General features: G+C 39.9%; 1 protein-coding gene across 1 annotated transcript; it reads right to left on the reverse strand.

The window, feature by feature from the left end:
- Window positions 1–2760: 2760 nt before the first annotated feature.
- On the reverse strand, window positions 2761–34231 carry WDR26 (WD repeat domain 26). The gene is made up of 14 exons (XM_053972359.1): window positions 33451–34231; window positions 31815–31914; window positions 31641–31697; window positions 25028–25164; window positions 24355–24452; window positions 23406–23562; window positions 18664–18802; window positions 15052–15192; window positions 13640–13759; window positions 12760–12905; window positions 12179–12257; window positions 11484–11613; window positions 8839–9024; window positions 2761–7455 (listed from the first exon to the last, which is right to left on the reverse strand). Exons 1-14 carry the CDS (start codon window positions 33807–33809, stop codon window positions 7430–7432), a joined length of 1875 nt encoding a protein of 624 aa, XP_053828334.1. The 5' UTR covers window positions 33810–34231; the 3' UTR covers window positions 2761–7429.
- Window positions 34232–67125: the final 32894 nt, after the last annotated feature.

Raw genomic sequence — 67125 nt, forward strand, 5'->3', positions numbered from 1 at the left:
TGGAAGAAAGGGCCTAAGTCAGATCCTTGCTGTACTGCTGACAGTAGCCTGTCCAAAAACTGATTATAAGGCTTGCAAAAACCTCAGCAGCAGGTCTCACAGACTACAGTTCTGCTGAATAATTACACTGGTAATGTTAAAGCCTTTTTACTGTACAGGGTCAGTGCCTACTTCAACAGAGATCTTCAAAGGTCAGTGTCAGCTACAGAAAAAAATGTATTTGTAATAGCTAAAAACATGATTAATTAGCTAGAAATAGGGACATTGCAGTTATGTCACTCTTGGGAGACCCACAGAGCACAAAAATTTTTATGGTGGTAAGAAAAAAAAAAAACACTCCCTATTTTTCAGCAGAGAACAGGGTAATTTAAACCCAAGCTTATCATACAGAATTTAAGACAATAAGAAACTTGAGATTGATTTTAAAAAAAAAAAAATCATCTATCACTATAAATTGGTGTGAGGTCGAATACAGATTCCTTCCTATTCACTCAGACTGTTTCTCTTTGGACTTGACGTACTCAGGTATAACTTTGTGAGGCACCATTAGCTGTGGTCAATAGAAAACTCCTAATCAGTGAACATAAATCAAAGTCCTGCAGGGATTCCAACTTTTAACTGATGTTACTGAGCCCTTTTCTTCACCCACAATCTGCAGCCCAGCCAGCTTGCAAATATGATCATCTTGCATCAGTTTTCAGAGAGATTACATAACAGTTAAGAATTCTGCATTTGGGGGGTTAGTTAAAATGTGTAGAATTGCATGTTTCCCCCTAATTAATCATTAGTTACAGACTGTTGGCTATTGAACCTGTTTTTTAAAGAATATACTAGCCTCCTCAATCTAGTAAATGACTGGTTTGATTTTCTAAAATTGTTCTGTATTCTGGATCATGGTAAATCAGTGGTCTGACCAGTAGTCCTGAGAACAATTCTACATACAGGTTAACAATCAACCAGAAACCCTGATAAGCCCAAGAAGGCAAATCTTTATCTGCTCAGGAATGTCAGAGCTTTATTCCAATTCTTTCTTCTCACAAGAAGCTCTCTAGGATTTTGTTGTACAAGTGGCAAAAGACCATTTATGCCTTTAAGTATAGGGTGTGATGGACATTGGAGGCAGCAGTAGGAAAATTTGGGCTATGTATTATGACCCACCATGCAGTTATCAGTACATTCACCACCTTAGCTTCAGCAGGAACAGAGGCATAGCATCAGTGGTTACCTTTCAGAGTACTATAGGTCTTTTAAAGTGAGGAGACAACTGGCACTGCCATCCTTCTGGGATGAGGTGACAGCCCTGGCACCTGTGAGACAAGCAGGGAGGTGACCAGGCAGCACACAGAGCAGGGACAAGGTGTAAGGGAGGGCTCTCCTCAAGCAGAGTATGGATTTAAGCTGATTCAGAAACACACGTCTACTCTCAGGTTCCTTGTGGAATTTCTTTGAAATAATCTGAATTATTAAGCCAAAAAACACATTAGAAAAAAACCAAACAAACCCCAAACCCATAGGATTTAAATGTTACAAATGCTGAAAAGTCACAGGCCCATAGAATTCATATACCTGTTTCTCTTGCACTCTTCTGACCTATTAAAGGCAGACAGGATGGCAGATGAAGCACAGCTTTTTTTGGCTGGGTTTGTTAGTAACTTCCTTCATCTGCTGTGTGAATAATTTATGGGTGAAGTGGGTCTGCAACCCAAGAACCCTCCTGCAAATACCAGCAGCCAAGGGAAGTGGCACAAAGGAGGACATGCAGAGGAATAAGGCACATCCCTTCTCTTGCAGCTGCATTTAAGCCATAATTATCTATATGCTGCCTAAGCTGTAAGGGGGAGAACAAAGTTAATACAAAAGGTGCTACTAGAGAGAGTGAAGACATTAATACATAAGTTAAAAGAATTCAAAAATTGAATGCACATCAGCAAAAGGCTTGAGTTTGGAAAAGCTACAGGGAGTGGAAATTCAGGCACAACTTTTTAACACAACATAAGCTAGAGCTGAATAAAAATGCAGGACAAAGACGAGGTTCTGGTTTAAGGCACAGGGAGGAGTGAGAAGAACGTGGGGTCAAGATGGAGGGAACACAAAGGCAGGAGATCTGAGGACTTTAGGAGCATCTTCTTACTATGAAGTATCAAAAAAACCCATAAAACTCAGATCACCTACAGCAACCAGAGTGTGGTAGTGAAGCAAGCTGCAGCATTAAGGAATGATGGATTTCACAGAGCCTCAAGGGAGCAGATGCTGAGCAAGTGAGATAAGCACAGCCTGGGCCATGGCAAGTCAAGTGCTAAAGTACAGCACAAACACAAGGGTGAGGTGGATTAGAGGCAGACAGCAGAGCCTGGAGAGCCTGAGCACAGCACTGAGTGACTGAGCTGCAGCTAAACTGCCACAAATTAATTTTCCTAGCGAGGAAGTGAAATACTATGGAAGAAATCTATAATTAATGATCAAGAAATTAACATCCAAGTCAGTCATATAAGTGAAGTTAGGGAAACTAATAACTATTCATTCCAGTTATTTATTGTTTATTGAATTGAAAGAAAGGGAATACAAACATTTCTGTTAAGTGCTGTGCACCAACATGGAAAAAGTGTATTTTTTTTTAAAAATCCTAATAAAAACAAATCAGAAGTTAATGTAGTTCCAATTGAACAATTTTTAAAGATATGTTTAAAATACTACACATTTATAAAATAAAAAAGTTAAAACGGTGTTCTGTAAATAATTAGTAAAACAAGTGAAAATAAATACGAGACCCAAAGTTCTTACGTTTTTAATGTAATATAGCAAAGAAATTTTTAACTACTTAATAATATCTGAGGAGAGTAACAAAAATCCAGAAAGTTTAAGAACGCAATCCTTTGAAACATTTAATATCAGTCCATAGCAAATAGTCATTACATACCAAAAGCTCTAAGTGTTAACTAGTTCCACCACAACTCCATATAAATCTTGACAATTTAGAAATCTTGAGATCAACAATAAAGTTCTTTTCTTGATCTCTACAGCTTGGTTTGTAAGTACATACATGCTTTGAGGATCCATTTTGTCCCATATGTTTTCAAGGAGCCAATAACTTTTTCCATCTGTGCCTAAAAATGTTAAGTTTCAAATCTAGCACATATACCCTAAGAATGAAAAATGTTTATGAAAAAAGATGGGGCACAATGAATTTCAGATTTATAAAAATATACTGATATTAACCAAAACCTTCTGGTCAAAGGACACTTCACATACACACGACTTAAAGTATGCAATAAAACATGACAAGTACCTAGAACATTTGGTTCTCTGTCTGTTCATGGAACACATGCACACACACACTCATACCAGATGGGAGGAACACTCTCACAGATGTTTGACTGAATCCAGATTATCTGGATGAATAGACAGAAAACTTGGCTACAGTTTATTTCAACTAGAGGCAGCTACTGCAGCAGTAGTTCAACACTGCACACTTCAATTAAGTCCACCCTGTTTAAAAAAAGTGTCATAGTTAATGATTTTGCTTTCTAGACATCGTTAAAAGTAGCAGTTTTCAAAAATCAAGTATGGCAGCTGAAAATGGACTCAAGCCAATGTGGAAAAGACAGGAGGAGGGCAAAAGGAGGATTAGCCATTTATGGGATGGGTGTTCCTCTTAATAGTCGTCTCAAAAAGAAACAAGTGTATTTTGTAGCTAAAAATATGGACAAACTATTGAAAGTGCATTTTTCCTCCTCCCCCTTGAGTTACAGTAGTTTGTTTGTTGGTCAATAAATCCTGCTTTTTATGTCCATTATTTTTTCTCTACCTCCCTCCCCATTTGGATCTACAACATATCCCCTCGAGCTAGAGCTAATTGTACAAGTCCAGGCTTCCTGCTAAGGACGCCTTCACAACTGATTTTGGGTGGGAGTATCACTTAGCAGTGTAAAAATACACAACTAGACACCAACTCCCAACAGCAGACAATTTTATTAAACATTACCTGGTTGAAGCCAAGTTGAGAAGTAACTGGCAAGATCTGGGCAGATTTCTAGCTTGCATCTTTGCTCCAATCATAAAAGAGAAGTTAACTTTAAAGTTGGAGAACTTTAGAAAAGACAGAGGGAATTTACAAACAAAGGTGTCATTTCCCCCACTTCCCTCCCCTCCAAAACATGAACAGAGCTACCATTTTCCCTTTTGTGTTCCATTGTGCCTTGAAAATTACTTACCTGAACTGCTAAAGAACATTCAGATAATAAAATGCTTCAGCATTTTGTTTTTTGAGATCTGCCTTGATAATAACCTGGGGCTACTGTGAATATTTGAAGCCAACAGGTGACCAGAGAAAGTTACAAAATGAGTACACACTTACAGTATTTTCTTCTCAAAAACCAAGGGCCTGCTGACTGGAAATACAGTAATTTATTGTGGGTGTGTACTTGTTCCAGCCTTACACTCCAGCCTATGAACATTTTTAAGCACATGGAAATCAATGTGTTGCAAATGAGCAAACTAATTTTGGTTTCCCCCCCCTCCACCCCACCCTAGTCTCATTTTATTGTCTGTGCACAAAAAGTATTGGTACTTTTCAATCCACATAGTGTGAATATGCAGTGTGTTGGAAATAATTTAGGTTGGTCTTTCATCTCCAGGTTGGGATGCTACTCATTGCTACATCCCTAATGGCAGCTGCTGTGGGACTGAGTAGTGTGGCAAAATGAAGATTAATCTCACCTTTCTGTCCTGCCTGCTCATAGCCCTGAGATGCAAACAGGCTGGCACTGAGACACTCTGGAAGCAGTGCCACCTGCTTGGAGCTTGCCTTTACATGGCATGGCTGCACCAGGGCACTAAGGGAGAGAGGTCCCACATGTGCTTCTTCCTAACTCAGCTTCTAAATACCTCAGAAGGACAAACCAGGTCCAGAAGAGAGGGACAGTGTTTTGGCAGAGGTCCTACATTTAAATTCCTAATTGCACTGCTGTGCAAAGCATGCATCAGCCCACACACCCCCCCCAGCTGTACCAGGGAAGGAGTCTCACTCTGGTTAGTTATGGCCACTACATTAAAAATGCCTGAAGTGCATACATATAAAACTTTAAATCAACACTTGAGATTTGATCCAGCCTTCAGCACCTGCCTAAAGCTCCCACTTTATTTCCATTAGTACATAGTGACAGACCACTGCATGAGACATTAAGACACATCAAAACCATTATTCTCCTTTCTCTCCCTAAACAATGTTTGGTTTGAAAAGTTCCAGAGTAAGACAATACTAAGAGTAACTTCCAAAGATCCACATGCTGGCATTGCTTATGAATTATACCATGTTTTGAACACGTAAAACACTTCTAGAAGTTACTGTTTACAATTTAGGTAATTAATTTTTCCTTAAACCCCAAGGTTTAGCTTACTCATATTTGATCATGGAACTTGTCTATTTTCCTGCAACATTAAGGCCACAGGCCTGACTCATCTTGCACTTTCTGAACTAGGATGGGAAATAAAGAATTTCCTCCAGAACTGATTAAAGGAAGAAGGAACTGATGTATAATCTTAAGTTTACACATGTATTCTCAGTGCTGAGACAGTAATTGCTATCAAAGCCTTCACCTTAGTTTTAAGGCTGAACATTTAAGTTCCTACCTGGTTTTGGAGTATTAGAAGACTCATATGTCAGTTTTCAGCATACTCATATGCTGGTTTCAACCACAGTATCAGAATCTCAACTCATGCTTAAGTTTGCACACAAGGCAAGACAAACACCACCGGATGGCTGGAATCTAAAAGGAAAAAAAAAATCTAACCTGCTAACCTTTGTTTTTCTGGGAAACACCACACTCCCACTCATCAAGGTGGCTACACCTCTCTTCCCAGGAATTCCAGAAAACCTTCCCCCACCCTTCTTCCACACATGACTAATAAGGACACTAGATCATTATCTCATGAAAGGATGAAGTCCACACTTCTGCTCACATGACTCTGGTGGCTTGCCCTTCCCTGCTCCTTCTTTACTTCGCAACAGTACCAACACTACCTTTCCAAGGTGGCAAAAGGGAATCCAGTGCCATCCCATAATGGATCTGTATGTAGTGCAGAAGCACAGAGATGCCAGGCCATCGGTTTATGTCAAAAAGAATAAATATTTAAACTATAAGTGTTTGGTTTTTCTTAATATGGGACATTAGTGGAACTAATCCTAGACATGTCAAGATGTTCATGGCACCAGCTTGCAACAAGGTCTGGGAGAGGCATTTAAATCTGCAAACTTAAAAGTATATTCTCAACAACAAAATCTGTCCACCCTCGTTTATCAAATAAAGAAAAAATTTCCATCATAATACACGTGTTTAATTATGATTTGTACGTAAGTTATTTATACAAAGTGTTGACTTTGTGAAGAAAGGACTCTTTCAACACATTCTTCCCTCAAAGTGTAGTCTACCTTTTACACCAGCATTGTTGCATATATTTATGTAATTAAAAAAAACCAAAAGACCTCTTCTTGTTTCAGCTCTTACACTGGTGGTGCAGTCTGAATGCTTTTTTTTCCTAACTAATACAGTTTAACTGTTAAGATGGACAGTGAATTCCTCCATCTGAAACAAACTTTACTGCCTACATAAATCTCCTTCCAGCCACTGCTTTTGATTGGGTCTCAGGACACTCCAGAAAAGCATCAGTGATACCGTGTTTCACAACACTTCTTGCATTGTTTTAATTCCAAATGTATACAAATGAAGTCATTTTAATCCTATAAATAATTTATTTTTAAAAAATTGTGCTGTTAACCCCTTTGCAGGGCAACGAGCTATGTGAAAAGTACAAAACTTTTTGTCAAATGTGATACTGAGAGTGCTTTTGACATAGTTCATTGGTTTATCCTCTCAATTGATAGATATACTGCGCAACGGGCAAGGCTAGAATCCATGAACCAAGCTGCAAAGATCTCAAGCTAAGTAAGGCGGAGAGAAACTTGAGAAACAAGAGAAGGAAATACTTTCCTATCCAATGTATACTCTTCAGACTAAAGCACTCTTTCTATCAAGCCTTCTAAACTGTTAAATAAAGTGTTCCAAACAAGCATTTAAACTTCATTACACAGAAGAGCAACAAGAACAGTAGCCTGCCAGACAAAAAGGCAGGAGGGAAAAATATATATACTGAGTTCAATGGTTAGCCTGAATGTAGCACAGTTCTTCACAACCGATGGGGGGGGTAATTTCAACACGGTGTCCAACAAAGTTCTAAAGACGTGCTTCATCTCGACTGGTTACTATGAAGCAAAGGTGGTAAATGTTTGGCCCCAACCGGGCTTCAGAAATGGTTCTTTTTCATGACGAGCATGTCTGTCCAGCTATCAATCATGTTTGTTTGCACCAAATCCCAAGCCATTTAAAATACGACTAATTAAGTTAAACTGAAGTCGTCTGCTCCAAATTCGCCATCAACTATCCATGCTACTGCATTCCTCTGAGCAAAAACAAAAACATAGAGAGAAAGAAAGAAATCACAGCTTGAAGGTCTTAGCAACAGTTCATATTTCTATCATAAGGTAATTAATACAGTGTATTTACATAAATTTTAACTGAACATGCACTAGTTAATGGATCTCATACTGTAGCTAAATTCCATGCTTAAAATGACTTATTTTAGATAAAATTATTCATAACAGTCTAGGAATTATTTTAGCATGTTAGGTGTGGGTACTCAAAAAGACATAAAACACATTTACATACAAGTTCATGGGGAGTGTGCTAATTACAGAGCTGTCTTGTCACCCATTTAGGATTCCTAAGTGGTTAGGTATTATTCTGTGCACCTACACCTCTTGTGAAAGCACTGCTGTGAGAAATCCATTTGTGGTTGGTTTGGGTTTGATGGCACTTACTGGTTCATTTTCTGGAGGAACTAAGAGAGAGTGAGCAAGCAGCTCACTGGAGAAAACCAAACAACAAAGCCATGAGTAAAACCAGCTGGAGGACAGGCTGTGACTCCTTATGGGGGCATTCCAGATGTTACAGATTAGCCAGGCTGGTCCACCTAGTCCAAGACTAGAAGCACATGTATCAAAGCACTGGAGCAGGGAGAAGAGGTAATTCTTCCTCCTAACATCCTTCCAACTTTTAGCCATTTTTACCTAAGGGATATGCTGAACTAGAGGTGTTTACTTATCTACCAGCACTTAATGGATTTCTCTTTCATTACTTTGCCCAGGTTCCCCCTGAAGTCACATCCATGAGGTTCTGTGGCAATAGGATATATCATTTTAATGTCTCCTGTAAATTCTTACTGCAAGGCTGAATACCTAATGACAGAAGCATATAAAGTGCACAACAACTCCCCAGCAGTCATCTCCTTAATCTGGGGGAGGCAAGAAGGGCTGAGAACACCTGGGCGCACTTTGGCAGCAAAAAAAAGAGTATTATCTCTCTCTCCCCTGGACACATGTGGTTACTGATGGTTAGTAAAGATACAAATTTGTACAGGTTCTCTAGGGTAAAACTTTACACTCCCTCTAGACATTGGAAATTCCTTTTGTAACCATTACAATACCATTACTCAATTTGCAGTGTGGTTAGAATGCACTGTTTAAATTTTAATAACATTGTACATTAGTAAACCTAAGCATTGAAAGAAAGGTTTTTATGGAGTCTGCATAAATAAGTTAATATAATCCTAAGGTCTTAGTGACACCACAGTTTTCTATAGGGCCATGCCAGAATAATGTTGGAAATATCAGTTTTGTCCTTTTTTATACCACAAAATGAGTGACTCCGATAAAAACCACCAGTCATACAGTAGAAAAAAACAAAACAAAGCAGTGACTGATTTTTCAATAAGACGTTTTTTTACCTTCAATATCCTGGTTGTCTACGAAAGGCGCTGGTCCCCATATCCTAACGGTGCCATCATCGGAGGCGCTGGCCATCATGGCTGGGATCTGCGGGTTCCAGCTCACGCAGTTCACCGTGCGCGTGTGCCCCGTCAGCTCCGCGATGGGCAGCTCGCTGCGCTTGTGCCAGATGTACACTTTGTGATCTGAACCAAACACATGGAAAGCAGCCTGAGCAGCACCGCTCTGCACAGACCCACCTGTGGGGCCAACAGCACTTTCACACCTGCTCTCATTAAAACCCACGCCAAAAACCTGAGTCTCCAGTGTGGAACAGCACTAACAAATTTTTTCTTTTAAAAGTGATCAAAAGAGCATAGGCAAAGCTCTTCCATTAAGAGACACATTCTTTTTTAACACCTGCAAATCTACTACACTTGGTGTTTGAAGAAAAACGTTTGACTGTAATGCAAGTAAGTCAATACAAGGGTAAAAAGAGAAACTAAACTACTCCTTAATTACAGGTATGTAATTACAGGAGTTACAGGAGTTGTAATCTTATTCAAAAGGAATACTTGCAGATTTTTTCCCCCTCAAATAACTGTATTTGCAAATTACTAAATGCATTATAAAGTCATGAGTACTAGGAATAATTATAACCACCTCCTGTTGATGAGTACCAGATAAGATCACAGCTCTATAGTTTATAAAAAACATTTTAACACTAAAAATCTGTAACACTCCAGTGAAAGTGCAAACAGAGCAAATGAGGGAGGGCTAAAGCTTAATGGCTCAAACTGTGAGCTATTACTATCTTCAACAACCAATTACTGTGTGGTATTTAAAGATATCAATTTGTACATATTGAAGTAGATGCAAATAAACCCTGCACATCCTATGTTGTGATGGGAAGCATTTTAATTACTTCTATTGCTAGTATTACACAAAAGCCTAGTATTGGGGTCTAGCAACCTAATGAATGTATTTTGATCTATTTGAAAGGCTTTCACATAGATGCCACTGAAGGCTCAGCAAACAAGCCAATCTTGCTCTATTCCTCCTCCCAGTCTGTTATAAAACAAACTTGCTCTCTGACCTTCCTGCTAGAAAAGCCTCATGGCTTTTTTCCTATGTGGTAACTCTTGTCCTGTGCTGAACTAGCTTGTTTGAGGTACCACCTTCACATGTGCTTGTGCTGATGCCAGCGTTCTGGCTGTGCTTCCATTCCACTTAGGATTTCAAGGGGACTGCACATCCATGCCATTCACCAAACAACACAATTCACACACTAGACACACAAGCCTCTGCTCTGTCAGATGACCAAAGCCTAAAGACAAAGCAGTACTTTGGTTTGGAAAAAACAAGATAGCTACTTTAAGGCAGCAGTCAATTCCCCTCTGAGACAGAGACTTCTATTTTCTTCCTATGGATGCAATTGCCAGGAAAACCTCTACCTAGCTGACAAGATGTTTTAAGAGGTTATGACAATGTGATCAACTACTTTTTTTTTTTTTTTAAGCCAGCTATGAGAATGTGACCTGTAATTATCGTTTGCTTGTTTTTTTAAAAATAGTTTCAGTAGGCACATTTGCACAAAGGCAACAGCTTCAGACAGTTCAAATCTAAGAAACCATCATCAGTTCCTTACTGCCAGTTTCAACTACAGTGGTTTTTAAACAACGGAAGTCAAACTGGGGGACAAAAATGACTGGTACACTACAGTAGCTACACCTGCACATAGTTATGGCTAAATCCTGAACTTTCAGGCACTCAGGTCTCAAAGACACTTGTCCAACCATGGAAAATGGTTCACATTGGATTGGAGGACTGCAGATGCTGTCCTTCAGTCATATTCCACTGCATATAGTCAGAGAGTGAAACTTGGTTTTCTTTTAGATCTAGTTCTTATTTTCCAAAAACAGAGAGTAGGAAATGCCTTGGCTAACTTTGTTTCCTAAGAACTATGAGTTACACATTACTTACAGTAATTTGTTTACATATTACAAGTGCAATTCTTGGCCCTGCATAAGCTTGAATTTTAAGTGACCTCCATGGCAGATGATGGCACTACACCAGTGACAAAACTGAACCAATTCAACACATAAGCTTTTGACAAATTTCTACTCTTGCCACAGACAGCTGAATAAAAACATACTACAAAGCCTTTAATCACCAAGAAACTCTACCAGACTACGTCAACAACTGCCTAATTTGAGGCTACTCTGTCTGTAATTAAAGTGATTTTATGGAAATTAAAATAACCTCACCACACCTGTATCTTCAACAGGCAAATGAAGCTGTTATTCCCCAGAAGTACATTTTACTCAAACCAGAAGTCTAAATATCATACCACAAAAAAAAAAAAAAAAAAAATCCTCAAGAACACCCCACCCACTTCTAATTAAAACTGTGCAGATGCTTTTGCTTTAGAGGAGGAACACAAAAGAGTCATTAATGTGTTCTACCTCTGCCATCCTCTCAGAAGATTCTGTCTGCCAGCCCACAATTACTTCTTGAAGTATGCCACAATCTCAGCACGCCTCAAATTTATTTCATGAGCCAGTTGGTTTGCTTTTATGTTGTTATTAGCAACTGTCATCAATAAGATGAAGGTATAGGAAGGATACAATGTTCCAGTTTTCTGCACAAAGGAGAATGGTGTTACCTTCACTGCCACTCGCAATGAAATCTTCATTATGACCTCCAAAACACGAGTGAATTGTGTAAAATCCTTGTGTAACACCTTGATACTTTCTCACTAAAACTCTGTCTTGTAAGTCCCATAAGTGAACTCCCTGGAAATAAGAAGTTTAAAGAATGTTATTTTATCATTAAGTATTATTAATGGCATTCTTCTGAACAATGACAAAAAATTAGACATGGAAGTACATTACTTTAGAGGCAACTTCAGTACTGTTAAGTGAAAAGAGTAAAGATGTATCAAATTACTAAACTAAACTTTCACAGTAGGTCCCTTCCACTCTGAAAGCTTTATTCTTACCTAAGGTTTCAAAAGCAGAAATAGATATATAAAATCTGTGTCCCTAGACATGTGAAGTGCCACACTTCTTGCTGTACCTGGCTTCTCAGTGCAACAGCCAGACAGTAACATTTAATAGTACATATTTCCCAGTATGAAACTCTTGACTATAAATCAGTCAAAAAAAAAAAAATCATGTCACAAGAATAAGATTGCCTTCTTGTCAGAGAATTAATTCCATGCTGTATTTATGAATATTAAGGCCTTCATATTACACAATATACAACCAGTTAATATCAAACATTCCAACTCATATCTAAATATTTAAAAACAGTTGCAAGCAGATTTATTTCTATTTCCTTTCAACATCCCCAACTCACCTGAGTTGCTACATTTAACAAAGCTAAACGGCCATTTTTTGAAATAGTAAACGACATAATAGGGTGATCCTCTTGTACTCTGAAAAGATAAGACATGAGGGTCAAGATAACCAGATAATGATGCAACACCAAGACAACAGGCATGTCCTGTCTCTGTAGTATGATTAGGGAAAAACAGTTCCAAATCTGAAATAAGGTATGACTCTATAAACAAGTACAACCCAGGTTTGCAACACTTGTTTATACTTAAGCCAAACACCAAGACCAAAAGGGACTTCGGACCTCAACTCCTAAATTCAAGGCAGAATCTACTAAAATATGCTAGGAATTGAGAGGACTACAAGTACTAGTGATGACAGAAATGCCAAAACATCCACCAGAAACCTACTCCAGTGCTTAGGAAGTTATTTCTAATACTTGATCTAATGCTGCTTGTTGAAACTTGCTCACTAATCCTTGTCCCATCTTTCAACATTAAGAACATTTAATAACTTGTTTCCCATCTTGTCCCCCATATCCTTCCTCAATTTTCTTCTGACACTAAGAAGCAGGAATTCAGAACCAAATAAAGAGGCAGTTACATGTTCCTGTCTGTGAGATCCTCGAAGTTATAACCCCGAATTCGCTGGTGTGTGTCCGACGCTAGAACAGTTTTCCCATCACTCAAGCACCAAAGGCATTGTACTCTCACCCCTTCCCAGGAGTCAAGGAGATTACCATCTAAATCCTGAGCAGAAGGAAAAAAAACAACAGACATTCAACCATTAGTCTCAGGTTTCTGAGGAGCTGTGACACAAATAAAAATATTTTCCACTTTCTATTCAAACAATTGCTACAGAAAGCAATCTTACCCTTTACAAGGGAGGTCTTAATGAATTAGGATTTGGTTGTCTCAACCAAGGGCTTTTGTAGGAATCTGCCCTGGAGAACACAGAATCCCTTCTGTCACTTATTTTCTTGTGCCACCTGCACCCCATCACTGAGTTGACCTTCACAGTGTGGTCTGCATACTACATTATTATTCTGGGAACCAGTTGAAAAAAATAATCAAGAATATGGTGAAACTGTAAACCACCACCCCAAACCAACACTAGTCAAGTGATGAGGGTTTCACATTTGTTTTCATTAAGCAAAGACAGCATGCAAAAACTAAGAAATATGTATAGTCAAAATTCTGTGGAATAAAAACACTTATGGACAAAGCTACTGCTTTTTATTAGTGTTTTTTTCTGAAGCAGCTAAGAAGAAAATTCCAGACCACAAATCCTCCTTGTGGCAGGCCAAAGACGCTCAAACCCTTCAAACTGCTCCATACAAAAGTGCTGCTGAAATACCTGCATTAATGTATTGCTTCTTTGAATTACAAAGGATCAGAAGCTTTAGAGTACACACGCAAAAAACCTGAAAACCAAACTTTAATTTCTTGCTTTGCTTTCAAAGGGACAGATGGAGAGAACTTACACACTGATAGAACTGTCCACGTTGCCCTCCTGTTACAAAACGCTTCCCATCAGGATTCCAGGCCACACTTGTTAAACTGTCTTCATGAGACTGGCTCATCTTTGTCCTCAGCTCCCCAGTCTGGAAAATAAACAAAGGCAGCAAGGCCTTATACCAGAAGACTTTCCCAAAAAGGCACTGGTAATTTTATCTGACATGAATAAAGTTTGGAGGTGCATATATTTCAACAGGCTTATTAAAAAGCAAAACATTTACGAATAATGCAATGAAGAGGCAGAACTACTTCAGTATATCCAGTGAATCTCTACTTGATTTGGGTCAATTTCTTTTGTCTCTCAAATCAAGAGAGATGGAATAGTTGGTATGTCAGACAACTAAAAGATTTTGAGTGGAATGAAATTACATGAATAAGCCAAGACAGTGACAAGCACTATCAAATGAAAAAAAACCAAAACACTGAAAGAAAGGAGACAGAGAGAGACTAGAAGAAAAGAGGTGACAAAATACATTTTAGTAAGAAGTTAGGAATATCACAGTAGTCAGAATGTTTTCCTCCTTGAGCTGAAGTTCTCCATGCCAAAATCTAGCTTTCATGCCTAGCATATAAAGCCACCGTTTCACAAGACAGACCACCAATGAGTGGCATTGTCAGCAGTGCTCTTCACTGAGCCAATTTAGTCAATTAAACAGAAGAAAAGTGTTCCAAGGGTGAAGAAAGGGAATGTTTTTGTTTTAGGAAACTACATTAGTTCAGAGTCCAACACAGCACAAGGAAGTCTATGCAGCTCTCAACTAAGGCAAGGGAAGCTTTTATGCCAACTCAAGTGCCCATAAAATTCAACAGCAGAAAGTGATTTTCAAATTCATGGAGGGAATGGCAAAATGCCCAAGTGCCTGATGGAAAAATGAAGTTCTGAAATCATAGACTGAAGACTCTTTCACTAACTTCACTGGGAGGGTTACATGAAGGAAAATAGTTTGCATCTTTTACTTTTGCTACTTGTTAAAATCATTGATGAGCAACTGCTTCCCTTCAATGACACTTCTGCCCTCTGATTTTCTTTGACTGATTGACTTGCTGTCCTTCTCTTCAGGAACTCTGACATCCTATGCATTCATGCCATCCCTTCTCAGAAAGGATAGTAACCACACACACAAGAATTGCTGAACAATCCCAGACACTTAGACTTGGAGTTCAATTTCAGTTCTGTCCTCCAAAGAGCATTTGCAGGCTGCAAGTTATTTTTTCAAACTGAGAGGAGGACAGCGAGATCAGCATCTCTTCTTTACATTCCCACCTTGGCATGAGTTCCCAGCAACTGCTTCTTTCACACCTTCAGTATATTTAGATATTGAAAAAAAGCAGCAGGCTGACCACAAAGTTTTCTTTTTCACTCTTAGCCACCACTTACTTGTACATTCCAGAGCCAAAGCTCAGAACAATCATCTGGGCCACAGGCAACAAGGTAGTTGTCATCTGGACTCCAGGCAATGTAGGAGACCCCGTATGCGTGACCTTCTAACGTCTTAAGTAGTTTTAGCTGGTGAGTGTCCTGGAACAAGAGAGGTTCTTGAGACAGTGCAAATGAACTCCTACCACATTTCACACTTCCACAGCATCCATCTACAGCATGAGAGGTTTGACAGTTTACAGGGCCAGAAAATGAAAGCTCCTAACTTCAACCTTCAAAACAAGAACACTCATAGGTATTTTTGTTCCAATGTTCTGTGATTCTGAGCATAAAACTCAAGAAATACAACTGTGTACCAAGTTTTACATTACATTACACTTGCCTTAGTACAGAAGATTTCTGTAGTGTCAAGTTTTTCTACATCTACTGGAATATGAAAGTACTATCATCTGTATTTTACAGAATTAAGTTACTTTCTTAAAAGGAAAGACATGTTGGAAACCTGTTCTGGTTAAATACAGAATCAAAACCTTCACAGCTGCTGACAAGGAAAAACCTTGAAGTGGCAATATTTTTATAAGCTTGCATGCATCTTGTGTGTGCTGCTCAAGGAAGGAGACTTACAGAAAGATATTTTTAAAAACTTCCTTGAAAGGTGTTCTTATTTCAGAAGCATTGCCTACAGCAAGCTGATTTTTGCCAGATTTAGTGAATGAAGCATACTTGGCACATGCAGCATCTTGTACCATCTCTATATTACAACTGTTTTATCGCTGCCTTGTCAGAGGAACTTGACTTTTCAAGAAGCTTGTAAAAATAAATAGTACAGCTAGATACTGTGAAAACAACCACACACTGACTTCCTAAATACAGAAACATGCTTCAGTACAGTATTAGCACTGATTCTTGGTAACAGCCTATACACAATTAGAACAGAGCTTGTTAAAACGCTGACAATAATTATTCTGAAGCCTCTTGGAAAGGGCAATCAAATTGTCCTCCCTCTACCCACCCTCCCCTGTTTTTTTCCATGCATGGCAGATGCTTATATCTCCACCTTTTTTTCAAAAAGCGTGACTAATTTGAAAATCCAGCTCTATTTCTCTAATTGTCCCTTCTCTCTTTTTTTCAGTATTAATCAACAGAGCACTTCTTGATTCTAAAGAGAAAGACCAGAGGAAGAGTGACACACAGGATTGTTTCCTGGGATCAGCTGTGAGGGATTTGGTGACTCTCAGCCAGCCTGCAGCACTGGGGGTTCTGCTGGCTAGAAAAAGTGAATTCCTCAAAAGAAAGTGAGCTAAGAATAATCTTCAGGGTGCAGAGAAAGAGGGGCAAATGAATGGACCTCTTCAAGACCCCTTTTCCATTCTAATCATTATTTCTGGACTGCATTAGACACTGCTGCATCTATAGCTACAGTGATTTTCAAGGAAACTGAGTCATGTCTGACATCATCTCACATCCTGGAGTTTGTCTGGAACAGATACTTTTTTTTTTTACAACAGTATTAAAGTAGCCTGTCACTTCAGCATATTTGAAACTCATGAGGAACAAGATACATAGGGCATTCCTCTTCTAATGATAGCACTCTATGGCTGTTACTATCTTCCATACTGCTCTCATACTTCCCTCCAAATACCATAAAGCTGCTATACCATGCTCTAAAACAGTAGTCAGTAGTATTTCAGGCAAACATCCCCAAATGTAGTCAACCTACCTCCCACCCATCACCAAAAGAAATCTCAGCACTTCTATCCCTTACATACAGCTTCCCAAATTTTTGTTGTGTATGACAAGCAGCTATTCAGGCATCAACTCAAGTCTGCAGTAGCTGAGCTCCTTGGCTGAAACACCAAAAACCTGTCAACGGTTTTCAGAAAATGCAGAAGGGATTTTTGTAAGGAGCCAGTTAAAGGAGAACTCTTAACAAAGAAGATGCATGTTAGACAAGGTGATGCACAGCGTGCTCATCCTTTGTGCTCCACAGAGATTCTGCCACACTTCCTGACAGTCAAATAATGCATCCCACACAAACCTAGTCAACTCAAGACACTATTTAATGCTGCTGAGTCTTCCTTAGAACTTTGAAATTAGCACACGGAAACGACAATACAAGCATAGGTTAAGACAGTCTAGACATGTGGCTGGGTCTTAGAAAAGAATAAGAAATTCAAGGTATGAAAGTAAGAAAACACATTGGAGCAGCGTCCTTACACTTCAAGGGGGGCAATAAAGAAAGAGAGAGAGAAATGAAGGATTCTCACACATGTGAAGTGTGTGTGGAAAAATCAAACACTGTTCATTTAAAACAGGGCTCTCCCACCACTTGCCCAGACATTGCTAGATGTTTGTTTCCATGTAGTTTATGCAAACAGATCAGAATAATTCTGTATACCTAAAGCCTTGAAAATCAGATTAAATTTATGGGTCAAAAGACCTTGTCAACTGCTACAGGAAATGTGAGAAGCATGCTCTGGCAAATATGAAAGTGAATCACTTGATGTGGCCTAATGCTACTTAAGTATCCACCTGCTTGAAAGCATTGCAATTTTTTTAAAACACTCAAAAAAGGAGACAAACCAATAAAACTCTACAAAATCACTTTCCCACTAACTATTTGTTGGAGAATTTTATTCTTTAGCAACCCTTGGTCAAAAGGCTTTGTCTAAACACTCACAAAACATTGATGTGGTTTTACTAAGCAGCTATTAGCTAACAATTCACTTTAAGATAATCAAGATGTTTGGTATGAAAACCCATCAATATAAAAGGAAGATGTGCATCTACAGTCAATTGACAAGTTAACAGCAAAAAATGTTTGATCATTAATTCACCTAAATTGCTCTGTTAAAAAAAATACCAAACAAAAACCAAACCAACAAACAAAACACAGATAATTTCCAAACTAAATAACAGGTCAGCTTTGCTGTTATGCAGCTCTTGGCCCAGAGCACACTGGCCCCAGGAAGACACAAACTACAGCAGTCTTATGCCTGAAAAAGCTATGGTGCCTGCTGTTAGTGCTGGGGCTACATAACATTTATACACATGGAACATGGTTTTGAAGTCCTCCCATCATTTTAATAGCAAAAAGGACTCAGATTACATATCTTCCTAAACTAAAGTGAAAGAAAAACTCTGATTCAAATCCTACCAAATACCAGTATGGAACCGCAGAAACCTTTCATTTTCCACCTCACATACCAGACTGCAGCAGTGTGGTTAAAGAACCTTAAGGATCTTATTTCTGATGGTGTTTCACAAGCATTAGCAATTTCAAATGCTGTGTGTGTATGTTCAAGTTTATTCCCAGTCTTCAATTATTATGAAATATATGGACATATTTTCATAATCACTTCTACGAGTCAAAACAGGCTTAGATTCATCAATCAGCCTCTTTATTTATATACCAGTAGATATGTGTAGGAAAGATTATGAAATATCCTACTGCTATGAGATTTACAAAACTTTTACATCCCAGGGAATGGGATGTAACAGGGCTACAGTACATGTCAGCCTGTCCTACAAAAATCACACCATCCTAGCAGGAGAAAGCCGACAGGAAAGGGAAAGAGATGTCATACACATTTTCACACTTCGCACACTTACTGGATCAACCTGCCATATAATAACAGTTGTGTCCTTAGATCCTGTTGCTAATTTAGTGCCGTCGTTGGAGAATTTACAGAACCACACTTCATTACAGTGCTCTGTTAGGATCTGCTGGGTATAGCATGGGAACTGTTTCCTGGGAAAACAAAGGGATGCATTTACAGATTAGTAAGAAGCAGTAACATTTTTTTAAAGTCAAGCTATTAAAAAAACCCAGTCAAACAGAAACCTTATTTAAGTGCAAGGCCAGACAACTTAGAAAACCCTTCTATTAACAGCTGCTTCAAGTTAAGTACAGAATGAAGTTTCTTATCTGGCAACAAGCTCACACCATTAAGTTATTGTAATTAACCATAAGAACATAGAACTGTTCTTATTTCACCTACATAATTTGTTATTCTTTCATGTAACTTGGAATTAAACTGACCTCATCAGGAGTGTTAACAGTTTATTACAATATAATTTTCTATTGTATAGAAAATACTATACTACAGGTCTCTGAACCATAGGTGCAATGTTTTTACTCACGGGGTTTTTGTAGGTATTTAACTCACTTAGCTATATCTTGCTAAAAAATTATTCTTACATAGAACTTCCATTTCCTGAATGTGACCTTGCAATAAACCAGATGTTTCTTTGCCTTTGTTTTGTCATTTTTCACCTTTGCAGAGTACCACATAAAATATCTAAGCATAATCAGCAAGATACCATTGAGCTTTCAACTTGAACAGTTCTCCCTTACAAAATCTAAACTATTTCATAAAATGCTGTGTTTATCACACAATTACATGATAAACTATTGAAGAAGATTCAAACATTCCTCTAGAGCCACTATTTAATATTCTAGTTACACAACAAAAAAAAGCTAACAGTCAAATTATTAAGTTAGGTGAGAACTGGAAACAAGTTTTATTTGATTTAAATCTTGCCTACGAGCTCTCAAATAAGAATTTCAGATCTAAGATAAAATAAATGTAGGCTTTTACAGTAGATGTCTTTATTTTGAAGTAATACTTCAAGAAATACAAGTTCATTGTTCAGATGCACTAAGCTAGTCTCTAACCACAAGCACGTTTTCTTCAACTGCAGAGATCCTGAAGTGGTTTCATCTTCAGCTGAGTTTTTACAGCACCCACAGCAACAGGGCAACACAACTCTGATGGGACACAGTAACACTAAAGAAGTGACTGTGCCCTTGAATGTACAGTTGTATTTATCACTGGAGATAAACTGGCTCAAAAAAAACCAACCAAAAAACAACAAAACCACATCACAACCCACCCACCAAAGGAAATAAAATAAAAAATTTAAAAAGTCAAACAACCCCCCAGTAATTTAAGCAGAAAACTTACTTCCTTCACATTCATGTTTACAAATACAGTTTGGAAGCAGCCAGGCTGACAGACACTTTACTTCTTCCCTGAAGCTAGAAAAAGTTCTGCTACACATAGTGCCTGTACCCTCTCAGTCCATTTTCTTTTATTAGAAGAGGCTTCCTAGACTGTTCTTCAAGACTATCAAGCAGCAATGAACAACCATACAGTCTCATTTCCTGTCTTATGGTAGAGAAGGATAAAATGTACATCTATATATATATTTGGCTTCCTTGGACATATCTATACTTACTTGTTTATAGAGAAACACAAGTGTGTTCTGCTCCTGCTTTCAGCTGACCAGGAACTGCCTGATTGTCCCTGGAAGAACACTGAACCCAAGGTAAAAAAAGCCCCACCTATGAAAGAAGATTTTGTTTTCCTTGAAGTCTAGAGGGAAGCAGGCAAGCCCTTACACAGAGATGTGCACCTACAGGAGCAGTGTTTCATTATTATTCAGCTATATTGTTATAAAAGAATGTTTTTTGCTCTGAGCAGCAACTTGCCCTAGGAGGTGAGGCTGCATCCATAAGTCACATGAAGTACAAGCAGCATGCTGTGTCCCAGGAAAGTCTTTTCAGTACACTTCATTTCAAAATAATACTCTACAGAACAACAGCTCTTCCATCTTAAAGCTTAAGAAAAGCAGCCAAGGTTTTGTAGGCATGAAAAGCAAGCAGGATAACGCTGAAGCACACAGTTTTCATAGTAAGATACCTTTAGGTTCCTAAAAGGGGTGACACACAGTTATTAGGGCTGCTGCAGACACATCCCAATATTGAATTATGCTGCTCACAACCCAGCTGGACCACATGGCTCCCACAGAAAGTCCTCTTCACTTAACTAGTGAAACAGAACTCAGCAAGTTTGACTTCACAGATAGCAAAGCCACATTAAATAACCTGGCTGTAGAAGGAAATAGCAGCAGTCTTGAAACAAGAAACCAGAACCAGTTGTCTTAACAGCTTCTGGTTTTGGTAATTGGATATTAGTGAAGCTCAAAGGTTTTTCTTCTTCTTTTTTGAAGTGTTTCATTACAAATTGTTCTGTTCAGCACAAAACACCTGAATTATGTCATTCACTTACTGAGATAAAGCATCTAATAAAGTTTACTGTTGTTGTATTTACACAAGTTGAAAATTATAGAATAAAACACTAAATAGCTACCTTTTTATTCCCTATACATACAATGAAAAATGTATTCCTCAACAAAGAAAACAAAAAAAGCAGATGAACAAAAAAACCCCAACACATCCAACTAGGCTGAAGGTTCTCAAAACCAAAAATCATCATCCCCAAGAGCATCAATTCTCTACTAACAAAATCTCTGGCACAATAACATCAAATCCTTCACCTTCACTCCCAGTAGTGCCTCACTCATATCTTCCCACTCATATCAAGTGAGTTTTATAGTTAAAAATCATTTTGCCTGTTAGTGCAATTCAAGCATGCTTAACCAAAATATTGCCAAATATATTTGTCCAAAAGGGATTAGTTCGAACTAAAAAGGGGAGACTTATCAGTGTTCCATCAATCAATTGCACAGGACTTGAACTGTCTAAGCTATTAGACTACTGTTACTTCTGTCACCTTCATCAAAACTTGGCTTCCACTGTCTAACTCACCTCACTATGCCCAAGCATGGCAGCACGTACAGCACACCACGAACTGGACTCAGACCCCTGCAACAGGCAGATCCCTACAACAGGATGAGGACAGAATGGAAGCCTTTTCTTTTCAAGTGGATTTGTGGGTACTTTTTTGGTTGTGGTTCTTGTTGTTGCTGGGGTTTTTTTAACTACAGTAGCCATGAGTATCTATGTATGTATATACATAGCAAATATGCAAGTTTAGGAAGTGCTACTTTAGTGAAAAAAAAGGAACCAACAAAACAAAAACCCAAACTATGGCCAAACTTTTATGTCAGCAAATAGATTCAGGTGGGGGAAATTCAAACCCAGGTTTGTTGCATATAGTATCTTTTCTATCTGGTTCTCTGTAGCCAGGCTTCTGTAAATCAAGCTCTTCACAGTGATCTGGAATGCTCCTTCGGATTTGATTAGTAATATCAAACCTGTTGCACAACAGCCAGTATTACTCATGGACTTGCTTAAAGGTTAAATCTCTTCTAGGTAGTCTGATTTTAAGACTCACTTCTGAAGGAGGAAAGCCACAATACCAGTACATGATAAATTTCCAACAGCTCCTAAAATGGGCAACATTCAAATGTCTGCACATACATATACAACTGCTGAAACAACACAATGCAGCAAAATAGTAAGCTAAAAGGCTACTTGAATATATAAAGTGCCAAAGACAGTAATTTTCAAACTTTAATATGGCTACAGCAAAGTACTATGGAAGTCTCAATCTTTAAAAACTGATTCCAAGTAATCCAAGAATGCAAGTGAAAGCAGCTAAGTTCAGAAAATTTCTATAAGCAAGATTATCAGTTCTTGATTAACTCCCTCAGATGAGCTAACCTTGTAATTCCCCTGAAAGCCCAAGTGTTAGTCTGTTACATGGACAAATATATTAGGATATCCCATACAGCCCTTGTTCCCTTAATCCACCATGTACAGCACAGCAATTTTCCATAAAAGCTACACTGAGTTTTTAGGTCCTTAGCCAAGTTTTGCTGGATGAGGAAAAACTACTCAAGTCAGCCTTTTGTTAAAAACAAACCTATTTCATGTCTATTAAGAGTATTGCATTTTGAAGGTCCAGAAGCAGACTTCCATTTTGTCACAAAAAAAAAAGTTATCCAGACAGTCTAAAGAGCCAATATAAAGGTATAAGAGACATTCAATTCTTAGTACCTTACAAATCTGAGAAAATAGTTCTTTATATTATTCATGCTATGTATTATGTAACTCAGAAAACTCAATTGCACATTCCTCCTCTGTTTTAACCTTTATGTGTAAAAACACCTGTGTCCACTCTCAAAGTTACAGCTGAAAGTTGAGTTCATAGAAGCATGCTTCAGCATTCTAGTAACCCTGAAGATAGAGTCTGGATAAACTACACATTACTGATTCTCCAGAGAAAAAGCCTGTGTTTATGAATAGACTGGCTGTCCAAAATGACAAGAAACAAGTGGCTATGGATTAGCGTAGCACTATCTTCTTTTTACATCAATCTGATTAAAATTTTTAAGCTTCAGTCTGATCCCATTACCCCACATCCAGCTACCAAAATCTACCAAATTACTCCCCACCTCTATTGCTCATTTAGCGAGAACTGCTTTTTCCCAGTAAAATCCTGTTAAACCAGCTCAGAACAGTTTTCATGTTTCTGCTAACAATCACATTATTTTAAAAGACCAAGAAAAGATTGCCCATCTCCAAAGTCAGGAAGGTTTCTTACCTACTACAAACGTGATCTATTAGCAGCGAGACAGAATCTAGGTTGCTGTCTAGTTTGGTGTTGTGATATAGGCACCGGTCCCGTTGGAGTTCCACAGCCTGGCGGAGCAGGTTCTGTAAACGCCTCGGAGGAAGCATCACTGACGGGGGCAGGTAGGCTTCAGAGGAGTTAGGAAGGAAAAACAAACAAATGAAGAAAAAAAGACTTATCAAAAGCATGTTACAAGTAAGAGCACACTTTGATTTGAGTGGTTTTAGAAGAGACCTTAGTAAATAATAGCACACAGTTTGTAGAATTCACAGCTATACACCTGGAATTAGAAGCATGAACTTCTGGAAAGCAGAGCTGTATGCAAGGTATTTGTTATTATAGAGTATGTTGTCCTGGCCAACAGGCACCATGTACACAAGCTAACTCAAAACTCAGTATTTAACAAAATCTATAAAGCTGCATAACAACACCACCAGCTGTGTTCCTTTAAGGAATTCTCTATCAGCACTATGAAAATAAAGAACACCACGGGTTTATCAGAGTATTGCAACAGCCACAAGAGAGAGGAGAAATCATAATTCAGAGCAAAGTATGAGACCACTATCAACCAGTACCAGTATTACTACTGGTTATAGGCCACACTTAGTTTGCACCACTCACTGTGGCTGGCATTTATAACACACACTTACCCCTCCCTAAAGCAGACATTTAATCACCAAGTTATATCACTACTGAATGCAGCAGAGCTAAGAAGTAACAGTTCTTACTACAGTTTATCAGAGAGAGCAAAAGGTTAGGTACAAAAGATCAAAGGGTAAAGGCACCTAAAGGTATCCCCATGAACCAAGAAATACAAAAAAACCAACCAGCCAGCAAACACAGTCACTTCCTTGGGATACGTAAGTTATACTGGATTTAACAGAGGTGAGAAGAAATTCTAAACACTAGAACATCTTACTCTGGAGTTTGTCCAAAAGTTTTGATCTGGAAGCTGTTCCTTTCCCTTCCCACTCTGCTTTTGCACGCAAGTCTTCTGCATGGCTACACATCAGGTACCTGTTTCAAAAGTGCACATACACCAACAGACCAAGTCTTTTTGGAATCATTCTTTTCACTTTTAAGCATGATACAGATCATAACATTTTTAACAAACTGGGAACAGGTAAGTTAAGCTTGAGACCAACATGAAATAAGGCAGGGAGCTATTTCACACAAACACACATCTTCTGCAAACTGCCCATACAAAAAGAAAACAAAACACAAACAATTTTAGGCTGCTAGAAATGTCTTATTTTCATCTAAGGACAAACCAGATTATAATCAATTAAATTTTAAGGTAACTGGCTAATAATTCTCAAGATAAGCTGACCATACATATGTACATATGAATTAATTTGGGTTCTAGTAGTATTAAAGTATATCATCATCAGGTTGTTTTCAAGCATCTGAAACAAAATACTGTCTACTGAACAGAATTCTTTACTCAGCATTTTATCACATCTCAGTACAGCTTATTATTCACCAGGATAGTAGCTTTAATACAGCTTGAGTCTTCACAACATCAGCTATCAAAAGCCACAGAATTCCTTAAAAAACTTTTCTGCAAGTGCTCTCAAAGTCCAAACACTTACCCACTGAGGACATGAATGCGTTCTGTATTATATTTCAGAGGCGTCAGTTCACAGCGTAGAACCTGAAGTGCCTCCAGGACCTTGCCATCCTCCAGGTATTCCAGGTACTTCTGCTGCAGCAGCAAAAACTTCATCCTCTGACATGACAGAAAGCAGCAGTCAGGGGAAAAAGGTTGACTGAAGTTTCAGAAAACGTTTGAGCCTAAACAGAACAGTAGAAACCATTCTACTATGCCCTTCAGAAAGACAGCTCTAAGTAATGTTTCATTACTCAATTTCTTTTGCTGGCTTTTCAACAACATTGCAGCAATTAAGCTATCCATTAATTTCTTCCCTGCCTGATGGGGCTCCAAGTACGTTCCTATCTCATTCCTCAGATCTCTCCTGCAATTGTTCCCATTTTCACTTGCTTTCTCTTTAGTCATCATCCTTCAAACCCCGCATTATTCAGGTTTTCTAGTGAAACATTCTATTAAGAAAAGGGCCCCAAATCAGCTATTCACATATTTAAGACTGCATGACAGCACATAACGCAGGGCAACTCATGAAGTTCTCACACCGCTTACACAGGTGTTGACACGGATTGTTTGCATAGCTGTGTAACATATAACTGTAACAAACTGACACTGCCTGAGGTTTGCGGCTTTTTTTTTTTGTAGTTCCATGTTTACTTGTTTTCCTTGGATGTTGTTTTCAGTATTACAGAAAAAAATACTTTCCTAGATATAGGAGTCACTTCAACACTCTGAATTAAGTGCTGTTACTTCATAGTGTTCCTTTCACTTTTACAGTTTTTGGTTGTTTTCTTTAAAAAAAAAACAAGCCTGCTATTTTAAACAAATATCTGTCGGTAAAAAAAATAAATTAGGCATTAAGTTACTATATTAAAAGTTTTAATAGTAATTTAGTACGAACACACTTTGGTTGTTTCTGGATGAAATCAAGTATCTTGTGTTTGTACACATTCTTTACTGCTACTGGAAATGACAGGTTTAGTCCACAAAATTCACCAGGTTGAAGAGAAAAATTAGGAAAATGTTCATGCTTAGACAAACTGTCAAGACAGACTGGAGATAAAGTGTAGCAAACTACATTTGCTTTTCTAATGAATACACCACCAGTTTCCTTTGCTTTCATCAGACCTCAGGCACCTCACTATTTTCATGCTCATATTTGGTCAATGTTTACTTAGTTTCAAACACGCTGCCAGCCTCCTTAAGTAGAGGGATAATCGGGAAGTTTAAGATGTTCCTGTCCTACTAAAGCTCACATCAAAGTTTAAGGTTCACTAGATGTTAAATGCAAAGTTAAAACATAACACATTTTCATTTCCAGAGACACTCAGTTCTTCAAAAGAATGAAGTTTCCACATACAGTGCTATTAACTTACCACACAGCTTTGTGAAGCATAAAACATGACACAGTAAAGATGATTTATGTTCAAACTTGTCTGTAGTGCTCTGCTGTCCTGTATCTGACAGGCAAACCTATATTGCACTCCCAATCCAGCTCTTTAGTTTATCTGAATTTGGAATTATTAGACCATTACTGTACAGTTCTTCCAGGTGAGACAACATTTTTTGATGTTCTGACATGTGAAAAACCAAATGAAAGATTACAAGCCGAGTGGTTGGCTCCATGCAGCAGGCCCCACGCTGTTTGCTTATATACCAGCAGCAGGAGGAGTAAGAACTTTGTCCACCAGCTGTGCACATGCTTTCCAGGATACGTGGAAATGCCCAGGTAGCAGACACACACTATATTTCACTGCTTTTGGTCACCTCACACTGATGATCACCACCAGATCAAAAACAGACTGGTATTTCCAGTTTGTAATAAAAACTGAAATCCCTCCCTATCTTCCTTCTCCATCCACTGCATATGATATTTAATTTATATCATATTTCCTACCTTTTCTCCCTCCTTACTTTCAGGACTTGGCACATTAATTTCATTTTGTTAGAGGAAAAAGTAAAAAAAGAGTAGAAAAACCCTGTAACATGGGTTTTATAATATCAGTCCCAGGAATTCCATGAAAACATTACAGGAATACTACCACTCAGAATGCTGTTGCCAAAGAGGTGTAATTTCAGTTCTAGGCTAGAAAGTATGGCTTAAAAAAAAAAGAGGTCATCAGTGCCATGTGTGACTTAGGCATATTAGAAATATAAAAGCCTCCAGAAAAACAAAGTATTATACGTTTCATGCAGCAATCTACTGTTCCCATAATGGAGAATTAGAATAAGAGATAAGCAACTTGAAATAGTAACTTATTGATAGCAGAGGGCAGGGACTAAAGTCTTGATGGGGAAATTAAATTGAATTGCTAAGCTATTTTGATAACTGCTCCAAAACTTGCCCTACAGCATACTCAAGCAATGGCATGAATTTCCTTAAGGCAAGAGTCACACTCCAGTAACATTACATTGCAGGTCATTTTTTAACATCGGGACACTCACAGTCTCCTCATTTTTGTGCAATTAGTGACTTTGCTGACAAACAGATTTCTCTCAACTCCTTTACACCCTCGTAATAGTACTTCTAATTTCTTCCAACACTACCTTGTACAAAATTCAAGACCATTTTGGGTACATCATCTCTTTTACAGCCCAACCTCTTCTAGAAGGAAAGAGAACTGTTTAAAATATTGACAACTGTAAAGCAAAAGCACAAACTCCGCTGATTATGTAGCTTATTCTTTCTCCATATTTTTAGTTGCCTTACAGAGAAGGGAAATCAAAATGACCATAATGAAAACCATACCGAAGTAACACAAATGCCTGGGATTTGTTATCATCTCAGTGTTTGCAAAGGAAATTCAACATCATTACACTCATTACTGCTGAACAATTTAAAATTCAGACACCACCTTTGCTTAGCTTATAGCCAAGATTCCTCACCCTGATGGACCCCTGGAAAAGTCCAATCCAAGTGTCAGCACTGCAGTCTGGCTGGTTTTGTACTACCTCATCCTGTCTTTCACCTCTACAGAAAGGATGAGGATAAAGTGCATTACTTTGTTGTTTCTACAAGCTATTATTTAAGCATAAATTGAACTTGGATTACCCTGGGGCAAAACTAAGAGTTAAGAGATTTACAGGGTTTTGTTTGCTTGTTTCAATGTATGCACTATTAGCATTTTTCTTTCTTCAAACTACAGCCTCGGATTACTAACATGAATGCTTAGTACTGTACTCCTTCCTTGTCCTAACTGTTCGTAGGAAAGCCCCTTCCAGAATCCTAAATTCTAAGGAAGTCTGGCATGTACCATAACTCATCATCACTGCATAACCAAAGATGAAAACCTCAGCAAATAAAGCTGTGAAAGGAGCAGGACAAACATACTGCCACAGGCAAGAAATCGGGCCATTCTGATCATTAACTGTAACCAGCAGTGAATCTTCAGAAGTTTAATGAACAAAATGAAAACTAAACTAAGTTTAGGTCCAGATTTTAGTGTTATTTTCAATCAGCGTATCTTAACAAGCTCCACAACAGTTTTATTAATGTACTAGGAGTCTAAAATCAGTAAACATTGCTGAAACAACTGCTCTTTGAAATTAAATAGGTAACTAAAACACATGGTGAAATTATCAGCAGATGTTTCAAAACAAGCTCAACACAGTAGCTATCTACTTACAGCCAGCAGAACTAAGGCCTCAGTTTTCTTTATCCTGTAGTCTTTTACTGTGATAGTTTTATAAAACACTGATGAAAGCACTTAAAAACAATCCAAGACTTAAATGCCCTGATATGTAAAAGGCAGAACACATTGCGCTCTACAGAATTCAGCTTCAACCATACCAAGTCCTGCCACACAGGGAGCAATTAACTCCAGTAGGGAACTACCCTTAATGCTGGCAGCAAGAGGGACACCACACAGGCAGGTGGAGCAATTGACTCAAATGATAATATTTAACTCCCTTTTTAGATTGTATTGCCTGCTGCAGGCTGTATACCTCTGGAATTATTAAAGAGAACAATTTGAAGGTATTTTCTGGATGACTGTAGAGGAATAATCCCAAAGTTTCTTTCTGGGTGCAATTAAGTACCCAAGACAGATACCATCACATGCTTGAGTAGCCCCAAAGTAAGCAAAACCTCAGGCTGGCTTGAAGTTGGTGTTTTCTAACTGTTACTGAAGGAAAAACATCCTGCTTGATTCAATTATAAAGTTTTCCTACAGATTTTCTATGACAGCTGTGCCATATATACTGGAAAAGTAAACATGACTAATCATACACTGTACAGCACTCAGTTGTGTTAACAGAAATAGAAAACTGTCCTGTGTGCTGCCACACCCCTCCCCCCCATATCAACACACTGCATCAAAGCTTTAAAAATTGACATCAGCCACTTCATATTTAGCATTTTCATCTGTAGAACTTAAAGCACTTTGCAGAAATCAGGAAATTAAACATGAGCAAGATTTTTAAAACACATATGCATCTCCCTTTACTGACCACAAAAGCAACTATGTATCCTGGTTATTTTGTCCAGGTCATATTAACTGTAAGGAAAAAAAAAAAAAAACAACAAAAAAACCAACCAACCAAAAACACACAAAAAAACCAAAACAAAACAAAAACCACAAAAAAAAAAACCAACAAAAAAAACCCCACCAAACAAAAACAAACCCACCCAAACCACAAACAAACCAAAAAACACACACCCTACTTAGTTAAATACTCTGTGTCATCTAAATTTTTAGGTACCCATTCTTCTTGTATGCACACATTTTTAAAACATCTAGTCACAAAGTGTGAGTCACAAGTCAGGAAACTCAAAAGCCAATTTTCTATTTTTAAAGAGCTACCTGCAGCAGTACCTTGTTTGGACTTTTCCTGATCAAGAGATTTATCACCTTCATTAGCTCTGACTTTACTGCAGTGGGGAATTCCTACAGAGCACAAAGCATCCCTCCTTACCTGTAATGATCTTTCTCTACCTTCCCAGCTGCTGACAGCACTAACACCCACCCAGAGCCTCAACCATGTGCACAAAAGCTGGACAGGGAGGGAGGAGGAGACTCTGTGCACACAATGATACACACACAAGCTCAACTTATCCTTGCAATGCTTACACATGTAAGCTATTCAAAGCTGTTACCTGCTTTAAATTATATCAAGTTAATATAAAGGAGGATCAACTTTAAAAATAAAACAGTTAATATTGGTTCAGGTAAAGTTCAGTCTAAACCAAGTGTTTTTACTGCACCAAGCTTTATGGAACCAGTTAAGATATCAATATTAGAGAATGCTCTTGGAGTCCTTCAGAACAACAGAAGGAAAACATTCTTTTTTCTCAAATTGAGTTCTCCAAGAAGTACAATGTTGGTAATTCAATTAAACCTCTTGACTCACTAACATGCAAAACATTTTAATACTACAGACAAACTTTGTAACTTCAGAAGACAAAAACATGAGAAATTTGTTTCAAATGACCATTCATATTCCCATATAGCAGTTCCATACTTTCAGGCTGCACAAACTGCATGCAATATTCTCAACTCCTTCAGGTCTTTGACAAAAGAGAAAGTGAACTACTCGTCTAATTAAGAGGTTCTAAGCTTTGACCAAATTAATACAACCAAATGTAAACTGCTGTCAAGTACCCTGTGATGTTTTGTTAAATATCTGTTTTTCCTACTTCATTTCCTGTTCTCTCTTTCTCTCCCTCCCCCACCAGACAGGAAATTGTCTTGACAACAAATGAATCAGCTAGAAGTGGAACTAAGCAGCCATCAGCTGATTCCTCATTGTTTACAGTCACAGATACTTCAAAAAGCCTTGATACTGTTTGCTTCCTAAGTTACCTGTTGTAACTTCATCTCATTAAAATAAACGTTTAAACACAAGAGAACAAGCTCCTTGAAGAGCCAAGTGATGACTTTCATCCTGAGATCCAAAAATTAAAACAAGAAACACTTTACTCAAAGCAACTGAAATCATAACACATATTGTAGTTGTCAAGTCACAGGATCCACCAACCTTCTATTTCTAGGTTTATCTTTTTTTTTAAAAAAGCCACCAAAGAGAAAAAGCTCTAAATAAAATACCAAACAGCAATACAAATGCATTTGCTCTTTAAAAGCCATCTGGAAAAGCAACAGTATTGTTCATGGTCTATAGCAGCCTCTATATTCTTGTAATGTGCTATTACAATGCCAACTCCACATCAGTATTAGTGCATTTTATTTCTAAACTTCTCTTCCCTCAAGAAAACCTAACTCCTATAAACACAGATTGTGAGAAGTATTTCAAGGTTGAAATTAGTATTCAATATAGGCAGTTTCTACAGAAACTGACCTATTTTAGGACTGTGACAGGATTTATATTTTATCAGTTAGGTATGTTTAACAGAGTTTTAACATTCAGTACACCAAATCTTAGCCTCAATACTTTTGGGCTGCCTATCTCACATTCTACAACAGAATAAAAAAAAGTTCTGGAAAAAAACAGATTAGTATGACGTTTGAGATAGCATGCAAGCAGCTTAAGGTAAACAAAAAAAGAGAAAACAAGAACTATGGATAACCAACTCCATGGTAAAAGATTACACCACTACAATTAGTCCAACTACACAGCTCAAAGAGTTCAAGTGTGCCTCTTACCACAATTGCATGCGGAGAATGCACTAAGGCCTTAAGTTCATTCAGGTCGTTCTCAGCCTGCAGAAATCGGCATAAGAGAAAAAAAAGTATATAAGGAAAGATGAATTTTGAATTCTCTCATAGATACTATAAATTTCAACAGTGGTTAATACAGTCCTATAAGCCCTACGTTACCTTATCCCATTCTCCTTCCATGACATGATTGCGGAATTTGGTAGCTGAAGGATGTTCTAAACGACATCCTGACTCTTGCATGAGGAGATCAACAGTCTGGCTGCAGGAGAGATACAGTGTAAAAAAACCCGACCAGTTGCACCCTCACAAATACACCGCCTGCTACGATAACAGTTTACCATACTTTAAAGTAACTTTAATAAAACAAGAATATGGTGACCAGATTCAGATGCTTGTTCAAGAAGATGATCTCAGTTGCCTGAGACATGTAAAAAGCTACCTCTACCTAAAGCAAGTTGTCAAGGAACTTGAAAGCTTTGCTGAAGTACCATGAAGTATGTGACTTACCAGCCACCACAAACAGCCAGTCCTGCACAGAAGATAAACTTCATGAAGGAAGATACAGTCTAGAAAACTGTTAGCTACTGGCTGCCATGCCCTGCCCCCTCCCTACCTCCCCCCCTAAAAGAACAAGGAAAGCTACAACATCTGACACAAACCTAATTTTTTCTTCTTTATCACTTCTTAAAAGACTGGCTCCTTAAAAAAAAATAAACAAACTCAGGAACCTGTAGCCCTCCCCCTTTTATACTAAAAATAGCTTATTTACTGTGGTGTCATTTATGAATAGTCACGAGTTGTCTGCTGCTGTAAACTTGCCTCTTGTGTCAGAGGCAATTTATTTTATGGAATATGTTCTTTATAGCTGACCCATTCTGCAGTGTTCTGAAGACTTCTTTTGTGGCTACATAAGCACTTTGCAGGACTTCTCTACCCTCCTTCCAAAATGATGACATACTGGCTAGCTTTAGCTTTACTCACAAAGCGTTATGATTAAATACTTAGGACTTCCCCTATTCCACTGGGAAATTATTGTCTCTATTCTGATTTTAAGAAAGGGCCAACATTCTCATTTATTGTTTACAAGTAAGATTATTAGCAAAAACACGTGTCCAGCACAAATCTAGAGAGGCCTTCATCATTTAGAGGGCCAAAGGTTTCCAGAGTGAAACCAATCGGCCTGCTTAAGCGGCAGTTCACTTTGTGTCGCTTCCTCCGAGCTGACAAGCCAAATCTTGGTGCTCATCTGCGAAAAGCCGCCCCCCCCCCCACGCCCAGCTGCGGGCTCCATTATGTTTACCAGATAACTTCTCCCCCACTAACACATTTGTATTGATCTACCCTTATCGGTGTGCAACTCGACTTCCATATTGCCATCCCTGGCAGGGGAAGCTCCTGTCCTGTCCCTTCGCTAGACACCGGCACGGTCTTGGAAAACACAGCTCCGGCTCCATTTTTCTGGGAGCGGGCCTGCCCCACCGCTCTGCCTCGCAGCCGGGCACTGCTCTCCCCTCGCCGGAGACCACCGGGCTGCGACGGGGCAATTTTGGCCACCAACCCCCCCGCGCCGGGGGTTCCTTCCTCTCCCCTCCTCCCCGCTTCGGGCTGCCCATCCTCCACGGGGACCCCGCGCCGGACCCTCCCCGCGGACGGAGCGGAGGACGGCGGGGCTTGTGTGCGGGGCTGCCCCGGCCCCGGGGGGACCCTCCGGTCAGGGCGCCGCAAGAAACGAAGGAAGGAAGGAGCCTGCCCCCCGCCCTGGCCGCGCTGCCCCTCGCCCACCGCGGCCACTTACTTGAGCCCCAGCCCGTGGAGGTGCTGCCCGATCAGCCGGATCACGTCCTCGTCGGACTGCGAGAGCCGCTTCTTCTTCTTCAGGGCGCTGCCGCCGCCGCCGCCCCCCAGCTCGGCGGCGGCCGGGCCGGGCCCCCCGGCGGCGGGCACCCCGTTGTTGACGCCGAGCCCGCCGGGGCTGCCGCCGCCGGGGCCGCCGCTGTTGGCCGAGGGCAGCAGCCCGTTGGCGTGGGCCAGCTGGTCACCGGCGGCCGTGCCCGCCGAGGCCTCGCCGTTCTGGGCGCCCAGGCAGCCCAGCTCCGGGCCCTGCGGCGGCTGCTGCTGCTGCTGCTGGCCCCCTCCCGCCCCGTTGGCCTGCATGGCGCTGCTGGCGATGCCGCCGCTGCTGCTGTTGCCTCTGAGCGGGGCGGCGGCGGGGGCGAGCCCGGCGGGCACCGAGGGGGACTGGGACGAGGTGAGGCCTGCTCTGCCCGCGGAAGCCCCGGGCTCTCCTGCTCCCTCCGCCGCCGCCGGGGAGGCCCGGGCTTTCTTCCGCGGGGGCGGGGAGGCTCCGCCGGTGTCCGAGTCGGAGGAGGAGGAAGCGGAGGCCAGAGTTTCCTCGCCGAGAGCGGCCGTGGTGGGAAGCCGGGGGGGCGAGGAAGGGGAGGCGGCGGGGGCGAGGGGAGGCGGAGCGGGGCCCTGCGCCCGCCGGGGGTCCCGGAGGCAGCGCCGCCGCCCGCTCGGGGCTCCCTCTGGCGATGGCGGCCGCCGCTGCCCTGAGCCCCCGCCCGGCAGCCCCAGGCGCCCGGCCCGCTCCGCTCGCTACCCCCTGGGTTTGTCTCCTCTCAGCCCAGCTGCACCTAATGGAGTCCGGGCCGGGACGTCACAGGAAATTCCTGCACTGCCCCCTACACACACTTCCGCCGCCCGGGGCCGCGGTGGGCACGGCCCCACGGCTGCCGGGGGGCGGCGGCGGGGCGGCCCCCGGCGGGGACGGGACGCCCCAACGGCACCGCCTGGGTCGCCGCCCGCCCGCGCGGGGTCCCGCGGCGCCTGCGGGGGCCGTGGGGGTCGTGCCCGAGGGGCTCCCAGGGGTCCCGGGCGTGTGCCCGGTGTGCGCCCGCGCCTGGCAGCGCCGGGCTGGGAGAGGGGCCAGGGTGGTCGCGCACGAGGTGCGCTGGGCGCCCGCTGCCCCGACGAGTCCCGGTGGGACCGGCCGTCCCTGTGGCACCGTGGAGGTGACCGGGTAATTTCCGGCCTCAGGTGGTTTCCTGATGCAATTTGGACGGGGAGAAAGGGGTGCAAACAGAAAGAGGCGAAGATTAGGTTGGGTGCGTGGAAGAAGTTCTTTTATGTGAGAGTGATGGGACACTGGCACAGGTTGCCCAGGGAGGTGTGGATGCCCCAGCTCTGGTTGTGTTCAAAGCCAGGTTGGATGGGGCTTTGAGCAAGCTGGTCTAGTGGAAAGTGTCCCAGCCCATGGCAGGGTTCTTTGGAACAGGATGGTCTTTAAGGTCCCTTCCAACCCTGATCCTATGATTCTGCATTTTGATGTTTTTAAAAAAGGAAAATAATGAAGTCACATCCTGGTGTTGCACAGGTTGGTTACTGGAAGGTTTCCGACCTGATGACGGTCTTGTTTCTTGTAGTCACACATTGGCATGGAAAAAGGGAAATGGCAGTTTTGCTGTAGATCTTACAGGAATGTTGAGAGTTGGGGCACATTTGTCAGGACAGGCTGTCAGAAGACAGTGAGAATTTTAAGGGTCTTAGTCTCTGCCCTGTGGTCTCTGTCTGCTAACCCTCCTGTGTGGTGGAAGGCAAACTCAAATCCTGAGCCAAACTGCTGGTCAAAAGTCATGAGATGAGTGAAATCTTGGTCTTTAAAAATAGCATATTGAAATAATATGTTTTATGTTATTTGGTTTAGAGCCTAGAATTTTTATCTTTGGTATGCTCGAACTTTTCTCCAAAACCCAAAGGGAAATAAAAAAACCTCTTTTTTCCTTATTGAAAGCTGAGGTTAATATCTAAATATCTTCCCCTTCAGAAGCTGAGGTTTTAGGAGTACTGGCTTAGGTTAAACTAGTAAGTTTGAGCAACAGTGCTTTGTTTTGAGTGGAACTTTGAAAACGTCCAGCTGGGGGAAACCACAGGCCCAAGACCAGTGGAGAACTCCTTGGAGGGACAAAATCCATGAAAGGAGTGAAACCAGAGAAGGAAATGAGACCTCATGGAGGCCTGGCCAGCTGAAGTAGATGCCTTGGTCCTGTTTAGAGGCTGCAGAAGATATTTGGCTGATAACAGTTAAAGCACTCTTACACGAGAGGGAGAGGTTGGAAAGAGCTTTGTCCCTAACCTCTGCCCACGTATGGCTGTAGGGTTAAATTCAACATCTGTCTTCCAGAGAGGGAAATGTTGATTTTGTGTTTTTAGTTCACCAACCATTGCTGGAGAACACAAGGCTTGTGTTTTAGCCAATTCATTGCTGTATATACTCTCCTTTCCATTGTTCTGTGTTTTCAGCATTCTTGAGTTCTTTTTTGGTCTTCCCCAGATGCCATCACTGGATCCATAATTCAAAGACTTGGGTAAAGATGACAGGAACAGTTACAGAGAGCAGCACAGACCCTCTGAAGGCACCTAAAAGTGAACTTTGAAGATCAAGACTAGGTTTTCAGGAAGGTAATCTTGCTCATCATTCTTTCCTGCCCTGTGCCTCAGTGTCCAGGGGAAGGTAAAAACCCCTTCCCACTGTCTGCTCCTGTTGTCCTTTGTCACCTATGCCTTTCCTAGTCATAGAGGTGGTTTTTACTTCTCCTAGGCTTTCTCTAGTCACCAGGAGGGGATCTTGGAAGACAGGTCTGGGGCTGGCACAGTCACAGGAAAAAGAGAATTGTGACAGGGGTAATGGCACCATGCTTTGTCAGTTTTTCATCAGCTGAGCCCTGATTTGGATCTGATTCTGTTCTGCAGCCAGATGAGAGAGGGCAAATTTAATAATCTAAATAAGTGTGCAGCTTTTTGAGCAATTAGAGGATCAACTGGTAAATACAAAACATGTCTCACTTGTGACAGATGACTCTATTAAAATAACAGAAGTATGAGTTCATCATATTCAGGCATCTTTAAAGTTTCCCAAAAGTACAGAACTAATGCAACAATTCAGCTATAAAAAATGACAAACTTATAAACACCCAGAAGAGGAATTTTGGCAACCTTAAATACATTTGTAGTACCAGCCATGTTACTGAAGCAGAGTTACAATATATAACTGTGCAGAATATGTACAATTCTGACTATATTGTAATTCAGAAAACTTTCTATTGTATAGATCCACATCTTTAATAGAAAAAAAAGTTGCAAAATGCTTCTTATTTATTGTGATAGTTTAGAAAACTGAAGTGACCAATCACTCCCTGTCAAAAACAACCAATGCAATAACCAATGCGGAATATTTTGAAATAGTGTTACTCCTAAGTATAAGAAACCTGTCTTGGGACATTCTAGACTAAAATTCTAGACTAAATACAGATACTTGAAAAGCAAGAAACACTTTTATTTTCTAGCTCTGGAAAGTCAAAAAAGAAAAAAACCAGCCCTTGGAATTTATTGCTTATGAGCTGGCTAGAACTAATAAACTTTGACTAATTTAGGTTTTTTGGGGTTTTTTTGTGGTTTTTTTTTGTTTTGTTTTGTTTTGTTTTGTTTTGTTTTGTTTTGTTTTTCCCCACCGTTTTGTTTTAGGAGAGGATGGAGCACATAGTCCAGATCTGAATAATAGGAAAGAACTCTCATTAAGGGCCTGGGTTATTTGGTAATAACCATGTGAGGCTGCTTCAGCAGAGCTGTAGTACTACAAAATATTAGAGAAAATTCTTGAGAGATGGATTAGCAGTCAAAGCTGAATGCTGAAGGTAATTAATTGTTTGATTCCCTATCAGGTGTGTATACTTTCCCTTTTCTTCTGCATCAAATTTGAGGTTACTGGAAGCAAACCAACTAACAACAAAGAACAAAGGAAGAAAGAATAATTTAGAACAATCACATTTTCCACAGTACCAGCTAAATAAATGCTTGAACAGGCACCTGGATATGCTTGCCACTTCCAAAAAAAGAGATAAGGATGAAAGATAAGCACCTTCCTTAAACAGCATCTTTAGAAATCATTCAGCAGATAGTGAGCAAATTACACTGGTGTGAGATTCCATCACTTCATGCAGAGGAGGATAGCCAGTATTTTAGTATTTTAGTCAGTCTTTTAGAGGAGTGGAGTATGGAAAGCCAAAACCTGGCTGGAGTTGCAACTGAAGGATGTGAAGGGCAACATAAAGAGCTTCTACAGGTGATTTGGCAGCAAAAGGAAGACGAGAGTATGTGGGCCTGCTGCAGAACTGGGTGATTAAACTGGCCATAAAGGTCAAGGAAAAAGAAAAGACCTCTTCCGTCTTGGACTTTGCTGGAAAAAAAACCTTTCCCATCTCCCAGGTTTCTGTGGCTGGTAGCAGGGTTTGGGCAGAGGAGGGAAACTCCCCACAGAAAGTCCCCTGTGAAACTGGGCATATGCAGGTCCACTGGACCACATGACACTCATTTGTGTGTTGAGGGAGCTGGCCAGTTTTATTTTGTTCTCACACTCTGTGACATTGGAAAGTCCATGGCATTTAAAAGGTGACTGAAGAAAGGCTAATGTTACACATTTAAGTTCAGTTGTGTTTGACCCAGTGTCACTGACTTTGGGCTTAGTGAGCACGGGGGAAGCAGAGAATGTCATTTAAGCTTGTCTTTATGAAGGCTTTTGGTGGACTTCCTCAATAACCTTATAATTGGGGAATGTGGGTGAGGTGGGCAGACCCTGTGTGTGAAAAACTGGCAGTACCTCCAGGCTTGAAGTTTGTGTGTCATTGGTTTGCAGTCTTGACCGATGCCCCATTAGGAGGGGTCAGGGATCAATAGTGGAGCAAGTCTTGTTCGGCAAGGTCACCACGCAGGGGGTGGTACAGAGTGCCCCCTCAGCAAGTTTTCAGAGCAGGCTTGCCAAGCTGCAGGAGCAGGCCAGTGAGAACCTCGTGTTGGTCAACAGAGACAAGGGCAAAGTCCTGGGACAGACTATAGAATGCTACAGGCTGAGAACCAGCTGGCTTGGAAATAGCCCAGCAGAAAAGGGCCTGGCCATCCTGGTGGACAAAAGAAGTTCCTCATGGGATTTCAACACCTGCAGGGCTGCACTATCCATATACCCAGCAGGTACGAGCTCTGCGTGCTGCACTGGTGAGGCCACATTGGATACACACTGTCCAGTTTGGAGCAGCCAGTTCAGCAGAGCCTGCTGAGATGGTAGAGGCTGAAGCTCATGCTGTGTGAGGAAGTGGGTTTGGCCACAGCAGGATCTAATTACAATGTGCACCTTCCCAGAGAGAATGACAGGGAAGATGGCACAAGGCTTCTCTCTGAGATGGTCACCAATAGAATGAGAGAGAAAAGTGAGAAGCTGCACACAGAGTTATTCCAATAGTGTGTAAGAAAACAAAAGTTGAAAGTGAGAGTGGTCAAATAGCAGAACTTTTTCCCTGAGTGGCTGTGGATTTTCCATCCTTGGAAACAAAACTAGACACGAAAAGACTTTGAGCAACCTAGTTTATCTTTGAAGATAGCTGTGGAGGGAGCAGGAGGTTGAAGCAGTGACCTTCAAAATATCTTGCCCAAGTTTAATTTTGCTGTGATTATAAATATACTTTCTACAAGGCTATCCTTGTGTTAGCGGGGGGAACAGTATTGGTGGCTGGATAATTGTCATGTCTCAGGGGTTACTGATATTATATCCCAAAGCTTCAGTACAGCCATCATGTTGCTTTGTAGCTGAGCTTGCATAGTGAGGATAAGGGCAGTAGTGATACTGTTGCAACCTAATTAAATATTAGGTAATCACACAGTGTCTTCTGTCCACCAAATTCATGTGCATACTCTGATGTTGACCTCTGCACTCTCCTGGGTAAGCACAGCATGGTGTGGTCACAAAAATAAATGTCAGAAAGTGCCAGGGATCCCATGTGGTACAGAACGCCCTGTTTAATACAGGGTGTGTCATATCATTGCATGGTCAGTGCAATTTCTCATAGGAAGAGCATACATGGCATGGTTTCTCCTGCATTTCCATTGCCATAGGTGTCTTTCTGGATGTGCAGGATGTATTGGGAGAGCTCAGACTTCCCTGTAAGGACAGATAAAACGTGCATGTGCAAGGGGTGTGCTGCCAGATTGGTACTTACTGTGCAACTTCTATGAGCAAGACAGTATTGCATGTGCTGTGAATCTGACATGTCAGACTTGCTTTGCATGCAGGATTTATCTGTCTGGGACTATCCTAGATATCACCTTGCAAAATCTGTCTATGTATCCTGTGATGTATCAGGCATTTTCAAGTATATTTAGAAGTCACGTGTGGCCCGGATTTGGAAAGACCGTAGGCCACCATGTCAGTGCTTCAATGGATTGCACTGGCCAGAAAAACAGTGTGCTTGGATTTTTCTTTTTTTTTCTTCACATCTTGATAGGTGTAAATGTTCACTCTAACACTTACGAAATCCCCTTCTGACCACTCTGTGCAGCAGGAGCTGGCAGATATTCCACAGAAAAGCGAATCACAGATTTTATTCTGTGGAGGATTCCAAGCTTGTTGTTTCTTGAGGTCTGTGTTCCTTAATATCAGCGTGTCAATTTCATGTCCAGGTCTCAGATGGGTTATTGGTGTTTTTATGTGAGATTAGATTTGTCCTGCTATTGTTGCAGTTATTTTACTTTTCCTACTTGAGGGCTGCTCCCTTGCCTTTTATTTTGTGCTGGCTCTCAAGGCAATTGTTATTTCAGGCTTGTTACTTGTGCTTGCCAGCTCCCACATAGCTCCTAGAGCCTAACCCTGAGTGGGGTGGCACACCATCTTCTATTGCCTATCCTTGGAATTAGGACCTGTCTCTCCCAGAATGACATGTACACTTGGCCTTTTTCTGGGCAGCTGCAATGAGCTCTCACACCTGGAACTAAACATTCAAGACCAGGCATGTAGATTCTAGTATCTCATATCCACTCTGGAATGGGCAGAGGGGAAACTATTACATAATCACCAGAAGATTACATCTTAACATTAGGCTTGTGAATAGCTCCTTGGAGCCCTGGGATTACTTGCTAATTTTTTCCCCTTCTTAATCAGAAATATTGGTGTTCCAAGTCTGTGTTTAAAAAAGCAAGTGAACCAGACCCTCCTTACTTTGGGCAAGAGATTCTAGTGTTACAAGAATGTCATTGCACTATTTAAGTGCCTCTTATTTGAAGGGAAATCATTAATTTTTCTTGTAACTGTACCTTTACTTAAAATACAACTTCTTGTACAAGCTCCTCCTTCCTTGTTGGTGCGTAGTATTTACATCAGAAATAAAGAGCCACAAAATTAGAGAAAAGATTCCTTTGTGTGGCTCCATACATTTATGTAGTAAAAGGTCTTCACCATTTCATCTAATGTTTTCTGGTACATCAGCTCTGGCACTTACTCTCAGACTTAAGACCTCAGGAAGTTTCAAATGCCTATTCTGATAAAGAACCCAAGGCACCAGCACTAGTCCAGCACAAAAATTCTTTTTCTGCGTGCTTGACAGAGGGTGTTGTTCCAGAACTAGACTGGCCTGAGATGCAGGAGTGGGCAAGAGCATTGCATGGTACTGAAAACTGATCACTCAGGCTTTCGAGAGGACCCTCATGCAAGACACAAGTTCTGTCTGAGGCTAACACCAGGCAGTAAGATGTTAAATCCATGTGATCCAATAACTTTTAAACATTGCATTTTGATTTCCAGAAGAGTTTCTTCAGATCCTTTTTCAAAGGCTCTTGGTGCTAGAGAGTTCAGGTTTTTTGTCTTTGACTAATGTATTTGGGTCTTTTGTACTAAACCAACCTGATTTCTCCAATTGAAAGTGTAATATTCACCAAATATTCTATAACACTTGGGGGTTTTTTGAAGAGGGTACAACCTGTGGAATGTAGGCAGAGATAGTTTTTTACTGAGACATATTTGGAGCAACTAATATACCTTATTTGAATCTTTGCCTCATAAATGATATAATGATTTCAAATACATGCAGATTAAACCTTCATGCTTTTGTGGCTTCTCTCTTAAAGAAGAGAGTGCCAAGAGGGTTTCTGAAGCATGGTGTGGTAGGGGGTAGGATTTACTGACATGCATTTGGCTGCATTACTCATCACCAGTTGGACTAATGGGCAGGACACCCTAGATATTGTCATTCCTATTTTTATCCAACAGGACATGTTGATACAATAGACACAATAACATCTGTAGAATTTCCGAGGTAGTTCCTCATTTTCTATAAATACCAACACCTTCTTTGTCAGTAACTCCGATTTAATAGCGCTTCTTCACAGCGCCACATCTGAGAGAGGAGCGTGTCCTGCTTGATACTGGCAGTGCTGGGAGGCATGGTGGGAAGTAGTTCCAGTTGGAAGGAGGAAAGGGGAGTTTTGTAAAATTAGCATCAAAGGCTGGGTCTTTTAAATATTTCAGTGCATGCATAGACACGCTTCTGTGGGCAGTACTGTTTACTGTGTTTTCACAGTTGGAACCTGGTCTTATGGATTATAACAAATCTGTCACCTCAGAGTAACTAATTATATTGCACACCATGGTCTTTCAAAACCTCACAAATGCATCCTGAAATGAGCTCAAGCTTTCTGTCCTAAAAGACAAAGACTCCTCTCCCTGAAGCTAAAATAATACCCATGTGTTGTTAGGAGTCCCCTGCCAAGGATGTGCAGTGCCAAAGACACAGCTGAACAGAACTAATTTCATTTTGCCAGGAGCATTGACACAAATGCAAAGTAGGTAGCTTGATAAATGTGCTTTGCTGTTATTGTAACAACAATGTTAGCAGGAAAACCTCGATAGAACTTTTTTTTTGAAAAACATAGTTCATGGCATTACTCTAGCCTGACTTCGTACATCTCTAAGTAAAGCAGTTGGCCTAGCTATTTTCCTAGGCTTCCTCTGGAGAAGTGGAGGCAGCCACAATGGTGATTCATCCCAGATCCTTATCATAGGATGTGATGTGTCGCTTTCTGGTGTCTTGCAGTGACACTGCGGGAGCCTAGCCCAGTGATGTTAGAGCACATCACTGACTCGTAGGTGAGTAGAGTTAAAAGAGGTGAATTCTGGCCTACATTCTAACACTGTGATTGTAAATTTGGAAATTCAAACAGTGTCACATTGGCTGAGAGATGTTAACGTGCCACTACAGCCACAGTGAGCTGTGGCAATGGAGCACTTACTCCCATGTTACTGGGAGGCCAGCCTGTGGCTCATGGATTGTGGAGCTGTACCATCACATCCCTTCTTGGTGATCTCTCATCATCTATCCTCAAGGTCATAATGGCTCCTGAGACCCAGCTGTGGGAGGAGACCAGCCAGACAGGGATGTTCAGGCCAGTATTGACAGGTCACCTGAAGAAGCAGAAGGTCTCCAAGGACGTTAGTAGGAAGGATCCAGGATGACCTTTGGGGATCTGTGAGGGTCTAGACCTACCACATCTTATCTTGAAGCTGCTCCCAGAGCTCTTCATCCTCTTGATTCTTCAGGGTATGTGTCTTGTGGCTCTTGGGCCTAACTGGAGCCTATGTGCAGTTCATTAGATAGTAAATGGTAGTCATTGATGCTTAATTAGTTTTGTTACTTTAAAAATATGCACACTATTAAAATTATTATGGAAATATTATCAGAGGAACAAAAAGCAAGGTGAAAGCTTAAAAACCTTTCCTGATTAAGTGCAGTAAGCATTCTGTGTATACAGAACTGCCAGCAGTTTCTCTTCCCACCATCTCTCATCCTTTGTAAAAATAAAGAAGAAATACAAGTAATCCATCTTGAAAATAAAGCCTTTTCAGCAAAACTATAAAATAGGCACTTTTTTTCACTAAGCCCATACATTTTTCATATTAATTTTTCTATTTTATAAGGTCAATTATCCCATAACACAAACTTGTGTGCCTTCTTCAACAATATTTTTCTTCAACACTGAGAAGAGACTTAGGATCATCTACTTCATTGTTTAAAAAGTTTTACCATGCAGATATCCTAAAATATCTTGTATAAACACATTATGACTTCCCTGAAATCTTACGAGTTATTTGATACTAAAGCATCCTTAATCTGTCTTCTACAAAGAACTAATATATTACTCTACATCTTACTTTTATAGCATATTAAATCTTTGTGTTTTATCAATATTGTTAAGAAAATATTGATAATGAAATACATTGCAAATATTATGTGAATAATAAGACTATGCAACTTCACATATGTCCTAAAGTTTGTCATAGGAATAGCAATTTTAGCTATGCCTTTCAACACCTTTAATGGCTTTTATCATTTTACCTTTATAACACAAATACCTATAAACATTAATTTAAAATTTGTATTATTTAATGTATGGAACAAACCGTATGGATATTCTGTCTGGATTTTTTTCAACTAGAAGATTTGAGTTGTCAACAATTGCATCCATGACTTGCCCTTTGAAACAAGCCTTGATGAATAATATTGCATACTTATTGCACTATCAAGCATTTTCAGAAGATAATTAAAATAGTAATTTTATTTTAATGAAACCATGTAGAATGCTCAACCTGCTGAATTTTACATTGGACCTTTGTATTCCTTAGGGAATAACACTGGTGATGTTTCAAAAGGGAGCATTTTCAGGGGCAAGGCAATATAAAACCTCTGAGATGGGGAATTTTTGCTGCTTGGATAAACATAATCAAAAATAGAATAGTAGAAATCATGTCTTCTGTGGTGTTCAACCTGTGTTGATTTATGCTTTTTGTTTCTTTATCAGTGGATATCAGACTGATATCAGTCTTCTCATTTCTAAAGATGTTTTCATTAAGGGTTTTCAAGTTCACCTATAATTTTTATTTGTCATTACATAGGATTGCTCTTTGTCCGGATCAGGCTGAAAATTTTTCTTTCAGTTTTCTCCATGGTTTTCATAGGGAGGAAAGAGGATTGTTCTGAGTGACACTGGCATGCAAATAAATAACAATGAAACTTGGAAGAGTGTTAATTAAAAATTATTATAACCTGACTGACCTGACTTCGCATCATGGTATCTTGCCAAACTGGCTCTTTATTCTTACGCGTGTCTGATTTGTGTTTGTGGTGTGAAGCTAATGAGCTCATGGAATTGTTTGGCCTAATCCTCCCCTCTTTACACTGCCAAAGTTTTATGTGAGGAAGAACAAGGAATATCAAAATGAGGTTCACTGGGTATGACTCATGGTGATTAGCCCAAGTAATATTTGGTATAGATTGCTATTTTAATGAATTCAGGTAGATAACATATTGGGCCTGTTGTTTGTTTACCTAAATGAAATTTACATTGTTTTAAGACTGGCTTACACCTGTGTGTAAGATCTATTGCCTGTGTGGGGCCACGTAAGGTCCACTGAAACAAAATAGAATGTGTTTAATTATGTAGTTAATCCACAACAACGTAACACTCAATTTGCTGTGACTACTGATCACATTGCCTCATTTTAGCTCTGCAGAAGAAGAGCAATTTGGGTGGTTGTGAACAAGAAGGAGTGGAGTCTTAGAGAGGTCTCTCAGTTAAAAGAGAAGCAGATCTTTTCTTTACATCCATATGTGCTATGTAGACATCAGAAGGCTGTGTCTTAGAGTCTTTGAAGTGAGATGGATCTAACAATTGTCCTGTTCCTCATTCCCATTCCCAGAGGGACACTGGCCTGTGGACTGGGGCTCTGGAAGATGCAGGTCTCCCACCTCTGGCCTCCTTCCCAGCTGGCTGCTGTACTCATTATCTGGGGTGGAGCGCCCTGGTGACACACCTCTACAGCATCTTGTTTTGGAGTTACTTGGTAGGAGTGCTGTGCTGAGCTGTGCAGCCATATCCTGCATTTAACTATAGGGTTACATAAGTAATAAGTCAGGTAGTTCAACCAAAGTTATTCAGAATATGTAGCACAGGTGATGCAATTACCAAAAACATGCTGTGGGACCCCACTCTGTGGCCAGTTCTGTATTCAGTAATTGTCAGTGTGGTTTGACATGTGACCAGCACATTCTCAATATGATTTATCACACTGTCCTTTTTTTACATCTCCTTTTTTTTGTAATTTTTTTTGTAATATTTCAAGAAGAATTCCTCGATTATTTCCTCTGTTTCCTGAGGCATGCAGTAGTAGCCACAATCTGACATTACATTACATTGCTTTATTTACAGCACATAAATGCAATGTCTTTAACGTCCATGTACCAGTGATCCCAGCAGGCCAGGCAAAATGAGCCCTACTTTTGTAGGTATTTAGTTTGCATTTAAGTCTGTCCCTGCCCCTGCAAGCTTACAGTTTTGAAGGGGGAGACAAAATTGATGAGTAACATGGACAGAACAGGTTGCGTAGAGGGGATTTCCCTCCCCCTGTAGGTTTGTTCTTAACATTGGCATCAGACTTTCAAACTATTGGAAGGGAAGTTATTGCTGAGAAGTGATGAGAACGGGAAAGGAAAGACAAATAGCAGCACAGTAGTGTGAAGAGAAAGAGCAGAAAGAATGGATTTGACTCAGAGAAGCTTTTGGTGACTGACTTCATAGAAATAATACAATAGAAAGTGGAGAAAAAGTCCATAGTCAAATCTCATGAGGAGTCAGTCCAAAATTTCCAAATAGGTCGCTGATGTTTGCTGGCAGCTTTTAACTTCAGCTGGAAGAAAAGAGCCTCTTTTCTCCACATAGCAGAATTAATCTGTAATGCTTTTCTCCTCCAACTCAAGTGACTTGTGTTAAGAGGGCAGCTTTCGGACAAGGACCTTGGACCAAGTCCTGTTTGGGTACAGTGGAAGATTTCCAGCTGTATTTTAAAGCACCATTCACCTCTTGTGTCTGAACTGTTAATTTGCAGTGGGGTCACTCCCAACTTCCACTACTGCTAGGACATTAATGGTCTAAATAACTGCACCTGCTATGTTAATGAAAGTGTGCAGAAAAGCTCAAGTAATTTAGAAAATTATGTATTGTGTTGGGGTGCCAAGAAGGACAGAAAGGTACAAGTGGCAAGAAGTTGGTCAAAAGAAATGGGGATTTCAGATCACTTGCTGTATTATTGCCACAGTGTTAGCAGTGCTGCTAATGCTTTCAGTATTCTACTGACTGTATTCAGCTTTGTAGTTGAATGTGTTGCAGAGTGGGAGGGCTTTTTGACTAAGAGAAGGAATTGGAATAATGTTTATTTTTTAAGAAGTCCTTATTATTTTGCTGGCAGGTTTTTAAGATTGTGAAATTTGTTTAATACCAATCCCTAGCAAAAAAAATAGGTCATTAGGCATCTTTGGATCAAAAAATCAGAGGAAAACAGAACTTTAAACAATCCATTCCTTGCTCCAGTCTGCAAACATGAATCATACCTATATGATTCCTGATAAATGTTTGTCTAACCTGTTTTTGAAGTCTTTTGCAGCCTCCTCAAGCAATCTATTCAAGTCCTTATTATGCCTACTGGTAAAAGAAGCCATTTCTAATGTCTAGTCTAAAACTCCCACCTGCAGTTCACACCCATTACTTCTTATCATGCCATGCTGGGCATGAAGAACAGCTTCATTCTCTTCCTCTCTGCATCCGTCTTTTATGTATTAGATAATGCTTGCATTCTCCTGCATGTGCCTTTTTCTGTGCAGCTGGACTTGGATGAATATAGATTGAAGGGAAAAAAAAAGAGGAAAAAAAATCACATTTCTGGCCGAGATAGTAATTTTAGCTGCTCAGGCAGCAAGTGGCTGAAATGGAGGAGTTAGAAAATGCTGGGCAGGGCAGGGTGATTTGCTTAAGGCAATCTGAGGCCCTAAACATAGTGCACAAGAGAGAAAGGCTGGTGCCTGCCATGTGTTGCACATCTCTCATGACAGTGCCTGTTTGGCATTTCTGTCTCACCTGCCCATGTCTCAGCCTGCATCTCTCATCCGTCACCTGAACTGTGGCCAGGAACCGTAGGTGCTTCTGTGCAGCCTGATTTTCAGGGATTAGGTTAGTTCTCTGCTTCCATTTTTAGTTGTGTCCATTTTTGAACTCAGCGATGGGTAAGAAAAAGTAGGGAATGGGAAATGTGGTGGCTGGTAACTGACCCACACTCTTAAATTCAGCCCTTCAAAGTCATACTCCAAGATACAGGAGATATCCATGAAATACCTTCCCCCTTCTTTCTTCACATCTTACAGGTCCTGGCAAAGATCCCCAAAATTCTGTTGTCCAAAATTATCCCAAACATGAATCCCTGACTGCTCTTAGCATCTGCTCCAGACCAGTATCCCTTAGTATGGGTACAACAGAGGCTTCCCAAATATTCTGCAGACATTCCTAGGCACTTAGGAGCACCAATCCTTTGGCTGTCCACTCTGTCTTCTCCCAAATGTCCCAGCCATGCCAGCATTTCCTCATGGGTCATTTGGGTCACCTATATGGTGATACAGTCTCTAAAATTGCAAGTTCACTTGGTGCTTGGTTTAATTGGTGCTGCCTATGCTGTGAGTGCATGGAGCAGCTCTCCAGTTCTTCAGGTGTGAGGCACACACGTGGGTGGGTGAAATCCTCATCTCATGGGGATTTTGTGGGGTGAACAGTGCTTTGTTCCTTTGGGGCTGACAGCTGAATGAAGACACAGAGCAGTTCGCATGATTTGTTTTTTGCAAACCCAAATAGTCACTGGGGTCACCTTTTCTGCGATGAAGACCATAAACTTACTTTTAAATTAAGAAAATTCACGTTCTTCTGCTAGTTGTGTGATTCTGAGAGCTGGGACCAGAAGCATAAGGCTATAATGCTATTTATAATGCCAAAATATTTAGACCGAATGGGATTATTATGAAATGGAGAGGAAATAATTATTTCTCATGTCACTTAATTTTTGAAAGAGAAAGCCTATGGAAATTTTTTTCTCAAGTCTATGAAGTCTAGAATTGCCTCATTCCACTCCAATAGTGAACTTCACAAATGTGCAGTATGACAAAATCTTACCTGTAGGCTAAATTTGGAAGAGAAATCTCCATTTTGCTACATTTTCTAAAAGAACACAGTTTGTATTAACTCGGATTTTTTTTTTTTTTTAATTGAGGAAGGCATTTTCTCATCTTGGAATGGGAGTGGGTATTAACATTACAGGTGTAGGAATTGGTATTACCTCTGATTATATGAATCCCAATTGAAATGAACCTGGAAAAGTCCCCCAAGCATTTTCTGTTGATAACTGTGACACCCAGTGGTTATTTAAAGAAATATAAAAATGTAGTACAGTGGGATTGCAGAGTACCTAAAGGCTGCACAAAATACTGAGGTTTATGCAGTAAATGTGTGCTTTTAGAGTAGTACTCTTTTCTTTGGTGTTCAGATACTAAATTTAAGCTACTTTAGGAGTTGTGAGGCTTTAATCCATTAGGTTTATGTTTTGCCATATTTAAAACATACACACATATAAATATATTTATGTATTTACTTGTACAAAGCTTTTTAATATATTGTGAGGCTGAGTTTATAACTCTGGTGAAACACTGAAAAAAGTAGCTATGAAGTATGAAATGGCTTTTAATTTTTGTTGGCGAGAAGCTGGCTCACAAGAAGTCTGGGAGATAAAGGAACGTTGTTTCCTCTCCTTTGTTTGCCACTGACTCATTGTGTGGCTTAGAACAAATTGCTTGTGTGCATGGCTGATAAGTGCTTCAGTCTGTTCATAAAGGTGCAAGGTGTAATTCGTATTAATCTAGGTGGCATTCACCTCCAGCTGTTTATGCCAGAGTCAAGAATTATTGAGTTACATGCTGTGTATAATGCCTCATATTTGTATTCCAGAGCATAATATTACTTTATGAGCTGTGTTTTATTACAGGGCACTGAATACAAATTTACTCCCATATACCTGGTAAATGAGAAATTAAACCCTATTGTTTAGGGATCACTGACCATTAAATATTTACTCTTGGTGGCATGTTTAAAATAAAGGAATGCCGTTAAAATTCAGAATATCAGTGCAGTGGATCAAGCAGCAGGTGCCCATTATAAATAGATTACTGTATCTATTGTTTGGGAATGTCTCAGGGACCTGCTGAAGCTTTTTCTTACAGGTGAGAAGAATTACACAACAAAAGGGGCAATGTCAGAAGGCATCCCCTTATAAGTCTGGAGATTAGACAGAGCCGCGAAGTCAGTTGCTGCCTAAGGCCCTGTCTTGGCTGCATTAGCTGTGGTTATACTGTATGCCTCGGCAGTGTGCTTCAGCTCCCTGAGTGTGTGCCTTGTCTTCATCCAGAGCTGGGGTGACATCTGTATTCCCACCCTTTATTCATCTCTACCCTACCCAGTTTTCATGCTGGGAAACTGCAGCCAGAAGGAGAGAAATGAGACATACTGGCAAGTCCAGCCATATCAGGGTGAGGAGAGAACCAAGACACACACACACAGAAACACAAGCTGAATGGCTGTGCTACAGCATCACTTTGCAAGAACATCAATATTATCTATTTCACACTATTTTTTATTTTTATGATCATCCGTGTTTCATATTTAATAGGATCATATGAAATATCGAATTGTCATAAGATCCTTAAATGCTGAATTCAGGATAAAAATACCTTAAAACAGCTACACATGTTGGAGCTAAACTTGTTTATCATGAAAAAAACAGGGTTTGGATGTTATTACTTGGAAATCTGTAACATTTAGTAGTCCTTGTTTCACACCTGCTGCCCAGTCTTTACAAGGACACATCTTTTTGAATGGAAACAGAAGAGTGAAAATGAAGTAATGCTTGGTAAAGCGCAGTGTTTACTCTGTTGCTAACAGATTGTCACCCGTTGTTAACTGCAGGATGAAGAGTGCTTTTGTCTTCTAGCTTCTGATAAGAATAAATCTGATAAAATGTTGTTCTAACAGAAAAGTATATGCTGGTGCTTACTGATATACTAACATATGTATACACTTGGCTCAATCCTGGTTTAGTCTCCAGAAGGAGATGGTGAAGAGATATTTTGCTCTTTAAACTAACCCTGAAATATGGATATGCAGAAATTTGGTTTTGCTTGGTGTCCCTCCGCTGTTTATTTTATACTCAAATGACCTGAATTCTTGAATTCTGGCTCTGGGTCATTGATGTCTACTCTTGGTTTGGTTTTTTGAATTATACAGGTCATTTCAATCCTTCCACTAGTTTGGCTGGTTGATTGTGTTGGATTTAGTGTTTAAAAGTTTGGTTTTATTCCTCAAAGGCTGGGCAAATCATGTTAGAAACCAGTTTGTCTTCTGCTTTGTTTATATAATATTTTGCTAGCCAGCATAAACAAAGCCTAGCACAATTTGCCATCCTATTCTGGACAGGATGTCCAAGAAGTGGAGTAAGTGCAAAGTCTTCTGTTTACACTGTGAACTGAGTTTGGAGTTTTTTGCTTCCCTGTTCTGGATTCTTTGTCCCAAAAGTGATTTCTTATCCCATGAGGAGAAAACTACAACTCACAGTGTGCAAATCTGCATTTTTAGGTAAAAGATAAGTACTAGGTGGAGGAAATGTGTCCCAATACTTGGATTACAGAAAAAGAGTATGCTGAGAGAATAAAGAAGTCTGCCATGTATGTTGATATTTACCTTAGTTTCTGCCTTGGGAAGAGCATACTTGAAAGATACGAGTAGTGATGTGCTTTATCCCTTCTCAGGCTTGGCATACCCTGGAAGAGAGTCTCCTAGTAATTATTATTAATTACTGTGATGCAGCACTCCAGTGGCTCATGAAGTGTCTCTGTGTCTCACTGAAATGGAATGTTTCAGATACAGACATGAATATCATAAAAGACACTTTTCCCAATAAAGCTACACCCCTGCTGATTAGCCAGTGCCCTGAGGTCTTGTGATAATAAGGTCTGACTTAAACCTCCACACTCATCCCTCTGCATTCCTCCCTTCTACGTCAACGCAGCTCTTCCAGCGCTCAAGTTCATTGCAATAGATAAAATTTGGCTCCTCGCTCTCAAGAACATCGAGGTCTGGCTCTTTGCAAGTGGTGGCTGCTAGACATGCACATTAATTTATTAATTTCAGGGAGAAAAACAAGAAAAGAGGACAAAGAAGAGAGCTTAGGAGTGGAAATAGAGCTAGGAGCAGCCCCACAACCTAGCGGTAGCAGGGTGAGCCACAGTGCTCTGTTGGGAGATCAAAACAAGTGGATCCACCCTCATAATCTTCTTCTTGCACACCCCCTGACATGGCTGTGTGTGGCTGTGTTTCACACTGAAAAAAGGTGAATAGAGGGCAGACCACTGACTTAAACAACATTTAGAGGAGATAGAAGTGAATTTTTAGACAGTCCCTACAGCCAGTTCACTGAATAAACTGACAAGTATAAAGAAGCAAGTTGATTTTGTATCAGGGTGCAACTAATTTAATAGTTGCCAGACCAAACTCCTGCCTTCTGGTGTTTTGAATTCTGAGGTATGAAAATAAAATGTGTGAAGTACAAAATAGGATTTCTAGATGGTGGGAGTAAGCAAGATTTTATTAAGGATGTTTGTTTAAATAGTGCTACAGCAGATGTAATACAGATCATACCATCTCACTAAGTCACAGGAGTTCAAGAGTTGAAAAAGGCCATTTGAAACTTGTGTGTATAAATAAGTGTCAGAGAAACTGAATAAATTCTTTTCTCTTGAAGTTGAAAAACCGTCTCAGACACTAAAAATGACAGAAATTTCATCTTATTCACCACTAAGTCTTAGAGCAGTCAGTGACTCGCAGATACAATGTCAGTCCTAAAAGCCTTCCAACCTGAGGAGAATATGAAATGATGAAGCATCCTCTGCTGCACATCTGCTTGAAGTACAGCATAATGCTGTTTTAGCACCCATGATTTCAGGAACACAGGCACCAGTCTCAAGTCACTGAACACCCCTGTTGTGGCAAGACACGACTGTCCCTTTTCTGTGGAGTTTTTTGTTTATGTTTGTGGTATTGTTTGTTTGGTTTTGGGTGTTTTTGTTGTTGTTGTTGTTTTTTGGGTTCTTTCCATCTTCAAGCGCAGATAGCCAAGGGAGGAAGTAACTGACTGATTGATTACTTGTGACTACTGAATGAAGGCCCCTTTAAAGAAAGGTCTTTGAGCTTAAGCAGACAAAGTCATCACTTGATAGCCTGTTAATTTGCAGTAGGAAATCACTTAAATAGATATTCTTCCTGGAAAAGTCCTGTCTGCTGCTTTGCAGAAGTTCAGATGGAGCACTGTGCTTTGCTTCATCATCACTTACGTTGTGTAGTATTCCTGTAGGAGTGCGAAGAATGGGCAAGAGACCAACAGAGAAATTTTAAAAAGTTAGTGATATAATATCTTGGCCACTGATTATAGCAGGATTCAACCCAGCTGTGCTGGAAATGTGCTCTGTTAGTTTGGACAGGCAATTGCACCCATTGGCACCTCATGGCCTTATTTGATTTAGGACAGAAGTTTCACAATTAGCTTAAGCCAATCTGAGACTGTACTGCTGCCAAAGGGACATTCCTCCCCCTCTTACATCAGACCAAGCACCCACATGACCATACAATAAACTGATCCATCTGAAAACCAGCCCTGGGTGGTGGGAAAGAGGGAGAGATTACTTTTTTAAGTCAGAAAGTTAAGCAAGAAGCCAGAAGGTTGCCGGGGCTTATGAAATGGGCGGACTTGGCAACAAGGATCTAGGGGGATGGAGAGGTGAGACCACCACCTCTCAGGCAGTGGGATTCAGCAGGTGAGTGTCATTTGAAGTCCCTGTAGCATGCAGTGTGGCCCAAGAAGGTTTGCTCTGGAGGGAGAAGCAGGTTGTGCTGCCACAGCAGCAGCTGTGCTGAGTGTGTTGGAGGGGTTGTACTTCATATTAGCTCTGGGCTTGTCCCTTTAGGAGCCTGCTGTACTGGGTGTGCTTCTGGAGTATGTCTTCCACTTCAGTTGATAACACAAACTTGTGTAGATGCACCCAGGGTGTACCTGGGGACACCACTGGTACTCATATTTTTTGAGATTTTGAGATGCTTCCATCATGGGGAAGTATTTAGAGTCTGTTTAAACTCTCCTGTTTGGGGGTGAGAGGCAGGAATATAGCAGAGCTGGTGTTGAGCAAGAAAAGAGAGACCACAGGGATTTCATGTGGTTTTATCCCCACAAGAAACTGAGTATTTTTTGTGGTCCTGGTTTGAAGCAATGGAGGTGTGCCAAGGCTGACGCTCAGCTCTTTGTGTGGTTCCTATTGGCCATGGTGCACTCAATGTTTTTCCTCTTTGTGGTCATTCCCAACGTAGAGCTCAGCTCTTCTCAGCTCCTGGGTGCTTCACCAAAGCAGTCTGTGAACTCACACTGTAGTTTAAAGGTGCCTTTTTGAACGGCATCCTTAATTTGCCCTTTGGGGGTGTTTTGTGCAGTTCAGTGTGTTTAATCACTTACTCATATTTTTCATGGGTCACTCTGGTAGTAAAAGACAGCAGGGGGCACCAAATCTGCATAATTCTGTTAAAATTGCAACATCTAGGTCCATGCTCATAAAATTTAAGTTATTCGGCATACTTTCAGTTTAACTGTTATTATGCATACTTTCAGTTTAATGTCTGTAAGTTCATTCTAGCACCAATATTTTCTAAAATACCTCCTTGCTTCTCAAGAGTTGCAGTGCTGGAAGTTGGGGTTGAATTTCCACAAAAATATACCTTTGGGCCAGTAGCAGATTTTCTCCTGCCAGTTGTCATCCCATTTCCTTCCCTACTTAGTGCTGTAGGCTCCAGAGTTCATGCCCAGGAAGATACTCTCTAATACTTAATTCAGGAAGCTGTTTGTATTTGCAGAATTGGATTAACTGAAGGCTTTGCTTTTCAGCTCCAAAGTATCCTGATATTTGCATTGTGGAAAGATTTTGTGCTGAAATCAGTGTTGGACTATCTAAAGGAGTTCTCAATGGGCATGCAAAATGTTTTCAAGCCTGGAATAAGTGATGTAGCTGCCTCTGTTCTTTTGGAGAAGCTGGAACTCAAATGTCTTCCAGGTTTTTAAGAAAAAATCCTCTGCAAAATAAAAATGAAACACAAAATATATTCTCTAACGGTTCTTTGAGTATTGATTTAAATGTAATCTGTGAGCATGGATCTCATTCAAAAGCCTTCCTAAATTGAATGGTTCACACTCGAGACAGTTGTTGGTACACTCAAAGAAGTGAGCCCTATTATTTGTGTATATAACACGTAAGTATTATTGGTATTTTGAAAGTGCTTCAGGGTTGGATCCTCATTTGATAGTGTACAAAGAAAAGTAGCATTGCAGTTTGACAGACACTTTGAGAAATCTATTTATTGTGAGCTACTAGTAGTGTACTTATGTAACACACTCAACCCTTCCTGAGATGGTCATCACATGATTTTTTTTCTGCCCTGCATGCCCAGTCTTGGATTTCTATTCTCCTAAAATTAAAATACTTCTTTGAAAAATCAGACCATAAAGAGAGAGAATGAGTCATGCAACTAAGAAGAGAACCTAGGTCTGAGATATGACTTCTCATGATGTAGCTTCTTTTAAGTAATTTTAGTGTCAGATTCATAAAATAATTTGGTTGTTTGAATTATAAGTTCAGCTGGGTAGATGCATGCCTAAAAAAGTAGCATTTCCAGGCTTATTTATCTACTTTAAATGTAATCACTCATTGGATAAAATGGGCAAACAACAGACCTGCAAAGCTTTCCAGAACAGCATGTTCTTACAGGCAGTTGCTATTGTTTCAGTCAGCAGGAAAAAAACGCCTTGTCAGATGACCAAGACTCAGGTAAGAGCAAATAATGTGCATATTGACAACTTAGTAAGTGTCTAACAGCACCTGTCCTGCTCTGTGCTGAACTGATGGCACACGCTCGACTCATCTGTGATGTACAGTCCGCCCAATTTGTTGGAATTCAGTGATTTGGGCAGATCAGAAATGTTAAGAGCGGGAGCTAGAAGTGTGATTTCCTCCAAGGAGATACTACTGGATTACTCTTCATGATTGTTTAACTGAGCATTTTCTCTTTGGGTTCACAAATCTTGTATTTTTGATGGTGTGGTTTCACAGATTCGCTGACCTTACAGCATTATTGTGAAGAGAAGTACCTTAAATATTGGGAAGAGTACTAATACTGCCATAATGGGGATTGCATAAGTATCTTGTGTAGGTAGACTCTACATTACCATTGATTTCTTTAGAGAAAATTTACACCCCTGAACTTTTGGCTTCTCACAATAGCAAAAAGAATGATTTCAAACCCATATTTTACACCTGTCAAAAACTGTGTAAGACTATAAATAATAGATTTGGATGGTTCCCTAATCATCAGTAGGATTGCTGTGTTTTTTCTGTTTCCATAGCTCTTAAACCTTGTCAGCTGGAACATCCCTGGAAGTGTCCAAGGTCAGGCTAGGTCGGCCTTTGAACAACCTGATGAAGCAGAAGATATCCCTGGATTCGTGTGCATGACAGTTTTGAAGGTGGGCTATGGAAGCATGGTTTGGTTGGCATTTTTACATTACCATTAATGTCATGTTGGGAATATGCAACTTTAGTGATGTATTCTCACTTTCATTTCTTTGTAGTTTTTCTACCTCCTAATTTAAATCACTTTTTGTAGTTTCAGACCACTACATTTTACCCTGCGTGTGGTGAATAGAGAATACTGTATTTCCACACTTATTACCACTTTACATTTGTGTTTTTATGTGTGTCTGCAGAGTTTCCTTTTGGTGGAATGAGCTCAGTTCTTTCTGCTTTATCTCCAAGGCAAATAGCTCTAATATCTCCTGAATTATCTCAAATATGTGCATGCAGCTTTCAAAAGTGTAATGTCCAAAAATGTCACTTCTTCACATCTTCAGTGCTACATTTTGGCTTATGCATCCCAGTACAATGTTTTCTGTTTTCAGTCTGGATTGTTATCATTCAGTTTGTTCCATTTGTGATAAAACATGCAGCTATTTTTCTGAGTACTGCTGCATTGTGTTGGGAAAATGCAGCTGGTTTTGCTAACCATGATTCATCATCAAAATGAAAGGATTCTGCACATGGGATTTGCAGGATCCTACCTCAGGTCTCGCACTATTCAAAACTTCCACTAATATTTTGGATAACAAGGTAGAGAGGATTATTAAATAGCATCCAGCCATCAGCTGCAGAGGATCCCTTAACTGCCCTTAAAAGGGTAGGATGTAACCTGAGAATCATCATGAGAGTTCAAGAAATCAGTGTCAAAAGTATACACAACTCAACAAATTAAAATGAGAGCTACTTCATTTAGGTAGGAATAATTAAATACACAATAGTAAGAGTGGGAATCAGACAGCACTGTGAAACAGATTGCAGAGCTAGCATATATGGCCTTAAGTGCTCATTCTTCTTCCCAAAACCTATTACTTTGTTATAGAAAGAATTTTAGTTCAGTTTCATACAATTTTCCTTTGATTAATCATTGGTCCTTGTCTTTTTTATTGCTCTCTTCTGGATACTTCTTTAATTTAAATCAAGAGAAAAATAATGGAATAAACAATTAAATATGCCAAAATGTTGACTGTTCCAAGGCTATTCCTTTTTCTTAAGATGACTTTTGTCTTTACCAGTCTTCTGGAACCTCATCTGTCTTTCAGGATTTCTTAAATATGTAGTCAGTCTGAGATTACAGCAACTTCTGCAACCAGACTGGAAATGTGTGCCAGTCTCCTTAAAGAAACTCGCTTTCCTGGAGGGACATTTCATGCATATCTCAGACTGCCTCAAAATGTTCTATAGTATGTAAGAAACATTTTTATTGCTGTCAAAGATAGTAAAATATTACTTTCTGTGGTAAAACACATTTTCACAGTGTATAGAAATGCCATAAAACTTGCAGATTGAAGCAGAATTTCATTGAAGAAGTTGTATGGACAGAAGGGAGAATATCTGCTGCACTTGTGAATTTGAGAAATATTCAGATATGAAGTTGTATGGCAACCCACTTTTACAACATAATATGACAGTAAATTCAGATACCTCAGATTTGCAGGGTTTGGAATTCACGTATAGTGTTCAGAGACAGAAGACACTAAATAAGTTAACGAAAGAGACATAAAATGCATAAAATGAGTTTATACAACTCTGATCTGTGCAGCTTTGGACTGAAATACAGTCAGGGAATTGCTCTTGGTTTATCTGGAGACTCCCCCCAGTTTGGTTTCACACCTTGCCTAGGAATTCAAAGAAGCTGAATGTATCTTTGCCTTGCAGCATTGTTAAATTAGTGTTCCTACAACTGGGATTTCTAAATTCAAAGTTATCTTTTTAAAGAAGACCTTAGCTGTGTAGTGGGGAACAGTGGAAGATTTCATGCAGTTTCCATGTGCTTTTGTAGTTAAGAGCATATTCTTATTGATTTAAAATAAATTCCTACACTTGACAACAAAGAATACTGATAAATACAATCAAAGAACTGCAAACAGTCTAATGTGTTTGGGTTCAGTTCAGGCCTGGCAGCCCTGCAGGATGAAATAATCCACGTAGGATAATTCTGGAATGGGTAAAGGCATAGACAGTCCCCAGTGCAGTCTCTGGATTTTAGTGTGGAGGTACCATTTGTTGGGGCAGAAGGATAATTAAGTTTTTTGTTCCTCTTCGCTTGCACCAAGATGATTAGCAGGGGAATCTGATGCTTCTGAGTTTTGCAAGGCACACACTTTTCTGATAAGAACTGAATTTGCTCATTTCAGTCAGTCTGGTAAACAACCATCAGAGGACAGCTTCTCCCAGGTGCTGTGTCTCGCGGCAGTGAGGGCATACCTTGCCATGCTCAGCTCTCTTGGCTCCTGGGTGAGTAGTTAGTTAGCAGGCACATCAAACTGTTTGCTCAGCTGCTTAAGGTCATTTGCAGTAATTCTGCCTTCCTTCTTTGGGATGCACTACTTCCTTCTCTTCAAGGTGAAATGAGTTCAGTAACACCATTTGTGGACATAGCTCATCTTAATTCATTTTCCTAGTGACTTATGCTACCTTTGTGATATATTTTTTTTTCTTTCTGGGCATCTCTTACTCTGTCAGTCTGCTCCAGCCACCTGCCCTATTTATGGGCATTTTAACAGAAGGAAGTTAATAGAAACTCACATTGGGTGTGAATTTCCAATTCACACTATTCTTGCTGGGGACACTTCAGTGTTAAAGGAAAAATAGCTTACAGTACTTTCAAAGCCAGATTGCTTTCTCCCAGCAAGACAAAGTGGCCTTAGTGGGAACTAGGGCAACTAAGCTGCAGTGCTTGGAAATTTACACCCTAATTACCACAAATTAGTTTCTCCATCCAGGCCAGAACAAATATGTGTAGAAATTCAGAAGGTTGTCTAGTGTGTTACCTTTTCCTACAGGATGATCTCCACTGAGTGCACATGGGTCATACTGAGAGCATCACAGTGGAAAACCCTTTTGCAGTTCAAATTAGCAAAAGTGCTTTCTGATTTTCAGTTCCCTGAAAGTTCAAAGTATGTCTCAAAAGGCAGCATGCTTGTAAATTACAGCACTAACTGATGGATTGGAAACACCTGTACAGCTAAAAATGCTGTATTTGCTCCTATTTCAAGCCTGAGTCCCCCAGCTTGGCTAGCTTGGCTTAACTCAATAGCTTTGCTTATGTTAATTGCTTCAATGGACACGGAATTATTGTCACTAAAATGAATGCTTCAGAAGCCAAAATAACCCCTCACTGGAATAATTGTTGAAAAATATTTCTCTTTTAGAACACTATGTCCTCAAAGAAAAATTGCTTGGAGTTCATTTGATTTTAAGAGTTGCTTTACTTGCAATCCAAAGCAAACTCTTACAAAATCTCTTTGGGAAGAAAAAAAAAGTCAATCTCTGTTATGTGTTGTTTCACAGAAGTTCAATTTATGTAGCCCAGTCAGCAAGAAGCACACATATAGTATCTACTTCTCTGAATCAGAGAGCTGGCTGATGTCAAGGTAATTACATTGCTATAAGGCTGTTGTAGGTTCAAGGAGATGAGAGCTGAGTTTCTCTATAGAAGAACTAAATGCCTTGAACAGAGAAGAAGACTCTGTGTGTATGAGTGTGTGTGTGTGTGCAGTGCTTGTGAGTCATGATAGTTTCTAAAAGGCTGTTTAACTTTCTGAAGTTGATGTGAGTCATAGTTCTCTTCCCAGGTAATGACTAGTTAAGATCCCATTTAGCTCTTCCATTCCTCTAGTAATCTCTGAGACCTGTGTTTCATTGATCTTCCAGTGAACAGCTGCTTCAGAGCTCTGAATGACACGTGAAAGCTTTAGGAAACAACACAGATCCTTCCATTTGGGGAGCATAGATGACTAGAGCTGGAACTTGTCACTGCTCAGCCACTTCTGTCACATTAAAATGACAATTGCTTTAACAAAAGAAAGCATGTACTAAATGTTTAATGTAGGTACAATGCATACAGGATTGGGAAAAAGGTGACTTTGAATGACACAGAATAAAAATAGGCACAAGGGCAGGTTTTTTACTTAAGACATCATAAACTCTTTTTCTCCTAACTATTGCTAGAGTTAAACTGAGTATTTCAGAGGGCATACAGAATATATTAAAGATCTAGACCCAAACTTATCTTGTGGTTTAGGGAAGTTTATCTAGACATTTCAAGGTTACTGAAAGAAAAAGAATTACAGAAAAGAATCGTTGTGGAAAGGACCACAGTGGGTCATCTGGTCCAGCCTCCCTAGGGTCATCCTAGAGCAGGTGGATTGTGTCCAGATGGCTTTTGAATATTTCCAAGAAAGGAGACTTCACAACCTCCCTGGGTAACCTGTTCCAGTGCTCTGTCACTTGCACAGTGAGGAAGTTCTTCCTCATTTGCAGGGGGGAGCCTTCCTGTGTTCCAGCTTCTGCCTCTTGCCTCTTGTCCTATTGCTTGGCACCATAGAAGGCAGAACAGAAACTGAAATACTTGCAATAAAAAATGCACTGAAACCTTTAAACAGGATTTCAAACCTTCTCTTCTTTGTAAGAGATAGGTAAATTGCAGAGAATCTCTTTGTCTTGCTTGTTCTTCTTCAGACTGGCAATAAAAATATATTGGGATGTTAAAGCCAGGATTGCTAATGTATTAAAGATTTATATTTAGAACAAAAATGATCTTTCAGCACAGTGTTCTCATGAGATTTCTTGCTAAACATGTTCCCAACTCCTCCATTGCCACCTCCAACCTTTTCTTCTGGTATTTTTCCAATTTACAATATGAATTCTTCAGTACTTGTTGTCAAATGCTAAAATAGTTTTTATAAGGGATTTTAGCTGAAGTGACTAGAAATTCTAAGTGATGCAGAGCGCTATGATCATTAGTTTTACTCCTACAGTTAAAAATATCCCTATTTATGGGTTTTCTATATTCTCTGGTTTAACATGAGGAATATGTTTCAAAGTTACAAAAGCATAGGGGATCAGTTTGGAGAGGGTTTAAATTCTGTGTTTGATAAAGAGTTGCATTGCTGATGTGCTAATAATACAAGTCATGTTTTTTTGGCAACTGATTTATTTATTCCCTTTAAATAGAGAACAGTCAAACCTGATACTAATTTAATGAGTTAGAGGACAAGGAAACAGGGCTATAGTGGTACTGAGCTGATGGCAACCAGATAATTCCTACTGTTGCTGCAGCACATGCTGCTGTACACCTGCACGGCCTCTCCTTCCTTTTGTACCATAGATGAGCCCACTTCTCATAAAACTGCATCAAAAACAACTTTTCTGAATTAATAAAGCCATAATTTAATGTTTATATATTCATTAGCCAACACTGTTAGTTATGCAGACCATATCGTAGCTATTCATTTATGCGTGCAAGTTAAAAATTACTAAGACCATTAATTCACTGAGAACACATATGTCGGTTTGGTGGAATACTGATTTTTTTCTTAAATTATAGCAAAGACACCAGGACTAGGTTTTCTGCAACAGATTGTTATTTTTGGGACAGCAGGGATGAGCATTCAGTATCAGTCTCAGTACAGAAAGACAAAGAGAAAGAGCATTTGGTTTAATTGGAGATAATTTAATCATCCTCTGAGAAGGAGAACTTTTGAAGGGCATTGCATATTTGACTTTGTTCTGGCATCTCTGTTCAGAGTGATGGAGCCATGGGGTGTGATCTGATACAATCTGCAGTGGGTGGGAGCACCAGCAGGTCTTGGAGATTACTACAGTATTACAGGGTGGGGAAAAAATGAAACATTGTCAAAATCAGAGGAATCTGACCCAGAATGTTATTTCAGTGTTCGGACAAATGCATATCTTATGCAAATTGTCTTATTAGAGGTCTGCAAGGTCTTCAGTGACTAATGAAGGATTTCTTATGAGAAAGCTTATTCAGAAAATTTGTCATTCTTTTTTCATTTCTTTGATGGACTTCAGTTATTCAGACTTGAAGAAGTTGTAACCCACTCTCTCCCCACCACAGACACAAGTTAAGTTCCTTCTTGGCAGGATTAAGCAATGTTAGCAAGAATTACTTCTGTATGCTTTCCATGTATTCATTTGAAGCAAAATAGGTAATGTCAAAGGCAATTAAGACCATTTCAGATATTCCATGTTAAGATCTTACATTCTATTCCCTCCATGGGCTCCCATTTTTATATATTTGGCTTCCCCTCCAGACTAAAGGTCTTGACCAGTTCAGAAAAATCTTCTTGGAAAAAACGCACAGACGTTATTTTGCCAATGCTGAAAATCTCATTACTAATTTATGGAAGGTTCCTGCCTTCCATGTATTGGAAGGATTTCACATCTGGAAGGAGGTAACTTTTGTATGATGAAGATGACTTCTACTGTTGCCATGAATAATTATGGTTTTTTTGTCTAATTCTAATCCTTCTGAAAATTCCACACATAGACATTAGAGATGTGTTGTAATTAAGCAAATCCTTTTCCCAGTCCATTTCACTTTAAAGCAGCTCCTCCCCTGCAATTGCTTTTTCCACTCACTTTTTCTACTCTGTCTTGGAACCAAGGGCAGAGATCCTGTCTTTCGGGGTTGGGGGGGGGGGGGGGGAATTAATATCCTGTCAGATATTTCATCATGGGTGAGGAAGCAGTCTTGATGAGCTCCCAGGAGATAAAAGCTGGATTTGGAGGAGGTGTGGAAGTGAGAGGCAGTAGTTGGACCAGGCTGAGACTATGAGCTAACAAGAAGATAAGGGAAAAACAGGCTAATGGGAAAGAACTGTGCGGTAGAGGGACAGAGAAGGCTGGAGTAATAGAGGAGAAAAGCATATCTTAAGAAATAAGGGGTAGAATGGTACCTATGCTCACAAAGTTGCTCCACTTACCCTGCAGGTAATGGAAAAAGTCACAGATTCCCCGGTGACAAACACTCTTCTATTTGCTAGTAGATCACTGGTGACATGCAGAATCAGCATGTTTGTCCTGCCTCTGTGGTGCTGGTTATCAGAGCATGGCACAGAACAGTACTGAGATCACTTTGTTTTCAGCTGGGTGATCTGAGCTGCAAACCCAAAGCCCCAGTTTTGCCACTGGTCATTATGGACACAAGTGGCATTCTGTGTAATTCTGATATGGGCTGGTAAGGGAGCAGTAGAAGCAAAGCAACTATAGTGTCATGTTCTGAACAGTCTTACTTTGCTCTTTAGGAACATTTCTGTATCACATATTAATCCATGCTTTTAAAAGTGGATTTCTATAATGTGGAGTTTATAGCCTAACAGGAACCTTACAAACTTCACCAGGGACAAATGTAAACTTGTGTACTAAGCAGGGAATAAGGCCTGGCAATGAAACAGGCTGGGACCTGACAATTCTGCTGAAGATGACCTGAAACAGGCAGTGGAACAGGTTGCCCAGAGAAGCTGGACTGTGTCTGTCCATGGAGGCTTTCAAGACTTGTCCAGATGAAGCCTTGAGCAATAAGCCTGACTTTGCCTTTGTCACTGCTTTGCACAGGAGGTTGGACTAGAGATGGCCTGAAGTCCCTTCTGACATAAACTTTCCTGTGATCTTATGATAATATATTTAAAATGGTTCTACAAAAAAAGGTGGGAACAGCTGGCAGTAAAATGAGATTATTGTCAGTGGGTTTGTGAACTATCTTATTCTTGGTATCTGAAGATGAGACTTCATTAACAAAATGTCACTTGCCTTTATTATTGCAAAGGTAACCTTTTGAAAATGAACTGACCATGAAATAACAGGGTAATTTCATCTAGAATCTGCAGATAATCTGAAATAATAATGCACAAGGGTATGAAATGCTTCTATTAATCTCTGTGGGGTATTAGCGATAAAGCCCAATGATGGCAATTTGTATGTAAGCATTGTAAATAATTTAATATTATTTAAGGTTCACAAAATAGAGTCACATGTATTATTAAAATAATCTGTGAATGAGAGTTCTCTACTATAATTTATATAATGGCTTTTACTCTAACAGGCATTCAGTAACATGTTACACTTAAACAACAAGAATGTAGCAATAATATATATATCTTAAAACTATGAACTACTTTGGCTGAGGGTGTATCACTTTGTGGGTGGATTTATGGTGATTTTAGCCTCCCACTTCAGGGACTACAAGCCTTATAAAGATTTGTCCTTTAGGTTTATCCAGTTGTGGTAATTATTTGGGAGTTGAAAGGACTCATTAGCAGTCCCTTCTCATCTCCGATGCTGTTCTGTAAATTAGCCACTGGAAATTTCTTTAAGTACCTTCGAATTCTTTCATTATCTAGCACAAAAGGTCATTTCACACAAAATCAAGTGCTAATATAAGGACATCCTGAACTCATGAATCTATTAAATCTGTTTTCACAATCTGTTTTCACATTTGGATGTTGTTTGTTTTTGAGGGCTGTCTGCTGCTTACCAGATGTTCTCTGTTATTATTTACCTAGTGACTGAATTTTTATGGTCCCTTCATAGAGGTCCTCAAAAGTAAAAAAACCATCCTCAAGTGAAAAAGTCCCTGATCCTGTTTGTGCTTTGAGCTATGGTCGTATTTGCAGAGTGATAGCTTTGAAAATCAGCATCTCAGTACTACTTGTAAAAATGCAGCACCACCATCTATCTGCTTATAGTGACTATGTGTGAAATTGGGATCAGACTGTACTGCAATCATGTTTTTCAACAAATATGCAAAATAAAGAGAAATTCTTTCTGTTTACAAGCACCAAATCCAAAGAGGGATAACTAGCATTCCAAAATTTAATATCCTCAAGGAAGGCAAGAGCCCTCACAATCTTTTGTAAAACCCTTTTCTCTACAGGGTTTACATAAGTACCATCACGATCTGTTTGTGAGTACTGTGGGACAAAGACAGCTTGTGTAAAAACTTGTGCTAGGAACTGTTGTCAAGCTTGAAATGCCTTGTGTACCCATCATCAAATATATTTGAAAGAGTCTCTGGTTAATGATGAGAGGAGAGAATACAAACTCGTTTTAAATCAGTCTGAACAAAATTTACTTTCCATTTCTTACCGACTCTCTACTTTCAGCAATTCATCTCATGATTCAGCTTTCTGACTATTTTTTCTGTTGCATTCCTGAGTTACAGGTGTCAGCCACAGAGAGAGAGCATCAATCCCTTCTGGAAATGGCTTGGGAATACCATGGAGGAAGCAGGAGCATTGGTGAAATTTTGAAGATGGAAGAGTGAAAGATGAGGTGCTAAATCTGAGACTGTGGCTGCTAAATTGAGCTGCTGAACATCAGAGAGCAGGAATTACTGCATTTCTTGAGAGTGCTGCAGAACCTCTGAGCCTTTTATTTCTAGTAGTAGAAATCCACATGTGTCTCAGGAAGTGTTAAAATAACAGGTTTTGAAAGCAACAGTTTTTCATAAAGGCAAGAATATATTTTATATGTATCCTATGCTCTGTGTTTATCTGGTTTGCCCATTCAAGGTCCCTTGAGCAGATAATGCTGCCGGTCTCAGCTCCCACACCCTCCACCCTCAGGTACCTCACCTTCCATCCTGGCTGCTGTACATCATTTCAAAGGAGCACAGCTGGGTGCTGGACTGTAATTTCTCATGCAGCTCAGATCAAGTCCATTAATTTATTTGAAGGTTAGGACCAAGACCATGGAAGTGCATGAGGAGCTAATAGACAGACCAGTGTTCCTGCTGTGCTCACGGGGGTTTAAACCGGGGAGAAAATAGTCAGGCACATCCATATTATTTTCACCTTTTGCTTCACAATTTGCAGTAGACAAAGAAACAGCTCCCTGCTGTGAGGTTCTCATACCACAGAGAGCTGTAATGAGTTTGTAATGAGATAGAGATAAGGAAGATTTTTTGTGATTACTCAGACAAATCTCTGAGTGCAAATCAGAGATGTGCTGAGTGAGGGGTATGTCTTTCCATCACTCTCCATAGCTTAAACATCTGAGGATACTTAAGGTATTCTCATGGTATTATGTAAGAAGAACTCAGTAAGACAAAAATGTTCTAAATGCATCTTTATGGATTTCTTGCCTTCACTGTATGTCAGAATCTTTTGTAATTTGACAGCCACTAGCAGTGATTAATGGCTAGCAATATGGCTAAGGGCAATGTATGTTTCAAAGTCAGTATCAGGAAAGCCTCTGTGATCTGGGAAGTCTTTGGCTGTGGAACTGTCTCCTTGCAAAATCAGAAACAAGTGTTTTGCCTCTGTGCTACTTGAAGAGCTTCAAATAAATAGCTGGAATATTAATGAATATGAGAGTGAAAAACAGGGGAATATTCAGCTTGGAGTGTGGTGCTAAACTGAGATTTAAGGGTTGTTTCTGTTTCAGTCTTTTATGATAGCTATAGTAAATTTATATTTTTCATATGTATGCATATATATTTGTGGAGGTGTATACATATAAATGCTCCAGAAAGAAATGTTTTATTTTCATTTTCTTAGAAGCATCAGGTGTTTTCTGTGTTGAATCTTAGCATGGGTAATATATATCCAGATATTAAAGTAACCATGGCAAAATAAACAAATAAATATTTTCAAAGATTACGCCTGTACCTCATTCACCGCTCTTTTCAAAATGTATGGTTATGAACAAACCATTTACTTCCACAAGTATATGCTGTACAAGATTTCAGGTACAAAAAATTTAAAAGGTCAGATAATTACAATAAATAGGTTTACTGCATCCCTGTATAACATAAATCTCATTTCTATTTTCTATGTTCTGTCCTTCTTAATTAAAACATCAGACCACATATACAGTCTGGAGCAGCTCAATTATGAAAGGTTAGATCTATCAGTCTATTCCTGATTGGTTTATTAATTACTGGCCTTGACTCTTGCTTCAAATCAACACTCTTTCCTCAGGATAAAAGTGCATATTATGTTACAAATAATATACTGTACTTTAAAACAAAAATATATTAGAAACATTTACAAAGAAAGATTCCACTGGACTTGGTTTTGATGGAATTATGTTCTCTTGTGCCATGAAGTCTGATTTTCACAGGTGACCACTGGCAAACTTCTAAACAGTGTTGTTACTGAATCCCTTTAATCCATAAAAGGAATTTAAAAAAATGCTGTGAGCTGAAATTCTCTTTCAGTTTTGTAAGGATGTTTCAAATATATAACTTTCATCCATGGTTTTCAAGATAT

Source organism: Vidua macroura, chromosome 3 (assembly GCF_024509145.1).
Source record: "Vidua macroura isolate BioBank_ID:100142 chromosome 3, ASM2450914v1, whole genome shotgun sequence".
Lineage (NCBI taxonomy): Eukaryota > Metazoa > Chordata > Aves > Passeriformes > Viduidae > Vidua > Vidua macroura.

Excerpts from the sequence above, each read along its gene's own strand:
- WDR26 (XM_053972359.1), bottom strand. The coding sequence starts at position 33,809 with ATGCAGGCCAACGGGGCGGGAGGGGGCCAGCAGCAGCAGCAGCAGCCG. Across the intron at positions 24,453-25,027 it reads CGCATTCATGTCCTCAGTGG|GTACCTGATGTGTAGCCATG; the intron begins GTAAGTGTTTGG and ends CTTTTGAAACAG. Across the intron at positions 12,258-12,759 it reads GATCTCACAGACAGGAACAT|AGTACAAGAGGATCACCCTA; the intron begins GTAACTGCCTCT and ends TTATCTTTTCAG.